Genomic DNA, 62,277 nt, shown 5'->3' on the forward strand with positions numbered 1-62,277 from the left:
CTACATTTAAAAACGTACAAAGAGGGGGTGCCGGAGTGGGCTCAGTTGGTTAAGCGTCTGACTTACGATGTCAGCTCAGGTCATAATCTCACAGGTTCATGAGTTCAAGCCCCGCATCAGGCTCCGCGCTGACAGAGTGGAGCCTCCTTGGGATTCTGTCTCTCCCTCTCTCTCTGCCCCTTCCCTGCTCGCACTCTCTCTCGCTCTCTCAGAATAAATAAATAAACTTTAAAAAAAAAAACATAAAAAGAAGTGGATGGAAGTGATTTCAAGGTTGTATTTGGTGAAACTTGTATACCCAAAATATTATGTCAACATGTCACCGATAAACCTAGATTATCAATGAAATATTTTACCTTCTCTTTTTTTGTACGAAGCCTTCCCAATCCAGTACGTACCCTGTCCTCCTGGCACATCTCAAGTAACACTGGCCCCTGTCGAGTTCTGAGAAGCCACCTATGGCCAGTGGCTAATCTAAGGGACAGCTCGGCTCTGTCCCTTCTGTAAGGGCACATAATCTGGGGCAGAGCCGTGCACTTACACAAGGCCAGCTCAGAGGACTTGGAGAATGTGAGAAGCCAAAGCAACCTGAGCGCTTATACTGCCCAGTAGTTTCCAACCTTGATTTTTTTTTCCACCGGAACCTTTTTCCATAACAAAGATCTGGACGCAAAGCTCTAATGTAGCAAAGAGATCAAATCAGGGCTCCCTAGTTGCAGAGGTCAGACTGACCAGCCAGCCTCTTCAAGGTGTCCCCTGAGGCACCCCTTGGAATTGTAAGAATTTAAAAATCACAGATTGCAAACCACTGGTGGAGGCCAGCCCCCCACCCCACCCCAGATGTGGCCATGACTCAGTGGCACCTCAAGAGCCAGGTGGGGAGTGCTGACGCCCACCAAGGCCCTGGGTTTGCAAACCTGTGCTTACAAAGCTTCGCTAACACACCGGGTGCCTGAATGGCTCAGTCGGTTGAGCATCCGACTTCGGCTCAGGTCACGGTGTCACGGTTCTTGAGTTCGAGCCCCACATTGGGCTCACTGCTGTCAGCAAAGAGCCTGCTTCGGATCTTCTGTCCCTCTCTCTCTCGCTCTCTCTCTGTCCCTCTCCCGCTTGCAGTCTCTCGAAAATAAATAAACGTTAAAAACAACAACCACAAAGCCTCACTACGCAATGATTTGGACTCATTTTGCACAGAAGGAAGCAGAGGTGCAGGGAGGAAAAGTTACTTTTTCCAGATCATGCACACATCCACCTGTCTGCCTCAGGGGCCCCTGGGCTTCCGCCAGACCACCACGTGAGCCCCAGCAATCACGGTTAGAAGGAGTCTAAATGTGGGCCAGGCCCCGGCACCCGTCAGGATATTCAGATTTCTGAAGTCTGAAGATACACAAGTTTCTAACATGCGTCCTAGGCTGCGTAATCCGGGCTTTGAAATCAATACATGTGCTCTGTAACATCTAAAGCACTATCCAATTTAAAAATGTTATTTTGGGGGCGCCTGGGTGGGCTCAGTCGGTTGAGCGTCCGACTTGGGCTCAGGTCATGATCTCGCAGCTCGTGAGTTCGAGCCCCGCGTCGGGCCCTGGGCTGACGGCTCAGAGCCTGGAGCCGGCTTTGGATTCCGTGTCTCCTTCTCTCTCTGCCCCTAACCCACTCGCATTCTGTCTCTGTCTCTCTCAAAAATAAATAAACATTAAAAAAGTTTTTTTAAATGTTATTTTTAAATGTCTCATGGGTAGATATATTTGGCGAGGGGCGTATTTAAACGCACCTCCGGGCCTGAAACCATGATATCAGGGAGTGTGGCTTCATCTAACACTGCCTGGGTGACTATTCTGTGCCAGAAAGTTCAAAAATGTGATAACATGCTCACACTAATTTGCAGAGAAGGGTAACAAAGCTCACAGAGGGGAGATGATTGGACAAAGTTCTGGAAGCTAGGATGAGAGCAGGTCCAGGCCAGCCACTCCCGCTGCTGATTTGGTGGCACATTCTGGTGACCGTCCTCCTGAGCTGGGCCACTCGGCCCTGAGGAGATGGTGTTTTCTCCTCCCAGAGGTGTTCTGTGGATACCGGTCCCCTCTCCCCGTGACAGGCACGGCCACAGTGTGCCTCCATTGTGGGCACTCAGCAGAAGCCACCGAGGACCCCGTGGAGGACCAGGGAACGACGGCTTTTATTTAAGAGGAAAAACAAAAAGATCAACACTCGACAAGCAAGTTGGGTGTGAAAGTGACCAGGTTAATTTTTCACTTTGTAATAAATAAGCAGGAGAAAAGAAGGACCAGTGCGATGCTCAGGAAAATGAGTTCTTTGTAGCTTTTGTGCTCTGCGAGGAGAAAGGACGTGCACGTTTTATGAATCGCAGCTCAGTGAATTTGATGTTTATAAAAGAAGAAGCACAAAGACGTTTCGGAGTCAACTGATTTCTGTTTTAGGAAAGGGTTACATCGTTGAGTTCAAAGGGCAGTATGGCCTTTGCCGAATGGTCACGCAAGTGATGGAAGTCAGATGGACGGGGGCTTGAATCCCCGTTGGGCCCTTACTAAGCTGTGGTTAAGAAGTCCCTTAACCAAGGGGTGCCTGGGTAGCTCAGTCAGTTAAGCGTCTGACTTCGGCTCAGGTCATGATCTCGCCGTCTGCGAGTTCGAGCCCCGTGTTAGGCTCTGTGCTGACAGCTCGGAGACTGGAGCCTGCTTCAGATTCTGTGTCTCCCTCTCTCTCTGCCCCTTCCCCTGGCCACGCTCTGTCTCTCTCTCTCTCAAAAATAAATAACAAAACATTAAAAAAAGAGAGAGAGAGAGAGAAGTTCCTTAACCAATCTGAACCTCAGTTTCATGATCTGTACAATGGGATTAATAAAAACACCAACCTCACGGGTAGTATTAAAGTATTAAAGTATATAAGGATTAAATGACACATAATAAAATGTCAGTTGCACTTGTTAGATGTTTAATAAATGATAGCTCTTATTAGAGTAATTCCGGAGTATCAGAGAGCTCTTGCCGTCTCAGCCACAAATGATGAGCCACACACACCACTCTATAGTCACGGGGAACATGCCAACTTGCTTCCCGAGGCAGTTCCACCAAGAGGTGACAGGTCAAAAGTAGCACAGAGGGGCGCCTGGGCAGCTCAGTTGGTTAAACGTCTGACTCGATACCAGCTCAGGTCACGATCTCATGGTTCATGAGATCAAGTCCCGCATCGGGCTCTGTGCTGAGCTTGGCGCCTGCTTGGGATTCTCCCTCCCTCGCTCTCTCTGCCCCTGCCCTGCTCGCACTCTCTCTCTCTCTCTCAAAATAAATACATAAACATCTTTTTAAAGTAGCATAGAAAGTGAAATCCTGTTTCTTCTGTGGAGCCTCCCCGCCACACTCCACCCCTGTTCTCTGTTCTGTGACTTTTCTCTAGATCTCAAGCGTTGACAGGTGCAGGTTAGTAGCTGACAGTGACTTACAGCCACACAGAGGGTAACAGCAAACTCCTTTCCACCGGCAGCTCAGTCTAGCTGACTTCCCAGGAGCAGGGATAGCACGTCAAGGCGTCTCTGTGTTCCGCCAAGGTTCCGGCCCTAGGGGAGTGTGCACCCGCTGGTCGTCTAACCCCCTTAGCACAGAGTCACCAGCCCCCAGCAACTCTGTCAGGGGCCTTCCTCATCATCCCAGGCTCCTTCTCTGCCTACAGCCCAGGTGGGCGCCGTCTGTCATCTCAGTAATGGACAGAGACGAAGGCAAGTGCCTTGTACATGGCCACGGCCCTCCAAGGGTGGGGCGGGCTGTGCATCTATCCGTGTATCATCACTAAATGAACCACAGTGCAAATAATCACTGAGCGCTTCTGTTGCACAAGGCATTTATCTGGTTAGACAAGGTAGCTTCAGCTTTTTGCTACGTATGTGTGTATGTATTCCGCCCTTTTCAAAACATAACCTCCTTGTCGGCTTTGGGTGAGGTGGAGTCGTGGGAAAAGCAGATGAGTTATCTGGCTGTCCGTCAAGCCACACTGACGTTCAGCAGCTTACAGCAGCAGGCATTTACTTGCTCGTGACTCCGTGGGTTGGTGTTTGGGCAGGGGTCAGCTGGATCGGTTCCTCTCAGTTCCTCGGTTGGTGTTACGAACAGCATGTCTACGTCCTCCCCAACCAAGTTCATATGTTGAGGCCCTAACTCCCAATAGGGTGGCATTGGCAGGCAGGGCCTTTGGCAGGAACTGGGTCATGAAAGATGAGCCCCCGTGATGGATTAGTGTCCTCATAAGAAGAGGAAGAAACCCAGCCCGCTCTCCTCCACGGGAGGACACGGTGAGAAGATGGCCTTCACCATGCTGGGACCCGGATCATGACTCTCCAGTCTCTGGGACTTCAAGCAATAAAAGTTCATGGTTCATGCCACCCGGCCAACCGTAATGCGTTAGAACAGCCTGAGCCAAGACAGTTAGCCAGCAGGAGACCGGCTGGTCCCGATGTCCTTGCTCACTCGTAAGGCAGTTGGCTTGGTCTACTGACTGAGTTGGCTCTCTTGCAAAGCCACCCATCCACCAGAAGTCCACTCTCTGTACAGGGGTGGAAACACTTCAAGAGAGCAAGAGTGTTGGCAGCCCGCTTTCTGGAGGCTGAGGCTCAGAAGTCATACGACATAATTTCCACCATATTCCTTTAGCCACAGCGAGTCTGGGGGTCAGCCCGGATCCCAAGGGAGGGGAAATGGACTCCGTCCCTTGCTGGGAGGGACTGATATTGTGATCAGGGATGCAAGGAATTGCTGGAAGCCACCTTTGCAAACGATCGATCAAGTGCTTTTGTTTCCCAGGTAAATAATATGCAGGATGAAACCTGACAGTGACAAGCAGTCTTGGCTAAGAGCCTACTGCTGATGAAATGGCTCTATTTCCTGTCTGGCCTTGACTCTGGGGGATCGGGTCAGCTTGAATCTAGACATTATCTCCTCCCAATCAAAACTGAGGGTCTCATCTGTGTTTGTGGAGGATGATAATAGGTCCCATCGCTCTGGAGTAGTGACTCATTCTGTCAAGTTGCCGCCCAAATGTCCCTTAAATCCGTTTTTCTCCATCTCCACCACTGCCCATCTGGGCCACATGTTATCATTACTTCTTGCCTAAACTACTGATTGCGACAGTTTTCCAACTACTCACCTGGTTTAAATGTCCCTTCCTCAGGAACATTCTGGCGATCTTACCAGGTAATTAAAACCATGTCCTGTGGTTGGCAGACTAATGCTACCCCCAACATATTCGTCCCAGTCCCTGGAATCTGTGACTGTTTCATAGCAAAAGGGAATGAAGCTTGCAGACAGAATTAAGGCTGCTGATCAGCTGACCTTGAGACAGGAAGATGTTTCCTGAATTTTCCAAGTGGGCTTCATGTCATCAAGAAGGTTCTTAGAAGTGGAAGAAGGAAGCAGAAGAGAAGAGTCAAAGGGATTGAAATATACTACTGGCTTTGAAGATGCAGGAAGGGGGTCATGAGCCAAGGAAGGGGGAGACTTTAGAAACTGGAAAAGGGAAGGATGGATTCTCCCACAGAGCCTCCAGAATGGAATGAAGCCCTGATGATGCCTTGATTTTAGCTCATGAGATGTGTATTCCACTTTTGACCTACAAGAGTGTAAGATAATAAATTTAAAGCACCAAGTTTGTGGTGATTTTTTTTTTTTTTTGTATAGCATCAATAGAAAACCAACACATATCCTCAACCAATTCATGGGCCTCACCCCACTGCAGATGCCCACCTTAGGGGTGATCACTGGGAGTGAGAGATGGGGTGAGGTCCCTGGAAGGCACACTTATCAACAATGAATGGCGATTTTCATAGTAATACAGACATTTTCATGCAGCTGTGTTCGAATAGCTCCTTCAAAATCAAAAGGTCTTTCATCAAATTGGCTATGCAAAAAAGCTCCACCAGAGTGTCTGGCTCAATAAACCAGCCTATTCACATTCAATTTAACTGAAATATAAGGAGGAAGGGTCCTGATAGGCCACCTCGTCCCTCACCATGCCTTCAAGTGGATGCAAATCAGGTCGGTTGGGTTGTTGGGGCCCAGCCCCTGCTTGACGCTCCCAGCTTGAACTACCAAGAGCTTTCTCTCCATTCACCTGGTCCACTCAGCTGGGACCAGCCTTCCAGGAGTTGGGAAAAATTCAGCTGCCATTATCATGTGCTAAGATCAGCTTCAAGTTTCCTTTTTTCATGTTCCCTTTCAGGCTTTTAGGGATATTTCTGGGATCAGGATCTGCCTAAGGGCAAACCCCATGAAGTTCTAGGGAAGCATGACGACAAGTGGAAGTAAAGAAAATTACCTCCTATGACCTAAGATAAACATCTATATCCGGCACTGTAGCTCAAGGTGAGTGAACCTACTTACCTGAGGTGATGGGAAAAAAATATTCAAGTGTTAAATTGCAAAGTGCCCGTTAATACTCCGTAAATGGTATCCCTCCAACCCAACTCCAGCCCTACCCCACTCCTCTCCGGAGATCTGCTGGAGTGATACGTCCTGACATCTCCTGGTGACAGTTGACACAAATTAAGAAGCACAGACCAGAGTGGACCATCCACCATGGGTGGGGAGTGGGTTATGAATCTGGGCACACTGCTATATCCCTTGGCCACGTGGATCAAAAGCTTTCTTCTCTCTTTTGTCTCTCTCCCCAGAATTTACTAACTGGTTGGAAGGCGGCTGGAGTCAAGCCAACTTTTGCCGACACCCTGGGGAAAGACCATGCATACACTGCATACCCTGAGATTTTTCTGACCCAACCTCCTTTGCGTCTGTCTTTGCACAGGTTAGAACTGCACTCTCACCCAGTGGTTCTCCCAGGCCAGCCCCTTCCCATTTTCCCTCACAGACATTTCTCCCATACATCTCTTATAGGGCTCATCTTATCTTGGAGCCTGCTTTTCAGAGGACCAAAGCTGACAGCCCTAGAATGCCCCATATTCTGGTCTTGTCCGTGTGCTTTTCTGTGGTGCCATGAATCTTGTCTCTCTCCCCTCTGGCTTTTCCTATTGATGGAGGTTAGCTCTAGAGGCTTGGTTAGATTTAGATTTAAATTTGGGGAGGAGTGGGGGCAGGCTCCTTCACAGGTGGTGCTGTGTACTTTCTCCCACATCCTAGAAAGAAGATCCCAGAGTCCTCATGGCAGAGGCCCACTGAACTGCCTAGTTCCTGACCCTCCCCAGGGCCAACTTGTTCAGTCTCCCTACACCATGGTGGTGGGTTCTCCCAGCATCCTTCCAATATGTACAACTACCACTTCCTTCTATGTTTTCTTCCAGACAGTTTTTGTTTTTCTGTTTCCATTTATGATCCATTTGAAGTTAATGTTTATATATGGTGTGAGGTAAGGGTCAAGATAGTTGTTGTTGTTTTTTTTTTCCCAAATGGATATTCTTGCAGCACTTGTTGAAAAGTCTGTCCTTTCTGCATTAAATTATTTTGGCATATTTGCCCCCAAAATTCAACTATATATGTCTGGGGCTATTTTTGGACTTCTCATTGCTTAATTATCCTTATGCTAATTCCACACTATCTTGATTACTGTATATTTATGGTTAAGTCTTGAAATCAGACTAAGTCCTCTAACTTTGTTCATCTCAAAATTGTTTTGGCTATTCTAGGTCATTTGAATGTCCATATACAAATAGAATTGGCTTGTCAATTTCTACACAAAAACAATCACAACAACAAGAAAAAAACCTGCTAGGATTTCATGTAGATGACATTGAATCTGTAGATATAGATCAATTTGGAAAGAACTAATATCTTAACAATACTGAATTTTCCGAAGAATTAACATAGTATATTTCATTATTTAGTTAGGTATTTTTAAATTTCAGCAATGTTTTGTAGTTTTTAGTGTATATACCTTGCACATATTTATAATTCTGTGGTTTTTGATGATCTTGTAAATGACATTTAAAATTTTATTTTCCAATTTATTGCTAGTATACAGAAATACAATTGGTTTTTGTACATTTACCTTCTTTGCTGTGATATTTCTAAATTTTCACATTTTTTCTGGTAGATTTTCTGTGGATTCCTTAGGCATCCACATGTATATCCTATGTGTATGGTCATGTCAACAGCAAACAAATAGAACTTTACTTTTTTCAATTTCATGCCATTTATTTATATCTCGTCCTACGGAGCTGGCTAGGACTGCCAACAAAATGTTGAATGGAAGTGGTGAGAGTAGATATCCTTGCTTATTCCTAATCTTAGGGGAAAATCATTCAGCCTTTCTCAAATATGTTAGCTGTATGATTTCCATAGGTGCCCTTTATCAGGTTGAGAACGTTCCTTTTTATTTCTCGTCTGCTGAGAACTTTTCTCATGATTGGGTGTTGACTTTTGTCAAATACTTTTCCTGCAGAATCTGAAGCAGGCTCCAGGCCTTGAGCTGTCAGCACGGAGCCCGATGGGGGGGTCAAACTCATGAACCGCGAGATCATGACCTGAGCTGAAGTCAGACGCTTAACTGACGTAGCCATCCAGGTGCCCCTTGAGTCACTTTTAGTAGGTTGTGTCTTTCAGTGAAGCAGTCCCTTCCATTTAACTTATATGATTTGGCATTAGATTGTTTACAATAATCTTTTATTGTCCTTTTAATATTCAAAGGATCTATAGTGATGTCCCTTTTTCATTCCTGATATTACTAGTTTGTGCTTCATTGCATGTGTGTGTAAATGAGGTGTCTCTCTTTTTAAATTAGCCTATCCAGCATTTTATCAATTCTACTAATTGTTGTCAAAGACCTAGATTTTGAAATATCAACTATTTCACTGTTGCTGGACCATTTTCTGTTTAATTGATTTCTGCTCTTTATTATTTCCCTCCTTTGCTTAAGTTGTTCTTCTAGTTTCTTACGGTAAAAGCCTAGAGAATTAACTTTTTAGATCTTTCTTCTTTTCTAATGTAAGCATTTAAGCTATAATTTTCCCTCTAACCACTACTTTAGCTGTGTATCACTGATTTTGATATGCCGTATTTTCAGTTCATCCTGTTTTCTAATTTTTCCTTGTGATTTCTTCTTTGGCCCATGAATTATTTTAAAATATAATATTTAATATCTAAATACGTGAGGGTTTTCCAGACATCTTCCAGCTCTGATTCTCTGATTCAATGCGTTTCAACCAGAGACCATACTCTGGATGAGTTCAATCCTAATTTTATTGAGACTTATATGACCCAGCACATATTGTATCTTGGTGAATTTTTCACCTCCCCTTGAAAAAAAATTGTATTCTGTGGTTGCTGGGAAGAGTGTTCTACAAATGTCAATTATGTCAAATTGATGCATGATATTCTCTTATATCCTCACTGATCTTCCATCTCCTGATTCTATCAATTGCTGAAAGCGTTGTAACCTCAAACTCTACGTGTTAATTTGTCTATTTCTCTTTTTGCTTTTTTCATTTTGTTTCCTGTATTCTGACACTCTGTTGTTGGCTGCATACAGTTAAAGAATGCTATGTGCTCTTTATTAACAGAGCCCCCCGTAATGATGAAATGTACTTTTTACCCCCTGACGATATTCATGGTACTAAGTCTAATTTGTCTGACAAAAATATATCCACTTCCGCTTTCTGGTGATTAGCAGCTACCTGGGAGATTCTTTTCTGTCCTTTCACTTCTCGTTTATCTGTGTCTTTGTATTAGCGTGCATTTCTTGTAGACACCATCTAGTTGGGACTTGCTTTTTTATCCAGTCTAAAAATTTTGCTTTTAAAAAAAAATTAAGTTTTATTTATTTTGAGAGAGAGCGAGAGAGAGAGCGAGAGAGAGAGCAAGAGAGAGAGAGAGAGAGCATGAGCAGGGGAGGAGCAGAGAGGGAGAGAGAGAATCCCAAGCAGGAGCTCAGTGCCGGGCTTGAACTCACGGGCACCGTGAGATCATGACCTGTTAGCAGTTCCTACGTGGTTTACACTGTGCACGTTTAACTTCTCCGTCTTACTTTAAATAATATGACATCACTTTATGTATAATGTAAGCTCTTTACAGCAGTATATTTCTATTTTTCCCTCTCATCTCTTCAATTATTGCCACACATTTTACTTCTACATGTTATAAATGTCACAATCCATTGTTATTATTTTTGCCTCAAACAACGATCTTCCTAAAAGTTTTTAAATCTGAAAAAAAAAAGGCTTTTACCCGCCTATTTACTTTTTTCTGTAACTCTTCCTTTCTTTGTGCAGATTCGAACTTCTAAGTATCATTTTCCTTTCGTCCAAATAACTTTAATATTTCTTGTAATGCAGGCCAGCTGGTGATAGATTTTCTCAGTGTGTGTGTGTGTATAAAGTACTTTGCTTTCAATTTTAAAGGACTTTTTTTTTGCCGGTTGTTAAATTCTAGGTCAATAACTCTATTTTTCTTTTCAGCACTTTAAAGATGTTGTTCCATTTACTGAAGCTTGGGAGAAGACTTTTTTTTTCTTCTGGCTGTTTTTTGGGGGTTTTTTTGTTTGTTTTTTTTTTGTTTTTGTTTTTTTTGTTTTACAAATGTTCTCTTTCTTACTGATTTTCAGTTATTTGGGGCATGGTGTGTGTGTGTGTGTGTGTGTGTGTGTGTGTGTGTGTCCTACCCAGGGCTTAATGAACTTCTTGAATCTGTGGGTTTATAGTTTTTATCAATTTGGGAAATTTTGGCCATTATTTCTTCAAATATTTTTTCCATCCCTCTCGTCTCCTTCTGGGATTTTGATTACTTATAACTGGATCACTTAGTATCTTCCCACATGACTCTGCAGTTCATTTTCCCCCCTATCGTTTTGCTTCATTTTGGATAGAATCTACTGCTGTCTCCCCGTTCATTTATTTCTGCAGTGTATCATCCAATTTTATTCTACTCCAGTGAAATTTTCATTTCAGGGAGTTTCATCTCAGTTCTGTTCCTCTCTTCTTTACAGTTTACATTACATCCTCGAGGATAAGGATCATATTTATTAATAGTGGCTTGGAAATCCTGTCTGCTGCTTCCATCATCTGTCGTTTCTGGGTTGGTCTATTGACTGGTTGTTCTTCTGTGTGGGAGTCCTATTTCCCTGCCTATTTGTATGTCTAGTAATTTTTGATTGCTGGCTGAACAGTGTGAATTTTGGGTTTACTGCTAGATTTGGTAGTATTCCTATAGAGTTCTAGTTGGACATATTCTGGTGGGCAGCTAAGTTATTTGTGAATTGGTTTGATCCTTTCACGTCTTGTTTTAGAACTCCTTCAGGGAAGATTTGGAGCATCCTTTATTCTAAGGCTAATTTAGCCCTGTCTCTAGTGCAAGCTTCTTCTAGGATCTCTGGTGAGGGCCCCACAGACTCAACTTGGCCTATACTCTACCTGGAGGGAACCTGACTGATTCCTGGCCTCAGGTGAACTCGGAGAGGCCATTCTTGCCTACCTTTCACTCCACACATGCACAGGTTGGCCAAAGAGGCCTTTTTGTTTTGTTTTCTTAAGTTTATTTGAGAGAGTGAGAGCGTGAGCACATGCATGAGCAGGGAAGGGCCGGAGAGACAGGGAGAGAGAGAGAGAGAGAGAGAGAGAGAGAGAGAATCCCAAGCAGGCTCCACACTATCACTGTGGAGCCCGACACGGGGTTCAATCTCACAAACCACGAGATCATGGCCTGAGCCAATAACCGAGAGTCAGACACTTTACCAACTGAGCCGCCCAGGTGCCCCCTGGCTTTCGCCAGAGACTTAAGGGAGCCCCTGTGCAGACCTCTGGAGATCTTACTCTCTGGAACTTTGCCTTTTCAATTCTAGCCCTCTTGGCCTCCCCAGTCTCATTCTCTTCATTTCAGCAAGATAGCCAGTCTCTGTCCGGATCCCCCCTTGCTGGGCTGCAGTCCAGAAACTGTCTCCAACATACTCAAGGGGAATCCTAAGGCATGTTTCTGGAGCTTCTTCTCCGCACAGTTCTCTCCTGCAAATTCCAGCCATCTGTTCCCCCCCCCCCCGCCCCGCCCCCCCAACTCTTTCTCCTCAGCTGGGTGAGACTTCTGCAACATGGTCTAGAAAACGCCTCAAGGTAGAAAGCCAGGACAATCCCAAGGCTTATTCCCCTTGCTTTCCTTCTTTTGGGATCACAGTCCTGCAATGCCTGCTGTCCAGTCCACACATAGTTGTCACCTATTGTCTCCAGTGTTCTAGTTGTTTATAACAAGGGGGTTAAGTCTCATGTGGATTACTTTACCATGGCTAGAAGCAGAAATCTCGTTTACTTCTCAGTGGTTTTCAACCATAAAATTGTGGGGTCGTATGCTCAGTCGGCCTCCTCCAGGAGAATGTAAGCCCCATGAGGGTAGCAACTGTGTTACTGAATGCACAGTGCCCAACACCGGGCTGCAACACGGTAAGAACTGTGAAGCAAACGACGGATTATTGTAACCCTGGGGCTAGGTGTTGGCCCGAATCGGCGGAGGGAGACACGATGAGGGGGTGGAGGGAGGGAAGCGGCACAGAGAGAACTGCCAGGGCCCATGTGGTTGCCAGACTTGCATTTGGATCTCATTTCCAGCCAGGACCATTCCCACATGCTTACTTGGACCCGGACATTTTTCACCATACGAGACTGGCAAAAAAAAAAAAAAAAAGTTCGTTCAGTGTTAAAGCAGTAGACTGTGTTTTCCACACGTTCTGTAACATAGTTAGAAAATTTTTAAATAATTTTTAGAGACCCTCACACATATTACTGTCTATGGTTTTATTGCCTAACGAGTTCTTGGTGGGCATAAACTTCAGATGGCTGTGGTAAAGGCAGCCAAGTGACGGAATCATCTTCTCTGCAGTGTCCTCCCAATGTCACACAGCCCGTGTGACTTCTGTCCCCCGAGGACCAGGGCGTCAGGTACCACTAACTCCTGCCCTCCCTCTCCTCCCAATCTGCTCAGTGGCCCCCGGCTGGTGTTACAGAAGTACCTGGATTAATCCAGTAGGCTTTATAGGTGTTGGCTGATGTGCAACTTCAGTTGCACCAAATGCAACCAGAGACGAGCCACAAAAGAGCTACCCAATGCTGGCCACGGGCCACCTCTGACCTAACCCACCAGCTGAACAAACGAGTCTCTTGTCTGAAGTGAGAGATCAGAACAGACCTCGATTATGAGAGATATCAAATTTCATGCAAGCAGGCACTTATGGCATGCGATCGCCACTGGTGCACTCCAGATCTGCTGTCTTTCTTTCTCTCTCTCTCTTTTTTTTTTTTAAATATTTATTTATTTTCTGAGAGCGAGCGACAGAGTATGAGCTGGGGAGGGGCAGAGAGAGAGGGAGACACAGAATCTGAGGCAGATTCCAGGCTCCGAGCTGTCAGCACAGAGCCCGGCGTGGGGCTTAAACCCGCAAACTCGTGAGATCATGACCTGAGCCGAAGTCAGCCGCTCAGCCACCTGAGCCACCCAGGTGCCCCGATCTGCCGTATTTCTTTCTGCTGCCCTACTTCCCACCTCCCATCCTCCCACAGGCAACCAATCCATTTAACTCTCTCTCCGTGGTGTGCTTTGCTGAGAGAAATCCTACGTTTTCAGGTAGGAGTTTCCTCAATACGTTGCTTTACGGTTAGTACTTTTAAACTTTTATGCAAGAAGTCTTCCCTGGGGTGTCTGGATGGCTCAGTCGGTTGAGTGTCCAACTTCAGCTCGGGTCACGATCTCACGGTCCGGGAGTTCGAGCCCCGCGTTGGGCTCTGTGCTGACCGCTCAGAGCCTGGAGCCGGCTTTGGATTCTGTGTCTCCCTCTCTCTCTGCCCCTCCCCTGCTCATGCTCTGTCTCTGTCTCAAAAATAAATAAAAACATTAAAAAAAAAAAAAGTCTTCCTTGCTCTGGGTCACAAGGCACTTCCCTCTCTTAGCTTTACACCTTTATCTTTTATCCTTTGGTCTTGAATCCAAATGGAGCCCATCTTCTTCTTCTTCTTCTTTTTTTAATTTTTTTCTTAATGTTTATTTATTTTAAAGGTTTTTTTTTTTAATGTTTATTTATTTTTTAGAGAGACACAGACAGAACATGAGCAGGGGAGGGGGAGGGAGAGAGGGAGACACAGTATCCGAAGCCGGCTCCAGGCTCCGAGCTGTCAGCACAGAGCCCGACGCGGGGCTCGAACTCACAGACCATGAGATCATGACCTGAGCCGAAGCCAGAAGCCCAACCGACGGAGCCACCCAGGCGCCCCAATGTTTCTTTCTTTTTGAGAGAAAGAGAGCACCAGCAGGGGAGGGGCAGAGAGAGAGAGAGACGGAGACGCAGAATCCGAAGTAGGAGCCCATCTTCCATACAGCGTTGGGTAAGAATCTGTGCTCACATCTCTCCCTGGGGTGAGCCTCCCTCCTGCCAGTCTGTGGTGCCACTTTGACCCTCAACGGAGGTCTCATATACACACGGCTTTGTCCCGAGCTCCCTACCCTATTTCACTGATCTGATCATCTATCCTCAAACCAATACCCACAAACAACATTTCGATGGCCTTCTAACGCGTTCCTAAGTGACACAGCAAGTCCCCCCCTCTTATACCTCAGTGAGCTATCATTTCTCCATCCACGACTTTGTGCCAATTTGTCCAATTTCTCAAAATATCCAACCATGATTTTGGTTCACGTTGCGCTCTTACAAAATGATTCGGAGGGAATGAACGTTTTGATATCACAACATTAGCCCAGCCGGGATCATTCAGATCTTTTTTCTACATCTTCTGTCTCCTTTTCACCGTTTGAAAGAAGTTTTTGTATACCTGTTGAAGTTGATTCCTGGATACTTTATGTGTTTGACGGCCATCAGGAGTTGGTATGTTTCTCCTTAAGTTTCTAGTTGGTATTGCCACTCTAGACGCAGAAGTTGATCTTCTATCCAGGGCTGCTCACTCGTTTGCTGCCTGACTTTGGATTCAGAATCACTGAGGAAACACCCCCCAAGGTGTTTCCCTCTTGGTATCGAGGCACCTGCAAGGCTGATAAGTTCATCAGGAAATTGCATATGAGCACAGGCTCAGACCGGAGAAAATGCTGGAAAAGCACCATGAATACCCCCACCCCAACAAAGGATATCCTTGTCCCCCCAGATTCAACATCTTCCTCCTGCCTCCACAACGCATCCAAGTATATTCTGCCTCTACGTTGATGGCTCCTTCCGGCAGAGAAACTTTATACATACGTGTATGTAATATAGGGATATTAGTATCACATACTGAACTATCGTAAGCTGTCAAACCTACGAGCTCGGGAGTTATTCTGCCTCCTCTCACAATGCGTCTACACGACAATCCAAATGCTTGCGGGTCTCAAAACCTTCACCACAGTCAGCAAGTCAGCAAGTACAGTCACTTGCTGGAATCTTGGGCCCACGATGCAGGATCGTAAGGCAGAAGTCTGTCGGCCTGGATCACCATTTTCCTGAGAGGTATTAGTTTTAAAAGTTTTTTTTGATCTGGAAAATTGACATCTAAAAATTCCCTTCCGGGGCGCCCGGGGGGCTCAGTCGGTTGAGCGTCCGACTTCGGCTCGGGTCACGATCTCACGGTTCGTGGGTTCGAGCCCCGCGCCGGGCTCTGTGCTGATGGCTCGGAGCCTGGAGCCTGCTTTGGATTCTGGGTCTCCCTCTGTCTCTGCCCCATCCCCGCTCATGCTCTGTCTCTTTCTGCCTTAAAAATAAATAAAAACATTAAAAAGAATCTTTTTTTTTAATTCCCTTCCATCTGTAGTTGGTAACTTACCACCTGCACTTTAACGGATGCAATAGGACTCATCGGCCATGCTTAATCTTGTTATTTTTTCCAAGGAAAATCCATTTCAACCAGATTCAAGGTAAAAGCTTTCTGGGAGATACCATCTGCTCTTCAGTCAGTCATTGGATGCGATAAGCTCGTCTCTGGGAACCCCTGCCTTGGCTTCCTGGTCACCTGGGGGCTATACAGGAGCCCTCCCTCCGGGGTCCGGTCTACCCTTCAGCTACGGGCCTGTGCACCTCGGCCACCGCCTCCCACCACCCTGCAGGGGGCGCCGCGTCAGGCCCGTGCCCGGTGGGCTTCTTGAAGCCCACGCTTGCTTAACTAGCACCAACCCTCTCTTCTCTGTGCGCAACAGCAGTCATCCGGAGGGGCTTCCTGACTCGAGTAGAGCCCCCAAACAGACACACCTCACATATTTTAAATGGCTTTATTAAAGGCTATTAATATAAAATACAACCAAGTTACAAGTCGTAAGAATTCTTTCATTTTTTGGAAAACGTGTATCAAAGAAAGGGAGGCGCGAAGAAAGGGAGGGGGGCTCTGACATCCATGTGGGGTCCGGCGCACGGTGAGGGCTGGGCGACAGACCCCAGCTGTTCCCAAGTGGGCAGCACTCCCAAACCCAGAGAGCGGGGTGGGGACCCTCCCCCTCCCCCCAAGTGGAAGAACGGAAACTGGTTTCTGACTTCCTGGGGGAGAGTTTATGAAACACCCAAAGTCACCCGAAGCAAGATGCTAAATCCTTGAGCTAAATCCCAGGTGCGCAGAAGGGGGAGCGGGGGACACCCCAAAACCAAATACAGGCTTCAGCTGAAAAGTGTGTCTTTTTAAAATAATAAATATAAACGTCTGGTTCTAGGAACTTCATCCTGACACAGGGGGTGGGGAGGAGGTGGCCAACCTAAGAGCTGAATTTTTCCTTACTGACCATCTTTACAAAGACCGCCCAGGGTTACGACCAGGATCCGCAGGTCAGGCGGGATGGGGATTCGCCAGCCTGTGTCCTCCGGGCCCCTTCACGTCTCCTTCTCAGAAGCGGAGCAAAGCCACACGGCTTGAGGATTTCCTAAGTTGTGACTTTACATTTCATCTCAGGAGGTTGCCCCATCATGAAACATTAAGCCCTGTCGTAAGAGATAACTAAACACTCGGGGTAGCGGGCCCCGGGAGGCACCGGGTGACGCAGAGGCTTTCAACAACCCCCTGCGTCCCCGCAGCCCCCTGGGGTGGGGGGCGGGGCGGGGGGACGTGAAAGGAATAACCGGGCTTTGGGAGAAAGTCGGAAAGGCCTCAGAATTGTCTCGCAAGAGAACAGACACATCACTGTGGGCTAACTGTCCCCAGGTGCAGTTCCTCCCTGGCCACATCAGCGTCAACGAATATAAACTCACACCTGGACATCTCTCTCTCTCTCTCTCTCTCTCTCTCTCTCTCTCTCTGTTTTTTAAGGAACCCTGTTTTCAAGCGCAGGCTCTAAAACAGTGCACTGCCCTCCAGGCTGGAAGTGGAGGCAGGTGGGAAGCCCGGCTCTGAGGCTCAGTGGCTGACTCGAGGGGCTGGCACCCCGGCTGGGATTTCTAAGTTCCCTTTTCCGTCCCCGTCACGTTCTGAGCCTTTTTTTTTGCCCTTGGACGTTTCAACTATCCTCAAATGGTACAAGAAGAAATCTGCATTTGCCATAACACAGCCAGTCACCAACGTAGGAAGGTCACATCCACAACCCCAAGGGGCCAAATGAGGTTCAGGGACATAATGCGATTGGCAGAAACCCAGCCAAAAGTTGGCCAGGCCGCAGCTTTGGCAGGAATATTCCTGGGGAAAGTAAGGCGCCACGTGCTTTACCCTGGACGCTATGGAAACCACTTAAGGATGTCGTATGAGACAGAAACGCATTTTTAAAAAGACACACCTTGGTACTGAAACCGGGCGCTCACTCGCAGGACTCACAGGGGTTAAGGCTTCAGGTGAGGAGAACACAGTGAGAGGCAACGTGTAGATCACGCTCGGGCACGTCCAGCAGGGGGCGCAGCTCGGGGCCAACGGGCAGGGCGCAGGCTTCCCAGGGAAAGGGCCACTCTCCTCCTCGCCCTGCCCCACCCACGCCTGGGGCATGGGCCACCTTGCCCAGGCAGCCTGGGGGCCACCTCCATCTGAACCGCAGCGGGCAGCAGTCTGGCTCCAAGAGACACCGTGGACAGGACCGCAAGGGTCTCCAGGGGGCGCTGCAGAGACGACTCCTTCTGCTGGTGGTCAGGGATGGCAGAGAGATCCATCAGCAGAGTCTAAGCAGTCCTTGGGATGAAGGACGTCCACTGCCCCTGCCAGCCTCCTGCTGGAAGGTTCTACCGCAACCGATCAGAAGGGCTCTGTCCTCCAACACCTGCCACCTGCCCTTCATTCCTGCAGATGCCCCGGACCCGGGAACACCCACCGGGGCCACAGGAGGAGCAAAGAACCTCCAAACGGAAACCAGTCCACGCCCAAGAAGAAATGGAGCCTCACAACCTCTAACTCTACATACAAAATAATGACAAGTTAATACAAAACTTTTAAACATGCAACTCTTCTTAAACGACGATGAACAGCTTGAGTACGTATCAGGGTGGCTTAAAGACCATCTCTGCTATGTGCCAACAGTGGGGTTCCTGGAAATGACATGAGGGTAGAGCGTGGCACACGATGCAAGGGGCATGGCGTCAGGAAGCCCTGGGCATCCGGGAATGCTGGGTGGGGAGGAATCTTCCCGAGGTCACGGCCAGCCCGGCACACTGAGGCCGCCACAGCTGAGGGCATCACCGACAGCCACCCAGCAAAGCGCACGCCGCTCATTTCAAAAGGGGAGAGGCTAAAGGAGAAAGACGGAAATCGCTTTTATGGTTTTGGGGACATCGATGAGAAAACTCTTTCTCCGGGGAGGGGGGAAAACCGGGTGGAATTGGGAACAGAGGCTTTATTCACGAGACCTACTCAATGCCTTAACGGTTGTTTAAAAATTCCAAATGTAAAACTTCTGTTTATCAAATCACTGAAAATAGCATATATATCTGGCCTTACCAAAAAAGAGAAAAATCTGGAAATCCGGACAAGGCGATATTTACCAGTTTCCAAATGATTAAGAAAAGAGCGTACAGAAACCAGGAAAATACACAGGGAAATATTGCCCTTTTTTTTTTATCCTCCTCCGCCACACCACTTTGGAAAACATTTAGGGGTTCTTGGTTTTATTCTTATTATTTGGTTGTCTGATACATTTTACCAGTTGTCCAGAAAATCAAATCCTGTCTTCAAGACGACATTACTTGAGGTGACCTGCGGAAGGGACAGAAACACAGCAAAGTAAGATACATTTTTTTTTTTTTTTAGTTATGTATAATCTAAAAACAGCATCTCATTTAAATTGACCCAAATGAGATGCCTTGCTTTTATCTCGGAGGCTCCCTGACCTCAATTTGCCTCGGTGCTTGGCACCAGAAAATGAAATAAACTTCAGGGTGAGCTACTCGCTCCGGGATCCAACACTTCTCCCCTCTCCGTCCCCAGGCAGGTCTGAGAGCAAGTTTACAGACCTACCCACAGAGAAGAGGAGAAAACTGTATGTCCTCCGTCCGTGCAGGGACAGGCATGTTGGAATTGAGTCATCATGGAATAAGAGGACAAATGACAAAGACAGTCTTTCTACTGCTTTCTAGCACAAGCACGGGGGTCCGCCAGCGGGCTGCAGCCCTCCCGGGTGAGGACAGGACACCGTGACACCCCACCCTCCACGTAACTGGCCAATGGCAAACTGCCTATGTGGAGACAACGCGGCAAAGGACTAAGCACATTCACAGGAAGCCTGTCTCGGGCCGGTTTGGCCGCATCCGACACTGATGCAAAGTGGGCCTTCAGGCAAGCCGTCCTCTCTCTGCTTTCCTACCGGTTTCTTCGGTGAGGTTGGCCATTTCCCTCTCTGCTTTGCACTCAGGAATCCGTTCTTTCCGAGGATTTCACGTGCCGTCTCTGACTCTGCCCTCCCCCTCCACTTTCCTACGTCTCTGCGATTACGACTCTCTCATACTCTACACGTCAGAGGAAGAGCCAGGTGCCGGGTATGAGAGAAAGATCACTGCGGAGGCACGGAGGCCAGCCTGGCACGTGTGCCAGAAGGAGGAGGCGGGCGAGAAGGGTAGAGACACAGAATGGAGCCAAGAGATGGGGCAGGGTACCACAGGAGGCAGGGCAGGGAGGGGCCGAGAACGCTGGCTCAAGACGGTGGGGACTCTGAAAGAACGAGCTAGAAAGCGGAGGTGCGGCTGGCGGAAGGCGGGCGGAGCTCCTGTCACAGGCCCCCCCCCCTTCTTCGGGAGGACAACTCACAAGGCCACCTGCTGAGAGAGGAGCGGAGGCACCCGGAACCCCATTCCGGGAAACACCCAGAGGACGACCACAGCTCAACGTGACAAGACACAGCTGCTAGAACTGGACAAGGGATCGGAAGAGACATGCCTCCAAAAAAGAGATACACAAATGGCCAAGAAGCCACATGGAAAGAGAGTCGACATCGCCGAGTACTGGAGGCCTGCGAATCCAAACCACGAGGAGACCCACAGATACCATCTCCCAGCCATTAGGGTGGCTACGACCAAGAAGGAGAGAGAACACGTGGCGGTGAGGATGCGGAAAACGCGGCCTTCTTGCACACTGTCGTGGGGAAGCAAAATGGCACAGCCACTGCTGGAAACAGTATGGCGGTTCCTCAGGAAGTTAGGCACGGAATTACCATACGATCTACCAGTTCCTCTTCTGGCGATATATCCCAAAGAATGGAAAGCAGGGACTTGGGACAGATACTCGTACGGCCGCGTTCACAAGGAGCATTATTCACAAACGGCCAGGCAACGGAAGCCACCCAAGCGTCCATCAGCAGACTGAATGGACAAACAATGCAGGTAAATCCATACGGTGGAATATTATTCGGCCTTCAGAAGGAAGGCAATTCTGACCCATGGCACGACGTGGGTGAACCCCGAGGCCATGACGCGGAGGGCAACAGGCCGGTCACAAAGAGATGGACGCTGTCTGATTCCGCTTACGTGAGACGCGAAGAGGAGTCAAATTCGCGAAAATATAAAGTAGGATGGCGGCTGCCAGGGGCTGGGGGAGGAGGGAATAGGGAGTCGGCCGATGGGTGTGGAGTTTCATCTTCCCAGATGAAAGAGTTCTGTGGATGGATGGCAGCGATGGCTGCGTAACAACGCGAACGCATCTCGTGTCACGACCCCTGGGTCTACAGTATACTCAATATGGCACATGGTACGTTACATGTATTTAACCACAACAGACATTCTTTTACATATGAGTTAACAGGGGAAAGAAAAAAAAAAAGACAGCCAAAGAGTCTGCTAACATGGAGAAAACCAGCAAGGCACACACAGAGAAGGGCTTGTGGTGGGGTGGCCCCCAGGCGTGTCCATCTGCCTGGCCAATAGGTAACTTCCCCAGGCTCCAAAATCCAGACCCAATCCTAAAGACCACTCTTTTCCTCCCTCCGGCCATCCTCGTGTGGGAGCAGGTGGTCTCTTTTGATCCCTCCTGCCCTCCCCGCCTCGGGACTCACACAACGTGTCTGACTGCCAGGAAGCACTAATGTTCCCCGGGGTGTGCCGTCCATCTCTGAGATGGACGGGACACAGGACCTTGTCTGTGGTCTCACCCACGTACGGGAGCTATCCATGACTTCCCCCCAGAAATGGTTCTCAGCCATGCCTGCACCCAAACTATGGCTTTGTTCATCGTTAATCCACGTCTCAAAACCAAGGCTTCCCGGGGCGCCTGGGTGGCTCAGCCGGCAAAGCGTCCGACTTCGCCTCAGGTCATGATCTCACGGGTCGTGGGTTCGAGCCCCGCGTCCAGCTCTGTGCTGACACCTAGCTCAGAGCCTGGAGCCTGTCTTTGGATTCTGTGTCTCCCTCTCTCTCTCTCTCTCTCTGTCCCTCCCGTGCTTTCTCTCTCTCAAAAATACATTAAAAAAAAAAAAAAAACATTAAAAAAAATTAAAAAAAAAAAAAACCAAGGCTTCCCGGGAATTTGAAATATAATGACTTTTGGGGTTGTTTTGTTTGTTTGTTTGATGCAATCCTCCAACACTGGATCCCTTTAAAGTCCTAACCAAACACTGGGCTTTCTCTTCACTGTCTCAGACCAACTGGTAAAGACAATGGTCGATTTCTTCCACAAAGAAATGGGAAAACACTCAGAAGGCACTCGCCCTTATTCTCCTACACCCTTATTCGCCTTCACGACATACTCCTCCTCCTCACCCGGTGACCCTCTCAGATCTTTCTTTTGCTTCCCCCCCAAAAGAACTCCTTCCTTAGGATTCCTCGCTGGACACATAACCCTACCCTGCTTGGAAACGAGTAGCCGCCAATCACTCCTTGAAGCGAGAGTTTCCTGCGGCAGTGTGGCCGCTCTCGGGGGAGGCTCAGGGGTCCTGCCTGCTTCCTCCGTGCCCCCTTGGGGGCATCCGCCGGTCCCCTCCTCCCCAACACCCAGCCCAACTTTATAGACCCCTCGGTGGAGGGGGGCGTCCGAACCCCGCCCACACTGACCGCCTCCCCCCTGCGAGCTCCTGTGTTCACCGCCCTCCTGCGGTCCCTCCCCTACCTGCCCTCACACACGTGGGGAAAGGCAGCTGGCATCTGCGGCACACCACGAGTAACGGGCAACCAAGTCATGGCACCGAGATGGACCCACGAAACACGCCCCTGGTGGATTGGTCGGTCGCCGCTCTCCCGATCCCAAAAGTCGCCCAAGGAGTGGGCAGCGGGAGGAAGGGGGAGGGGAAGAAGCAAGCATCTGTGGCCCAGATGCCCCAGATGCCCAGGGAGGGGCGTCTGTGGCCCACCCGTCTTGTGGGAGGCCTCCCGGGGTCCCCCCCGGAGGAGGCGGCCACTCACCTGTGTAGGCACGGGTTCCGAGAACAGAGAGTCTTCTACGTCCTCTACGTCCTCCCGCCTGGCCTCGGGAGAGGCAAGCTTCCCCTCGGGCTCGGACGGGGTGGTGCTGGGGCGGGCCTGGACGGGCTGGGGTCTCTCGGGCTCGATGCTGACGCAGGGGAGGCCGCGCTGCTCCTGGCGGAGGTTGCCGGGCCTTTCGGCCTTGGCCTCCCTGTCCTTCAGGGCGGGGTCCTGCCGGTAACAGGCAGGCAAGACCTTTTCACCCTTCTCCATGGACTTGATCTGGCTGGGGGTCAGCGACTGGAACTCGGCCTCAGGCCCCTCTCCCCGGGAGCGCTCGGCGTTGATCTTCCAGAAGGAAGCCTCCTCTTCCTTCCGGGCAGGACCCAGGGCATCCAGGCTGGAGGACTTGCCGCCCTGGGAGGGCCGGAGGGCCTGCGAGCCCTGGGAGGCTTTAGACTGCCTCGGCTCGCCGCCCGGGCCGCTGCCCGGCTCTTGGATAGACAAGGAGCACACGCTGAACTCCATCTGACTCTGCAGCGGGGACACAGAAAGGAGAGAGCCAGCCTTACGATCCGGTGCAAGGGCTGCACCAGCTCACACCTCTGTGCGCCCGGCAACATCAACACTGGGTGTCGTCCATCTGCCGAAACCGTCTGCCCCTCAGGACGGCCATCGGCCAACCCACCGCACGGGAGCGCGGCCACCCAGGCCCCCCACGGCGCAGAGGCTCTGACTCACTGGTGACTGAGGCCTCACTGCCTGGGGAGCAGAGCACCCCCTTGTCTTGTCGGGACTGATTCCAGTGCCTTCCAGAGGAGCAGCTGTCTGGCGGTGACCGCCCTCCCTGGGAAGGTGATTGAGAAGGTGCACGGCCCAGCCGGGCACAGCACGGCCGTGAAGGTCAACACCCGGCCCCCACCGCCCAGGCCCTTCGCTCCTGACCTAGGGCGGTGGGGGGTGGGGGGGGTGGGGGGGGGGCGAACAAGCGTGAAAGAAACCAACCGAGCCAGACCCTGCTTTCCTGGACAAAACCACGAAGGTCAAGGGTGGGCCTGAGTGCAGCCTCGGAGACCCGACCCACCCAGCCTCGCCCGCTCTGCCTTCTCGAAGCCTGCTACAGAATGCACGCCTGTGTGCCCCAATTCTCCCGCGGAAGCCTTAACTCCCAAAGTGACGGTAACAGGAGGTGGGGCCTTTGAGAGGTGATCAGTCTGAGATGAGGTCATGAGAGTGGGGCCCCCCACGATGAGACCGGTGTCCTTATCAACACAGACACAAGGGCAAGGATCTCTCTCCCACCGCTCACAGACACGAGGAGGCGGCTGTCCTGCAAGCCAGGAAAGTGGGTTCTCACCAGAACCCCGTCGCACTGTCACCCTGACCTCCGGGCCTCTACGACTGTGCGAAATGAACGTCTGCTGTTTGACCCCCACCCCCCACCCCCGTATTTGTTGTGGCCTCACAAGCCAAGCAAGACCGTGTGTCACGCAGAGGGGTCCTCTGCTGGGACGCTCCCCGCTCAGCAGGGCTCTGCAGCTCTGACCTCGTCCTGGTCCTGGGAGCCGGATGCCATCGCCCACCTGTGAGCCTAGGCCCCCGAGGCCAGGGCAGCGCCCCCACCCGGCCCGACTGTCCCAGAAATGCCTTCCTTGGTCCGAGACTGCTCAGCACAGCGGCCTCTAAAAACGCCAGTGCTGCTCTGTCCTGGAGAACAAATCATTAGACGGAAGGAATCCCAAGCCCCATCTCCAGGCCAGAGCACACGGACGGGGCCTCCCGGGCCTGCACAGCAAGCAGTCTCCCGCCTCAACCATCTCTAAAATCAATCTCGAACAATCTTGAACATTCCTCTCTTCCTCCCCACTTTGCTCTCAGATCCTCCTTTTTTTTTTTAATAAAAGCAATGAAACTGCACTGATAATGCACAGAGTCGAGGAATCAGGAAAAAAGCATTTTCTTTCTACCTTTTGCATTTTGGGGGAGCCATTTTCGTACACATATCATATGAGGCGGTGGTTCTGTTACGCATGTGATACGGGGTGTTGTGTTTTCACTTACTCGTGAGCACGGCCCACGGGGTTATGTGGTCTTTGTGACCATTATTTGTACTGCGTACAAGCTACTTCCCTGAGGAGCTGCCTCACCGTCTACTTAGCCGTTTTCTCACTCGCGGACAACCTGCGTCTTCTGACCTGTGTTCTTAGCATTAAGGCTGCCACAACCACCTTCGTGCCTACAGCGCCCGCCCGTGTGGACTTCGTTTCTTCAGATCGGCTTCCCGCAGTGAAATGTCAAGACACAAAAGCTTTACACCTTCCCTCTCTTGCGGTTGTAGGCGCATACCAGCCAGCTTGTTTTCCAGGGCTGCCCCGATTTCTAACGCTACCAGCCCAGCGATGTATCAGAGGATATTTTCAGTTACTGTTTCCACGTGGACACAGTGGAATTCAAAACGGTGCTAACTTAATGTACAAAACACGGCTCTTCGTTACTTGAAGGCATATGCCTTCGCTTGGTTTCACAAACTGGCCTGCGGTCTCAGTCTGACACTTCTCCAAAAGCCTGGGCTCTGGTGGCCACAGGTCACTACTCAAGGCTTGTAAATGAGATGTGATAAAGCCACAAGAAAAAACTACGTTCGAATCACGAGCACAGGTGCCCTGAAGCTCGCCGTTACGCCAAGGAAAAGACGTCAAAGCTCTGACGGTTGCGGGTGCTCGAGTGCATCTAATGCATTGGGCACTTTTTCGTTGTTGTTGGACTGGGTTTGGTTTTTTGTTTTTTTTTTTTAAGTTTATTTATCTTGAGACAGAGGGAGTGTGAGCGGGGAAGGGGCAGAGAGAGAGAGGGAGAATCCCAAGCAGGCTCCGCGTGGTAAGCACACTGAGTCCGACACAGGGCTCGAACTCCCGAAACCGTGAGATCGTGACTTGAGCTGAAATCAAGCAGCAGACTGAGCCATCCAGGAGCCCCTTGGGCTGGGTGTTTTGTTTTTTGTTTTAATTTTCATTCTACAGATGAGCAAACGGGACATTGGGAGCAATTCAGTGAACTGTCCAACCTGGATCCGGTCGTGCTGGGCATCATGCCAGGTACAGAAACCAGTGGCCACCAGGGATGACATCCACATAGACACCGGAGAGCCTTGCACACAGCAGGCCTTCCGTAAGTATGTTGATGATCTAATCTGACTTTCTAAAGGGCTGTTTTTGAATGAACCATTCTCAGTACTCTGCATATTTCCAAATTCCACAGTAGAATACAGGGAGCCTGTGGGCATAGAGAGGACGGGTTTCTTTAAGTAAGCAAGTTGCTAAAGATACCTCGGAAGTGGAGACCAAGGCTCAGAATGGAGTTGACTTTGATCTGGAAATTGCAACGTAAGGAAGGCACTTAAAAGCGAACACTTCATCAAGCCTCGGGCTTTTTTAGGATCAGCAATTTCTCCAGTGGGATCTCTGCTCAGAAGGCTCTGGAAGGCTAGGCTGAGCAACTGTCTACGTGGAAGGCAGCCACGGACGGAGCCAGGGATGCTGTGGAGAGGAGGCAGTCACAGTGGTTCCCAGACTGCTTCGGGCCATCGCTGGAAAGGCGCCCAAGCAGCACTGGCTGGATGTGACATCCTTGAACGCAACGACAGAATGACGGAGGCTGTGCCCATGGCGCCTTGGGCAATCGGAGACCGAGCGGCACTCCTCGAGGGACAGTGCCACCTGGTCAGAAGTCTGCACGGGGCGTTGGCAATAGTCCCAGTGGGTCCCCTCTGGGCTCTGGCTCCTCTCACGCCTTCCTGCACGCCTTCCTCTGGTCACCAGGGGCCTGGCTCATGGTACCTGTTGTCCACAGCAGGGACACGTAGCACAGCCGGGGTGAATGCTACTCTGGAGCCCCCATTTTGGGTGCCCAGTGTCAGGTCATGGAGTCTGGGCTGCAAAGCTCCCCCCCAAGTAGTGTGGCCAAGCCACCGTCCTGTCCCGTGGACTTCGTCAGAGCCTGCAGTCCGGAGACTGCTGGGGACTGTCCCCCTTGCCTTCCACCAGGCCTCTGAAGGCTATGCCATAGCAGAGGTTCTGAGAGACAGGTGTGAGGGGTGCCCTTCTGACACTGGAATGGGTCAGTGAGCAGGACGGGGACGGCCCTGCCTCGTGGAACTGACAGGTCTAATAAGGGGGCCTCTTGTGGACCCCGTGATGACCACCGGAAGGTGGAAAGCGCAAGGATAACGAAGTTCCAGATGCCGCTTTCTTATTTCTGGGAAGAAGGCTGTTTTTCTTGGGGTGGAGAAAGCGCCCTTGGGAAGGGAGGCGGCGTCGGCCGCGTCCACCAACGCTGGGCGACATCGAGCCGGGGCCCGGCAGAAGGACGCGGCCTGGGAAGAGCAGCCAACGGGTCAATGACTCCAGCTCGCCCACCCGGGGACAGACGGGAAGTCAGGGTGGGGGAATCTGACTCTGCAGTCTCACGCAATCTTTGAGACGGGAGATGGGGGAGTAAAGGGGAAACCCCCCCCCGGCCCCCGTCGCAGCAACGGTGACAGCTCATCACCCCCCACCCCCACGTCCCGGGCACTAGCTAAAGCCCGAGGGAGGACGGCGCGGGAGGATCTCGTCCGGCCAAGCCAGGACTGGGCGTCAGTCACCCCATGTGGGGAACTGGGTCTCAGCTGGCCGCGTCCGTTCTAAAAACAGAAAGACCACAACCGAGCCCAGGATCTATTTTTACGCCCCGCTCACTGGAGAGGAATGTGTAATATTTCAGTAAAGGGGGAGTGCGTGCAGCCAAAACTAACTGTTGGGCTTGGCAGCGTCCGACCCATCGAAATTGTTGAGACAAAGGCTACAGAAGCGTTGTCAGGAAACATCCTAGTTTACTGGAGCAAATCTGAATAAGCCCACAAGCCATCTAGCATTTATTCTCCCACCTCCTCCTCCAAAGAAGGAAAGAGGAGGAGAAGGTACAAAAAACTTTTAGAATCACAAAACCAGGAGAAGTGACAGCCTGACAGGGAAGGCACGGCAGGACTTGGCCACTGGAGGGTGTCAGACCCTCCGGGCCCACGGGGGGGAGGGGCAGGGCCTGGTGGATTCCCCACCCCCCAATCCCCAGGCACTGGGCTCGGACCAGGGGCTAAATTACATACTCCTATGCTTTTCCCAGGGAGCAAGGGGACCTACAGACGCGTGGATTAATCCTTCTCCAGCCCCCATGCCCGTATGTCGGGCAGAGTGAGCCTGGGGAAAAACCCAACAGAGGCCCAACAGCTGGGAGGTGCACCGGGGCCCCGGGTGCCGAGTTTCCAAGGTTCAGGGGCCAATGACAGCCTCCACTGCCCTCCCCCCCACCGCCAGGGGCTCATCATCTCACGGGGACAATAGTAATGCCACATTTTCATCTAAGAGGCAGCCAGGTTGCTATGGCACAGCTTATGTATATGGTCCTGGGCTCGGATGTCTAGTCCACACCCCGCACTCTATGCCTTGATTTTCTTATCTGTAAAACGGGGCCGTTGCGAGGCTCACACGAGAGAAAGCACGGCAGGTGCTCAGCAAAGATGGGGGGCATGGGAGCCGTGGGAATCAGAAGAACGCGGGTTTGCGGCGGGTCTGGAGGACAGACTGGATCCTCACAGATGGATGGGGTGGGGGGTGAGCAATGGCACTGAGGCAGGAAAGGCCATGGCTCCTGGGGCAGGAGAGCACGGTGTCTGGGGCACGGGGCTGAGGGCCACAGGACATACCAGCCGGAAAGACCCCTGGGGCCAGAGGTGCAGGGCTAGGGCCACTGGGCTGAAGGAAGACACATCCCTCCACACACAGAGACCCAGGAAAGGTCAGGGTGCCACAGGGCTCAGCTCTGACTCTCAGGAAGGTGAGCCAGGGTCAGAACGGGTGCTGGGGGGCAACGAGGAGGGAGCCGTGACTGCTGGGCAGAGATGGGGGTCTCGGCAAAGAAGGTCCGGGGACCTCAAGCAGCACAGGAGTCAGGCTGGGACGGGGGCACAGGGTGGCTCCAAACTGTCACTGGCAGTAAGGAGAGAAGGCAAGCAGAGCTACAGGCTGGAAGCAAGGGACTCCTCTAGGCACTGAACACCCTGACGGGATGCCCTTCTGTCCCGCCACGGGCAGGAGCCACCCGCAAGCCAAACGGATTTGCGCTCCAATCTCTCTCCGTGGATTCAAGCCGCCTGCCAGTTACAGCGTTCTTCGAGCCCCTGCCCAAAACCCTGACCCAGAGCAAGAGCAGGGACACTGATCTCCCAGGGGCTAAAGAATTCAACGTGAGTGCACATCCCGGACCCAGAGCACACAGCACGCAGGAAGTGTGATATCATTCACGGATCTTTCCAAAATTCAGAACAAAGCCTCCTAAGTGCCTACTCTTCTTCCCAAGGAAGGGGCGGGAAGGCCTCCCTACTCTGGGAATGGTTTATATTGGCCCTCAGAGACCTTTTGATGCAGAAGGAAATCAACGAACCGATCCCCACCAGCCAACTTACCATCCCCAAATAGGCAATGCACGCTGGGAGGAGGACCAAGATGGACAGAAAGAAGCCAGACATCTGGGGCAGGGGGAGGGGCGCATGCTTTGAAGGGGGGTTGTCCCTAGAGCCCAGCAACCCAGCGCCAGGGCCTGACCTGCCTCTGCAGACATCTCCTCTAAATTCCCCAGCCCAGACCCACTGGGGAATGCCAAGAATCCTCTCTGCTCCCTGCCTCCCCTCTCTGGAGCATTCCAAGCGCTGAGTTTCTTCCTCTCAAAAGATCAGTAGCATGAGAAAGGAATCCACCGAGGGGGGCCCACAGGCTGACAGATGGGTGGGAAAGATAACGGGCCGCTCACCCCCAGCTGGGGCGGGCAGTTCTCCCTCTGAGCCTCTCCTCCGTGCTGGAAGAGGGCAGAGAAACAGGGGCGCCAGGGCAGTTCAATCTCAGAAGGACGCGCCCCAGGCAGGGAGGGCTGGGCTAGAAGACAAAGCAGAACTTGAACAAGGGGGTACTCTTCCACAGACCATTCTGCACTTGGCCCCCAGCCCTCAAGGGCACTCCCGATCACAGCTGCGTTCCGCTGGGGAGGGGATTCCTGGCCCCCGAGCACAGGGCCAGCTCACTCTCCGTGGGTGGCACCCCCATGGGCTGGCCTAAACGGAGGAGCCCACAAAGAGTTAACAACGATCGGTCAAGCCCCTGGCATTCTCAGTTCTGCCAACAGTCAAGACCCTTGGTCAGGCTGACCCTGGCCTCGGATGACATGACTGCCAGGCTAAGAAGTCAGAGCAGAGAAAGAGTTGGTGAGTGAACAAGGCCAACAGAAGAACGGCTGGGGGAGCCCTGCCCAGCCTGCTGAGCCCCAGAATCATAAGCAAATAAATGTCCGCTTTGGGCCATGGAGCTGTGGGGTAGTCTGTTATGCATCAACAGATAACTACTGGAGAGCAAGAGAACCCGCTGCTGGGCCCCGAATCCCACGCCTGGAGATCAGGGCCGCCTAAAACCACCCCCTGTTCGCAGCTCTCCAAAGAGGTTCTCACCAGTCCTCAGGGAGAGTGCGATGACACCCGAAAAGCAAGGAGGCAGGGCGCTCCAAGTTCAGGCCAGGGAGGTGAGTGGTGGCACTTTCTAGAACTCAACGCTGACTTGTGCAAACAGAGTGGAGCCGAGCCCCTCTGCTCTCTGGAATGGTCTCTGCTTTGTCTCTACAAGGTTCTAACGCTAAACTCTGTAAGTCCAACTTCAAGAGATCAAACCAAAAGGTGAGGACCCCGAGTGAGCCCGCCCGTTGGTTACGTAAGCTGGTTCTCTGCAAAGGGGACAACACCGATGAACTTCCAGAGGCTTCTCGACTGACAAGGTGCCTGGGGGACCTGGCTGGCAGATGTGGACCCTCAGCACCAGCACAGGGTGTGATCTATGTGGGACAGTTAGCTGTCCTCGTTCTCGTTCACCTATGCCCCACACTGGCCCCGGTGGCTGAGCCCCATCTCGGCACCTGCTCCAACCACCGCCCATCCTTGTCCCAGACTGTCACTGCAGCAAGTTAATAACAGATGGCGTGTCCTGCCCCCAAAATAGCAGGTTCAGTAATATTTCACAAGGTAAATACTTAATAGAGCTGATATTCACATGGGGCATGAGACGGACGCAGAGCGTAGGGCGTCATCACTCTTTTGACCTCTGTGCCTTCGTCGCTGTGATATCCTCAAACGTAGGACCCGGTCTGGGGAAGTCTGTGCTGCTTCCTGGGCTACTGCGTCCGAGGCTGCTTGGTCCCACCCTGCAGAGCGTCTATTTGTCTGTTACCGGTAGATATCACCGGCAGGGTTAGTGCTCCTCAGTTATTCACCGGGGAGCCCAAAAAGAAGACTGCGGCTCCTGGCTGAACGCCAACGTGACGATGCAGTCTCTACCCACCCACAGCTTCCCTGACAGTGTCACTAGACAGGGGATTCCTCGCTGGTTTCAGGAGCCACTGTGTTTCCAGGCTGCTCCTGGATGTCCTTCGACCGGGGTCCAGATCCCTAGGGAGACCCCAGCTTCCAGGCACACCGTTTCGCTCGTGCCGCCCTCTGCACAGACCTAGATTACTCATCTGCAGTGGAAATAAAACACGGGCACATGCTGGGTGCAGACATAGGATGTTCAGGACCCCACGTAAAGGTGCGCTAAAGGCAGCGGGCATCCGCGCCCGCCAGGTGGACGCGTGCACCTGCACTGACAACACGTATTTCCAAAACCGCCTCCCAGCTCTCAAGTGAGGACCGGATCGTGCACCTCCCCATCTGGGGACGGCTCAGGTCACACGGGGCCCACTCAGCAGCTCTGCCTGTAGGCAACAGCGCCCCCTGCCCTCGTCCGCCGGAACCCTGTCAAATGTTCCATTTTCAGACACAGGTCCCCCCACATGAGGGCCTCCCGGGTGTCTTGTGGACCCCCTCGCTGCCCTGCCCCGCTCTGACCCACCCTCTCCGCAGGCCCCTGCGTGCCCATTTCCGCTGGGATGAGCAATGTGGGCCCGGCCAACAAGCCCCTGCAACAACAGGCACTTCAGAGCCCTGATCTGACCTCAAGTCTGAGCCCCGTTCCAGGCACACTGCCGTCCTCGGCACCCCATTATGGGGAGAACCCTCCGACACGCAGCACTAAACGTTCTAGACTCTTGCTCGTTTTAGTTGGGTTACAGACACCTGCCTTTTGGTTGCTCTGCCCCCTACTAACGCACTTCTACCGGAGCAGCGAGGCAGGACGGGGGGAAATAGACAAAGCCAGTTAAGCTTGACGCCATGAATCAACTCTAACAATAATCATCATCTAGCATCATCATCACCATCAAAGTGAACAAGGGACTAGGGGTTAGCGATCCAAGCTGCACTGTACCGCTAACACCTGTCCATGTGTATCCACTGCCTCATCAACTTCACAGGCTTCCAAGAGCGTATGTCCTTTTTTCCTCCCCACCCGCCGCCCCCAGGACTGTCACGCCTCCAGGCAGACTCTTGCAGGCAATTTTGATAGATCTGCAGTCTCATCTCCGCCACTGTCCCTCTCCTGCCCCTACCCTGAGTTCATTTTAATAACGCCTGCCCCCCCTCAAAAGCCTCTCTCCAAGCTTTGCTTTACGGAGCGCCCCCACTAAGGTGCTGAGTATTGGTCAGCAGAGCCAGGAGCAGAGAAAGCCCCGAATGGGGCTGACTCTGCTTTCCCAGGACGGCCGGGGTCCTGGTCAAGGGGCGACCACTTCAATTCCATCACGATGCCTCCCCACAGGTTTCCTAGCTCATCTCCACGGTCTTCCCTCCTCTCCTTTTCCACCAGCAGGGGGGCATCACCTGCAGCAGGATGGTGGGGCCTCTGCCTTCTGAGTCCACCGAGAGCTACAAGAAAAATACACAACCACGCCATTCTTTTTCAAAAGGACAAACAAATCTAAATTTAATCCAACTTACCCTCGTTTCCCAGGAGAAAGGGGCAGAGTGCTCATCTTGCCAAGTTATGTCCTGAAATAAAAATGCGAGAATAAATCTGAAACCCAAACCCAAACATACCCCATGCAAACATCCACCCGAGGCCACAGGGTAAATAAGACTTAGGACGCATCCCAACTCCTGGCTTGGAGCAAGCCTGATGTTTGGATGCTCTGCATAGACTGCGCTGACCTTCTCAGTCTGGCCTCACCCTCACTTTTTTGGAGGTGGCCAGGCACGCCCCTCCCCCACCCAAAGGAGGCTCAGTGAATGAATGGGAGGGAGGCCCTGGGGGTGGGGGGGCAAAGGGGGAGGAAATCGATGACTGGGATGTGAGCAGAAAGGGGAAGGGGCTTTACAGACTTGAGCCTCAGCTCTAGGAGGACTAGACGTTATGGGAAGATGAGGCAGCCTTCGGAGCCTCCGTTTTCTCACCTGGAAGAGGAGAATCACGCTTCCCTTGCAGGGCTGTTGTAACGATCAACATGGGAACAGAATGTCAGGCAATAACCCTCCAGCCAAAGCCAGTGCAGCTGAGCCTCCGTGCCCCCCCGCCCCCATGTGCCCAGCAGAGATCTCGAAAGGGCCGACTGGCAACATCAATGAACATCCCCATTTAGTACAGGTGCCTACTGGTAAGGAGAGCTCTGAAGTCACCCCACACTCCCCCGCAGCACACGATGGAAAGCCCCCTCCAGAACCGGAACTGAGAATCTGACCTCGGATCCAACATGTTTTGCACACTGGCCTGAACAAAGGAGGGGAACATCGCCTTTTCCTGGCTACCCCCTCCGAGCCCCCAGCCGTCTTCCTGTGCTACCAAACGTCTCCTCTGTGCCTGCTTCCACTGGGGATATTTTCGGAACCGAAAGTTGGGACACGCTGAAAATGGGTTAAAGTATTTTAAATTGGGACGGTCCTGGGGGCGCCTGGGTGGCTCAGTCGGTTGAGCATCCGGCTTCAACTCAGGTCACGGTCTCACAGTTTGCGAGTTCGAGCCCCATAGCGGGCTCGCCGCTGTCAGCCTGTCAGCACAGAGCCCGCTCTGTCTGTCCCTCTCCCGCTTGTGCTCTCCCCCAAAATAAATAAATATTTAAAAAAAAAAAAAAATTGGGACGGCCCTTGCTTAAAGCACCCCTGCTAAGAGAGGTCCTCCCCCCAGAGGTGCTCCCACCCCCAGAGTTAGGCCATCAGGCTCTGTCCCCCTCTGGGTCTGCGGATGCCCTACTTTGGGAGCAGCGCTGTCCCCACCTTAGCCTCTGGGCTGGTTTGCATCGGCCCCATGAGCCTGGCTGTCCGGGCAAAAACTACTAATGAGCTAGAACGTGGGCCACTGCCCTGCCATTTGGAGCTCCAGCTAAACCCCAGGTTTACAAACTCAGTTTACAAACTCTTGTCCCTCCAAAAACGGAAGTGGGCCACCAGGAGGAATGTGAACCAACGGGCCTTTGTGACAAGAGATAGGGGCTGCAGGCCTAGCTTCAGCGGCAGGGGATTCCTGCGTCCAGCCCAGCCTGTGTGTGCAGGGGGGTGGCTGGCAGAGGGCACGGCCGAGCCAAATGACCTGAAAGTCTCCCAAAGTCTATGAGCTCAGGAAGCTCTAAGCTCGTCCTAGAATAACAAAACAAGAAGGATTTTTTTCCTATGTGGGGAAAGTGAAGGAGGCTCATGGCACTTACGTATCATTTATTCTGGATTTGGAGCTGTGGGGGCAAAGGAAAGGGAAATCCACTGGCAAACGTGGTCCTTCCAACCCGAGGTGGGACAGCCCAGGGGGGGCCGCCCCAGTGGACAGAGGAGGTGCGCGGAGATTAACTGGGCAGGCAGAGCACAGAAGGGAGCAGACCCAGTGGCCAAGGGCATGCTGGAGCCGGACTCCCCTTATCATGGGCTATGACCTAGCCTTAAATATTAGCTACACGGCTGAGATCGGCCAAAATTAAAACACAGCTTTTGGCTTTGCAAGGAAAATGAGCGCAGACTCACAGGAGCACGGACTGAGCCGGGAGGCTGGTGAGCCAGCAGTCACCAGTGGCTGCAGCCCATGTTAGCTGAAATTCCAAGGGGGTCGAAGACAGAGAGGGGGGTCACACCGTGAACCCTCCCCAACTTGGTGTCAGGTCAACAGTCTTTTGTTTGCGGCCAGCAAGAAACTCAGTCGAGGGGCAAATTCCTTAGATTTCTGCAATCCTGAGCTCATAAAAATACTAAAACGCCTTACAAGAATAAACACGCCGAGCACAAATGTTGCAGAAGTTCTGATGTCAGCCGAGGCTGTGCGCTCCAGCGCTGGAAAGAGGCTCCCCGGGCAGCTGGATGCAAAAGGGCCTCAGAACTGCAGAGTGGCGGTGCGGGCACACACAGTGTTCTCTTTTCTTCCAGTCCCGCGATGACCGGCAGGCAACCAAAACGTGGCCAGGCACGCACTGGTGGATGCCCACACGTGCTTTCTGTAGGGGTTGCTTGCGAGGCGCCCCCGCCAGCCCTCCTGGTGCCCAAAACCTGAAACGCTCGAAGCACCAAACCACGCCTGCCGCTTAGACCACGGGATGTCATGGAGTGGGGGCTCGGTCGTGGCCCAGAGTTACCCTCACAGTCAAATTCCTCTCCACGAGGGAGGTCTGTGCCAGAGACAGCGCTGCATCTCTCTGGAAACGACTTCCTCTCTGCAGCACGGCACAGGAAGAAGCCTAGAAGTCACTAGATCCCAAAAGAGCAGGGCAAAAAGCAGAAGGGAAGCCACCGAGAGCACAGGACACACAGCCCCTGGAAATTAACACGTGGGAGGCTCTGCTCTTCGCCACGTGGCTCCAAGGACTCCCGGATGCACAGGCACCAACTAGTCTTTCCTCTGACATCCCAGAGGCCCTGGTTCGCTCTTGCTGGAAAATATTCGCCCAATGTAATGTTCACCTCCCAATGGAGAAAGTACTTTAAAAAAAATAAATAAATAAAAAAGAATGTCTATTCTCTGCCCGTAGTACCAGAACGCATATTTGCACAAAATCTCCGGCATTTACTTTACTGTTTGGGAAAAGAATGGAGGCCGGAGTGTTTTAAGATCTCTGTGGGGCCCCCCTTTCGGAGGCCGCAGTCAGCCGTGGGCCGGAGTGGGCTCGCGCCAACCCACGCAGAAGTGGACTGTGAGACGTTTAGGGATTTTTGAACCTGGTGTTAAACATAGCCATTGTTATTATTTTTTTTTTTTTAATTTTTTTTAACGTTTATTTATTTTTGAGACAGAGAGAGACAGAGCATGAACGGGGGAGGCGCAGAGAGAGGGAGACACAGAATCTGAAACAGGCTCCAGGCTCTGAGCAGTCAGCACAGAGCCCGACGCGGGGCTCGAACTCACGGGCCGCGAGATCATGACCTGAGCCGAAGTCGGCCGCTCAACTGACTGAGCCACCCAGGCGCCCCAGCCATTGCTATTATTAAAAGAATTAGGGGCGCCTGGGTGGCTCAGTCGGTTAAGCATCTGACTTCGGCTCAGATCATGATCTCACGAAGCAGCCACCTGAACAGATGCTCGAACACCGGTACGCACGGCCGAGTTACGTGCGCGGGAGCCAGAACGTGAAAACAACGCAAACGTCCGTCAACAGATGAACACACAAAATGGGACAAACACATCCGGTAGCAGAATACTACTCAGCTTTCAAAAGGAAGGAAATTCTGAATCAGGCTACAACCTGGATGAATCCTGAAGACATTCTGCTAAATGAACGTGCCAGTCACCCAAGGGCAGATGTCATATGCCAGCTATTTGAGGTATCCAGACGAGGCAAATTCACGGAGACAGGAAGGAGAATAGAGCTCACCAGGGGGGCAGCTGGAATGGGAAATCATTGTTTAAAGGATTCAAAGTTTCTTTTTTTTTTTTTTTTAATGTTTACTTATTTTGAGAGAGAGAGAGGCAGAGAGAGAGAGAGAGAGAGGGAGAGAGAGAATCCCAAGCAGGCACCACCCTTTCAGTGCAGAGCCTGACGCAGGGCTCCATCCCACGAACTGTGAGATCATGACCTGAGTGGAAATCAAGAGTTACTCTTAACCGACTGAGCCGCCCAAGCAGCCCTGGATTCGGAGTTTCTGACGGGCGATGGTAAAGTTCTAGAAACGGAGAGTGCTAATGGCTGCACAGCAGTGCGAATATACTAAACGTATACTTAAAAATGGTTAGAAGGGTCCATTTTATGTTATGTATATTCTCCCACAATAAAGAGATCTGAAAAGGCTACGTACTAGATGAGTCCAACTGTATGAGTTCTGGAAAAGGCAAAATTACAAAGACAGTAAAAAGACCTGTGGTTGCTGGAGTTCGAGAGAGGGCAGAGCGCAGAGGATTTAAGAGCAATGAAAACACTCCATACCATATACTGTAGCGATGGATCCTGTTCTCAAAACCTACAGAATGTGCCCCATCAAGAATAAACCCCAATGTCAACCACAGGCTTTGGCAACGACGACGTGTCGAGCAGGCTCATCCACTGTAAAAAACGTTCCACTCTGGCGGCCGATGTTGACAGTGGGGGGGTGGCTGTGCACGTGTGGAGGGAGGGGTTTTCCACTCGTTTTGCTAAGAACCTATCTCTAAAAAATAAAATCTGTTTTTCAAAAAAAAAAAATGTCCCCCCTGAAAAAAAAAAACCCTACAAAAGTCAAGAATGCTCAAAACTCATCACTTCCTAATTAATTACCGTGGTGCCTCTGGCTACTACCTATGGTCTTCGGGTTAAAAGTCGTGGTCAGAGAATGATTTCTCTGTGAAAGTCATGACTATTCTAAAATTATTCCGGAATGAGAAACTCTGGACATAAAATTGACTTCAAGTATGGTGAAATTTTACAAATATCAACCTTTCCTCTTAATGAACCGGGTTAGACACTACTGAGCATTTATTCTTTTGTAACTTTCTTTCCACTTTCAGGGCCAGTGAATTTTATCGTTGCGTCTCAAGCGTGTGGGGCCGATGGCACCTGTGGACAGCACTGTCTGCATTGGGTGTCCCTTAGGTCCTCTATAGGCCCACCCTAAGAAGGAGGCCGACCCGGAGGCACGGGCTATCTGAGGTGGCCTCTGATCTCCCACCGCACAAAGCCAGGCCACTAGGGGCCAGCAGACAGGAAGCCGCACCTTTCCTGGAACATCTGAAAAACCGTTTCCGAGACCCTGCAGCACTTGGGAGGTCTAGGCTACACCCTGGGCCTCTCGGAAGGCTGGGGGCCTGTCTGCCACCTTGGCCCGAACAAACTGCACCCTCTCTGTGGCAGGCACACCTGTCCCAGGTATTCGATGGGAATGGCTCCTTCCCATGTGCCTGGGGTTCATGCAGGCCCCGATCACAGACACCAGACTCCAGACGCTCTCGAGGGGGCCTGTACCCCAGCCGTTCCCGGGCCTGACTGTAAATTGGCGTCCCCTAGGGTGCTGTTACAACCGGCAGAACCTGCAGGTCCCTTCTGCCCCAGTTTTACAACGCTAACAACTCCCTAGGTAATTCTAATGTCGCCGTTCCACGGGGCGGCTTACCTGGTTCCGCTCGCCATGAGACGCCAGGCTCCCGGCACATCGTGAGCGTTTGGCCGCAGGGCCACCCCAGGCTGCCCACGCCTGCGGACCTCCGGGGCGCAGGGGCCCGCCTCTGTCTGCCCAGTCCACACCATGGGCAGCGGTGCCCTCGGTCACTACTGCCAGGTGGCTCTCATCATCCCCAGACAGGACCTCCTCCCAAACCCACCCAGGGTTCAAGCTGCTCTCACGAGAAGCCCGGGGCTTCTGGGCCAGCTCTCTCCCATCCTACTCTGGAGCAAGGCGAGATCAGGGCTCTGCGCATTAGTATAATCACCCGAGGCAAATGAACAGTCTCCTGATATGCTGCAAGGCTCCAGCATAATGCAATTCGCATTTGAAAACATTCGTTCCCTTATTCCTCCATATGCATTCAAAGATGACCTACGAAACGAGTGCGGCTGCATTTCTAACGACGCTGTTGCATACCTACGAGAAGTGTGCAACCGTTACGGACGAAACACTCTCATTTGTTGGAGTCAGAACGTCCTCAGAATGTAGGAACACGGTGCACGATTGGCTCAATTTCAGTGCCGACGGGAGTTAGAATCCCAACCACCGAGCATCCCAGAAATAGATGTGCTCCTTGAGTAATTCAAAAGCAGTGTCAGGATCCCGGAACGTGGCAAGGTGCTCACTGGAACCACACGTCGTCACTGTGCTCCTGAAGTCCCTAAATTAGAGGAGATTCTGGTTGACAGACGGTGGCATCTTGGCTTAAAGGTAAAAAATTTAAACTGTGAGATACCACAGGTCGGAGAAATCAGGCTCAGCCGGCAGAGCCTGGAGAAGGGGACAGAAACTCCCCTCTGTCGCTGACTGTCGCGGCCCTCTAGTGATGTCACGTGGTCTGGGCTTCCCGGCACATCCAGCACGGAGCACATTGTCCCTGGGGAGCTGTTCCGTGTCAGCAGCAGCACGGTAGAAGCGGGTGAGACAATCCCACTCCATGGTATGCAACCAGACAAGTTGAAAACCTACATCCGCACAGAAACCGGCACGCGGATGTTTACAGCAGCTTCACTCGTAATTTCCAAGACTTGGAAGCAACGGAGATGTCCCTCAGCAGGTGCATGATAAGTACACCGCGGTTCCCCCAGACAATGGGTTGTTATTCGGCGCTACAAAGAAATGAGCTATCAAGCTGTGAAAGGGCCTGCGACGCGTATTACTCAATGATAGAAGCCAATCTGAAAATGCTACAGACTCTACGGCTCCAACTACGTGACATTCTGGAAAAGGCCAAACTATGGAGACAGTACCGAGAGCGGGGCGTGGGGATGGGAGGGATGACCGGGCGGAGCACAGGATGTTTAGGGCGGTAAACTATGCCGTATGATGGCTACGTGTTGTCATACGTTTGGCCTGACCCACTGAACGCTCGCAAGAGTCAGCCCCGATGTAAAATACTGACTCTGGCGGATGCTGATGCATCAGTGCGGGTTCATCCAAGGTAACAGGTGCACCACTCTGAGCGGGGCTGTTGGGGGGGGGGGGTGCGGGTGCTGTGTGTACGTGGGGGCAGGGAGAATACAAGAAATCTCTACTTTCTGCTCAGTTTTGCTCTCAACCTAAAACTGCTCTAGAAAACAAAGTTTACTTTAAAAAAAAAAAAAACAGGGGAGTGAGGAAGAAGAATGATTAAAATATGTCCTTTTTTTCAACCAACGCCTTCTTTTTAGGGACCATTATTTATCTATTTATGGAATCGATGCTTTTCCCTCTGACTTGTCATATATTTAACTCTGCTGAGATAGGAGGGTTTCCATAAACGCAAGGACAAAACTGCAGTCCCCACAACAGAAAGGCAGCTAGGACTGAACTAGCAGGCAGGTTCCACAGGGAATACAAAGTCAGACACGAAAGCTGGGTGCCATGGCGGTAATGCGAGCAGGGGGAGGTGGAAGAGAGTTTGAAGGCAACAGACAGAAAGGTCTAGGGGCACCTGGGTGGCTCAGTGTGTTAAGCATCCGACTTCGGCTCAAGTCATCATCTCATGGTTCCTGAGTTCGAGCCCAGTGTCAGGTTCTCTGCTGTCAGCACAGAGCCTGCTTCAGATCCTGTGTCTCCCTCTCTCTCTGCCCCTCCCCAGCTTGTTCTCTCTCTCTCTCAAAAATAAATAAACATTAAAACATTTAAAAAAAAAGACAGGTCTGGTCTTTATTATTTAAAAAAAAAAACAAAAACAAAAGGATTTTCTTCTCCAGAATTAAGGGACTCTCTTGAGAGTGTGAAAATGACTCCTGTCAATGAGACAGGACTCCAGACCTGCCCACATGCTTCCCAGCTCTGCCCCACCCCTTCCCTGCACACCCTCCCACAGGAGCCAGGGAGAGGACCACAGGCTCCCTTAGCTCCCAGGGCCCACCTGCTCAGTACCCTTCCTCTCCTACGTGGGGTAGCAGGCCAGGTGCTAATCCCGGCAAAGAACCTTCCCAAAGGGGAGGCGTGCGGCGGAGGCCCAGCAGCCTCCCCCTCGCGGCCCAGGAAACGGATCTGAACTCAGGGCCACATTCTCAACTCCTGCCCAGAGCCGGGGCACAGAAACCCAGGTCCCAGGATGCGAAAAGCCACGTGGACCCTGTCATCTTTTCTAAAAAATGCATGGCTCTACCAGACAGAAGGTGGGAATCGTAATTACACATTCCACCTTCCTTAAAGAACAAATCCCAAATACTGAGAAAGCAACTCTCAGATTTCCCCCTTATTTTTTTAGTTTCTTATTTTTTATTTTCTGCCAAAGGCTGAAACAAGAAAAGACCAAACTGCTCGAGGGGAAGGGTCAGAGGGGTCCGCGCACGTTACGGGTCCGCTGTCAGGCCATCACGTATCCAACCTCAAACCTGATGAAGGTGTTACTACTTGAGGAAAGTTCTAGAAGGACACTACCAACTGCTTCACAATGCTGCTCCTGCATGGTTTGGATTTCTTTAAATTTTTTTTAACATTTATTTATTTTTGAGACAGAGAGAGACAGAGCGTGAACGGGGGAGGGGCAGAGAGAGGGAGACACAGAATCTGAAACAGGCTCCAGGCTCTGACCGTCAGCACAGAGCCCGACGCGGGGCTCGAACTCACAGACCGCGAGATCGTGACCTGAGCCGAAGTCGGTCGCTTAACCGACTGAGCCACCCAGGCGCCCCTGGATTTCTTAACAGTAACGTACAGGTACACGATTTTACGTATTTGGTAACAATTTAATTAGTTAATTTTTTTAAAAACACAAGCAAGGGGTGCCTGGCTGGCTCCGTCAGCAGAGTGTGTGGCTCTTGATCTAAGGGTCATTGAGTTCGGGCCCTAAGTTGGGTATTGCGGTTACTAAGAAAAATAAATAAACTTAACAAAAAAAAAAAAGAAAAAACCTAGGCTGGCCAGCCCGGACCCTGAGGAGGAGGAAAAAGCCCCGAGGACGCTGAGCACAGACAGCAGCTTCACCAGGTTTGCCGAACCGGGATGTTCCATGCTGACCCCCTGGCCTCGGAGCCCCCCCCCCCCCGCAATCACTTCTGGGAAAGGCTGGGAGCAAGAGCGAGAGGGGTGGGGGAGGGGGGGTTGGCAAGGCATGGACCCCCAGAGGCCCGAGAAGGGCAGGCCGTGCAGGGGGTGTCAAGGGAGTCAGGGAGGCCAAGGCTCAGCCCCAGAAAAGGAGGTGAAGGCGGAGGGGGGCGAGGGGGCAGCCAGCCAGCCCCCAGATCCCTGTGGGAGGGGGCCGGAGGCGGGTGCCCAGGAGGGACACTTCCTTCCCACAGCGGCTGGTCTTGCTCAGCTGTTCGAGAGGGGGTGGCGCTGTGTGGCCCCAGGGCCCTAAACCTCTGTGTTCTGCAACGTGCAAAATCCAGATCAGGGTCGCGGGGGGCTGGCACACGGCAACATCCTTCCTACCCAGCTTCACCTACTTTACGCGAGGCGGGAGGCACAAGTGGGTCCGGGAGAAGTCAACACACCAAATTTCCAGGCTTACCTGCTGGGTCCCTGTGTGGAGCCTAGAACGTGACCCAGATCCTGCGAGACGGGTGGCAAGGGGTTTGGGAGTGGTCGCAAACATTCAGCTTTTGGGGGTTTTTTTCTCCCCCCTACTTGATAATGGGAAGCAGCAGAAGCAGACTGAGTGATCTCGAAAACTTTCTAAAACGAAGACCTCTCATCTCCCAGAGTAAGCCATTCCCCAGACTTTACTGCTAAAGGATGGCAGGGGAAGTCGGACTGCGAAAGGCATCTGCTTGTAAACACGCCTTAACATTCATACCACGTACGGGACCAGAAGGGCATGTCCCAGCATCTATGTCGCTCCAAGGCAGGACTGCCACTCATTTCATGGAGGGAGACCTATGCCCTGAGCAGGGGTCGCCTTGCTGGTGACACGGCCGGAATGGAAGCCAGGTCTGGGGACACTCCGTTTCTTTTGCTAGGAGAGACGTATGCCGCCAGCAGGAGCTCCAGATTCTCTGACAGGAGCTGCTTGGGGACAGGATGGGGGGCAGGAGGGGCTGGCGGCCTTATGTGGAAACTGTACGAAGATCATATGTCCGAGGGGGGAGTTTTTAAAGGAGGTGGTGAAAATTACGGGCAGCCTAAGCAGTCCTAAAGCCAGAGGGCCTCTAGTTTCTAACATAATAGGCTGAGAAACATTTGCCGAATTGAGTCCCAAGGAAGTAAAAACTGAAAACTGACGGGTCCCCTCCTGGCCAATGCACAAAGGCAGCCAATCTCCTCCTGCGCCAGGCTGGTCATCCCGGCAAGGGTGGGGATCTGAGCCCTGGTCTTCTCTCTGTACAGACAGTGAGGGTAAAAATGAACACAGATGCCACAGTGCTGAACAGTCCTACACAGAGCAGTCCCCCCTGACCATACTCGTGGCCACCAAAATCGATGGCCATCATTATGCAATCAGGTTTCAGAGCGCCTGGGTGGCTCAGTCACTTAAGCGTCTGACTTCAGCTCAGGTCATGATCTCACGGTTCCGGAGTTCTGGCCTCATGTCAGGCTCTGTGCTGACAGCTCGGAGCCTGGAGCCTGCTTTGGAGTCTGTGTCTCCCTCTCTCTCTGCCCCTCCCCTGTTCACGCTCTGTTGAATGCTCTCTCAAAAATAAATGAACATTAAAAAAAATGTGTGTATATAAATACCTATCTATCTATCTATATTTACACACACACACACACACACACACACACACACACACACACAATCAGGTTTCTAATGACTAGACGCTGGTCACATAAGACTTAAAATGTGGGATACAAAAATGTTACTGGCAATGGGGGACAGGGTATTCAGAGAAACAGGTGATGTCCTTGTCTTTCAGGGTAGCTGAAAGGGTGGGGTGGCACAATCTGAGGCTGATGTGACCGCCGATCCGGAGACAGGCCACATCATGGCCAGGCTGTGGACAGAGCAAACCAAAGCTTCAAATACGTGCCCCAAAGCACAGCACCAGAGCCCCCCAGGACAGAGCTCCCTCTCACGTGGACAACTCTGACTGGACAACCCCGACTGGACAACCCCAGGCTTAGCAGCAGCAAGAATATGTTTATTTCATAATAATGATTTTTGTAAGTGGAAACAGAGACTGGCTAATACAGTTGCCGCTTGAACAGCACCGGGGTTAGGGACACCTGTGCAGTTAAAAATCCACATGTAATCTTCCAACTCCCCAAAAACTTAACTAATAGCTTACTATCGACCAGAAGCCTTGCTGATCACATCAGCAGTCGATTAACATGTATTTCGTGAGTTATGTGTGTTTACCGTATTCTTCCAAGAGAGTAAGAGAAAAGAAAACGTTATGCAGAAATTCCTAAGGAAGAGAAGACACATTTACAGGACTGCGCTGATCAGGAAAAAAATCTGCATATAAATGGACCCACGCGCTTCAAACCCATGTTGGTCAAGGGTCAATGGCATTCTCACCGTCTTGTAAGCCCACAGGCCCTTCGTGGACATTTGCTCTCTACTCATCCTGTTAATGTCACTTCCATCGCAAAGGTGAGAACGCTGAAACTCAGAGAGGTCTGTGATTTCACCCTGGTCAAAAAGCTGGGGGAGCCAAAACTCAAGACTGACTGCAAAGCCCAGAGTCCTCCTACTTCAGCCTTAGGAAACGGCCTCAAAAGCCAGGAGGCCAGTGATCTTTCACTGAAATACTAAAAATAGTCCCTGCTCATCGTCTAGGGTCAGACAGCAGCTCCAGAGAGAGCTGATTCACCCAAAGCACCCAGCCATCAGAGGTCTGTCTGTAGATGTGGGGCAGGGAGTGTGGGGGGGGGGGGGGGGAGTTGAGAGGGTAGGACGCTGGAGGGCCCTGGAGAGCATTCTCCCCCATTCCATGATTGGCTGCCGAGGCCCCTGGGACACCAGAAGACAGATCAAGTGGGAAGGGACAGAGTGCCCTACTCACTCTGGTTTAGGGCCCTTCTGGACAAACCTGGGTCACCTATTTGGGCCACTCTGTCTGGCAGCCTACCCACGGTCACTCCCCACCCCGTCTCCATCCATCGTCCCTTGTGTCTAGGAGCCAGCCCTCTCCATGAACAGCTCTCCTCCTGGACCACCAACTAGTCTGGGGCCAACCTCCTGCCAGGTCTCGGGAAATGCATTTTAAACCCCCTAGTCCCATTAATCCACACAGCCACCACAGGCAAAAATACCCCACGGGCCATGTTCCTAAGTACCCCTCCTCTAATTCGGTGTCTCCTGTCTCTCTGCCCATCTGCGCTAAAGTTGGTCAGAGCCATGTCAGGGCATGTTCCCAGCCCGTTTTGTAAAGCTGAGTTCAAGTGTAAAAAGCAGGGCAGGTTTGCTCCTGGAGAAGCGTGCAGGTCCCACACTGAACAGTTCCAATTGCTTTTAAATCACACTGGGTTTACAGACTCAGAAACAGCTCAGTCTGGTACCCAGTTAAGGAACTGGAGCACAAATTGAACTTGGCCACATCTTTCCTTATCAGTGATACTGAGCCCTTATATGGCAAGGGCCTTTTAATGATGAGCAGGCATGCGGGTATTCTTAGCCAGACACCAAGCTAAGGAAAAATGACAGTCACTCTCCAACATCTGTTAAATACTTACAAGTTTACTTCCTCTCATATGTACTTACTCATGACTTTTCCAAAGAGAGAATGCATGTGTTTTCATCGCTCGAACCTGAGCACACACACTTGCAAACATTTGCATACACATGCGGATTTTCACACGGAAAAGGTTTCAGCGCTCAAATACATTTTGAACCTATATTTTCATGCCTCCAGTTTACCACACCCTTGTTTTTCCTGGCAAAGCCTTCAGAGTTTCAAGTGCAATGGAGACTTTTCTTTGAATTCAGTCAGAAGAAGGCAGTGGTGCCAGCGCCTTTCACACATCCCTCACATGTAAGTGGGTTTATGACCGCAAACATTTTGTACTAATAAATGTCTCAGCACACCCAAGTCTGAAAATCAGATTTAGAACTCGCCGTCCTTTCCTTCCCCAATCCACGACACCCTCCGAAAAAGTTGCCAAGCGCAGCACCCCTCCTTGAGGCTCACAGCCTTAACAAATGCGGGTTTCATTTGTATACTTCTTTTTATACTTCTAGCTCCTTTTGACTTCGCCCTTCATGGTAAAAGTTCAGTGTGAAAGGCCAGCCAGCCACAGTGCCAATTCTAATGGCACCAAAGAGGCTTCAGTGGAACAAAGAAGGAGAAAAAGAAGAAAAGAAAAAGACCAAGTTTCCAAGCGGCACTGAACACCCAGGCCTCCGTGACTTAGAAGGGGGCATCCCTGAGTTTTTTCCTGTATGGTTTACAGTGTTTCTCTCCTCTAGAAGTGTGGGCACAGTGTCCAGATCAGAGATGCAGACATGCCCTTATATGTAGCAAAGGCTTGCTGGAGCCCATTTAAACTCATCCCTTAGTTTCTTGATGGAAAAACGGGGCTCTGTGCTCACCCCAAACCAAAGCTGCACAGCGTGCTTACCCGGAAAACATTTTAGGGAAACATCTTCGGTTTTGCCTCCTAACCCTGGAAGGCACCTCTTCCTTCTCCTTATCTTGCTTGACAATTTCACCTGCCCCATACAGCTCATCACAAATATTAACATTAATACATAGAACTTTCTGAGTGCCTTCCCTGGCAGGCACGGGGTGGGTATCATTATCTCCGGTTTACACCAGGAAGGGGGGTGGGGACTGAGGCTCTAGGAGGTTAAGTCACCCATGGCCATACAGCCAAGTAGCAAAGTGGATCAGAACTCAGGCTTGGCTGGCTGAAAATTCCTTGCTGTTTCCACTCTGGTCCGCCTCGCTTAAGAGCAGCCGCCTATGGCTCGGAGAAGTCTCTGGATCCGGTGAGGCCCAGCAGAGCAAGTCTAGATGGAGGGTCTTTAAAGACCCCCTCCTCACGGCGATTCTCAAACTCCCCCTGGGGAGCCCCTAGCCCCGCGCCCCCGGCCCTGGGACGCCCCTCGCGCCCACTCCCATCTCCGCGCCTTCTTGCCAGCCCGGACCCCCGCGACCTGCAGGGGCCACGAGGGGAGGGGAGAGGGTCCCCGGCCCCGCCCGCACCTACCTCGTCCCCGAAGCGCACCACCTTCTGGCCCGTGGGCCCGCGCAGGCCGGGGAAGCGCGCCAGCTCCTCGGAGTCCCCAGGGTCCCCAGGGGCGCGGGGCGCCGGGGCGCCCGGCCCCACCAGGCACCGGTCGATGATCTCGTCCTGCTGTGCGGGCGGCAGCCGCGCCCACTCGGGCCCGTACTTCTCGCGGATCTTCTCCTTGTCCTGCATGATCTTCCTGGCCATGGGGCTCAGCGACGAGAAGTAGGTGAAGCGCTTCCGCTCCCGGTCGTCCAGAGGCCGGTTCCCGCTCATGACCGCCGAGCGCGAGGCCGCGATCGCCGCCGCCATCGACGCCATGCCCGGCCTGCCCGCCGCTCCCCCCACCCGCGCCCCTCCCCGCGCCGCGCCGCCCCCGCAGCCCGGAGCCCCGCCCCGCGAGCCCCGCCCCCTCCCCGCCCGCGAGCGCGGCGCCCTTCCGCCCCCAGCCCCGCCCCCGCGCCCGCCCGACCCGGGAACCCCGCGGCCCCGGGAATCGCCCTCCGCGCCCGCACCCCCGGGGACGCCGCCCTCCCGCACACCCGACAGGACCCTGCCCCCCGAGCACGGCCACCCCCGGGACCCCGCCCCCCCGGCAAACTCCCCGCCCCTGAAACCCCTCGCCTCGCACCCCCGTGTACCCCCGCTCTCCCGACACCCCCGAGGACCCTGCCTCTCGAGCCCGCCCACCCCCCGGAACCCCGCCCTCCGCAACCTCCCCGCCCTCGGGCACTCCGCCCTCCGCGCCCGCCCAATTCTGGGAACCCCGCGCACCCCTAACTCCGAGTACTCCGCGCTCCGCCCCCTCCCGGCCCGGGGGAGCCCCGCGACCTCACGCTAGCCCCCCGCGGTACCCCCGCCCTCTCCACCCCGACCCCCGAGAACCCCGCCCACCGAGCCCGCCCCACCACGGGAACCCCGCCTCCGAACCCGCCCACTGCCGGGGATCCTGCCCACCGCCCCCTCCCGGACCCGCCCCCTCTCGCGAACCCCACCCTCCGCGCCCCCCACTCCCGGAACCCCGCCCTCCACGCCACTCTATCGGGCCTTTATTGCTCTCGTGCTTTCCTGCCGCTCCCCCACTTTTCAGGGCTCCCCTTGGGCTGCTCAGCAGATGGCGGGCGCGCCCCCAAGTCCGCGGCCCGCGGTCTGACGGGGTTGCTGGTGGTGACCGCCATAGCGCCACGTGGTCACTTGTTTGACAAAGGAAAGTTTTCTCCCTCCCGTGTGCCAAGAAAGCCCGATTTCAGGACCGAGCCACCGGCCGCCTCATCCCTGTCCTGCCCCTTTCCTTGATGAGCCATCTTCCTCGCCTTCTTGGAGTCCAGCCAAGACACGGGGGCAGGGTCCGGGCGCCACGAGCGACAGAGAAGGGGTGGGCGCCCGGCGGGCGGCTAGGAGGCCGAAGGGGACGACCTGCGGAGACAGGACTAGAGTCCGGGCGGTCGAAGAAAATTAGTTCCCGCTCCTCTTAAAGAGACGGAGACGTGAAATGAAGTGTTCACAGTGCCTTTCCCTAAATGAACTGCAGGACAGGTGTAGGAGCCGGCGGCCAGCACACCTGTACTTGGTCTTGCCCTTGCACGTGAACAGGTTTTCCCCGAGCGGCTGCGTGGTCTTTGCTTCCTCCCAAACCACGGATGAAATAAATGACAGGCTTTACTTTGGAATCTCAGAAATCACAAGAACTCTCAGCAGCTCGCTATTTGCAAACTGAAGAGGCACGGAAAGTTTTCGTAGGCAGAAAAGCAACAATAGCGGGGCCAGGTTTGTCATTTTGAAGTGTGTTCCAGACCACAACAATTACAATTATACAGAGCCCTCATCCGCCTTACCATCTTGCTGTTTTGTACAAGACAATAACAGGTCTCAGATGAGAATTTAGAACTCTTCGAACAAAAAATGTGCATTTCAGCTGCTACTTACGGTCTTTGCCTCTAAAGTAGTACTTGGATAATTCTGAACACAGTCCTGGAAATAACTTGCAAAGTTCTGTTTTAAATGTGAGGTAGCCTTATCATATTCTGGCCCAGAAATCCTAAGAAGATATTTTTGGAATGTCATCAGTGTGACAAGATCTATGAGAAAAGTTATTGCTATGGGGCGCCTGGGTGGCTCAGTAGGTTGAGCAACCGACTTCAGCTCAGGGCATGATCTCGCGGTTCATGAGTTCCAGCCCTGCTTTGGGCTCTGTGCTGACAGCTCAGAGCCTGGAGCCTGCTTGGGATTCTGTGTCTCCCTCTCTTTCTGCCCCTCCCCTGTGTGCGTGCTCTCGCGCTCTCTCTCTCTCTCTCTCTCAAAAAAAAAAAAAAAAAAAAATTGCTATCAACAATGTTATCAGCATAATATATTGAAGCAGTGGGAAAAGCCACCAGATAATAGTCTGGGTTACAGGGTATGTGAATGACTCTGAAGCCATCAGGTTGAGAAGAGTTTGGTATTATTATTCTCTCTATTGAAGTCAATGCTATGTATATGCTCAGTTCACTAACCTGAATCCACTGAACCTTATCTCTCTTGTTTATTTCGAGGAACAAGAAAGCCTGGTTCAGAGTAAGTGCTCACTGACTATTTGTTGAATGAATCATGAATAAATGAATGAATGAATGTTTCATAGTTAGCATCATTATCCCCCTAATCTTTGTTTCATATGGGGTGTGGGTGATGCTTAAAGATGTATTCTGGAAACTTAACTAACATCTTTGAACTTGCTTTGAAATTCACGTAGGAAGGCTTCTGTGCTACTAAAGCTTGGTCCCATGTGGTTTTCCAAGCAGTTGCAAAAATAAATGTTGCCTTCAAAAAAGCACAACCCAATTATGTATATTTCAGATCAAATATAATTTACTGCCAGAGAAATCATAATAGAAATATGATATGAGATAAATCGGGGCCATCAGCCAAAGTATGTGAAGTCCATGCTCTGGGTGATAAGGGATAACTAAAGAAAACTTCCAGATTATAAGAAACTCATAGGAATTAAATCGCTGTGATAGAAGACTTAACTGAAACTGAAGGAGAAAATTATTTATATATGTATATAAATAAAAATATATATATAAAGCTATATTTGTCCTATTTACCTACATGGAAGGTTTCTTGGTGTTTATGTGTGGCTATTTCAGGACTTTGATCATCTTTTTTTTTTTTTAATTTTTTTTAACGTTTATTTATTTTTGAGACAGAGAGAGACAGAGCATGAACAGGGGAGGAGCCGAGAGAGAGGGAGACACAGAATCTGAAACAGGCTCCAGGCTCTGAGCTGTCAGCACAGAGCCCGACGCGGGGCTCGAACTCATGGACCGTGAGATCATGACCTGAGCCGAAGTCGGACACTTAACCGACCAAGCCACCCAGGCCAAGCCACCCAAGATCTTCTTTCTTGAAGATAGGGGCAGGGCTCCTTTCTTTCTGTTGCCCATCCCAAAGTCTCTCCTGTACAGCTGAATGTTGAATAGGCTGTCAGTACAAATGTCTGTTGAATGGATTTGTTGTCCCAAGCAAGTAATTTGTGAGGGTTTTTGGTTTGTTTGTTTTCTTTTTTAATGTTTGTTTACATTATTTTGAGAGAGAGAGAGAGCATGCCAGGAAGGGGCAGAGAGAGGGAGAGAGAAGAGAGAGAATCCCAAGCAGGATGTAGGCCCAGAGCCCCACTTGGGGCTCGATCTCCCGAAACATGAGGTCATGACCTGAGCCAATATCAAGAGTCAGATGCCTAACCGACTGAGACACACAGGCGCCCCCCACCCACGCAATCTGTGTGCCCACTCCCCCCATGGAGATGCCCTGCAGGGTAATGGAAAACCACAGGACAAACATTCTAGCTCTGCTTCCAAGAGGTGATTGACCAGCTCGGTTGCTGAACCTAATGGTGAAATTCCAGACACTGTGGCAAACAGCTGACAGTTTGGGGAAGGGATTCTTTTGATGACGTGACAGGGCAGTGTACCGGTGGATAAAGCCAGCCTTCCTTACAGATGCTTTCAGCTTGGTTGCAGGCAGGCTCCCTGAGCATGATGATTCATTCCTACATCTGTTACTAGTTATTCCAGATGCTACCCTGCAAGAGGACTGTTCTCTGCTATTCACTCCCACACCCAGAAAGAATGGGCAATGGGCCAGAGTGCTCCTGGTTTATTTAGAAGACTAGTACCCTGGCCATTGGAGGGCAACGCTCATGCTAAGACAAGGGAGAACGAAGGAAAGACAAGGAGATGAGTTTACAAATCTTCTGTTGGCAGAAAAAAATGTGCTTGGGTTATTTTTCCGGCCATAGGGAGAGCTTTCACTGAGACGACCATGGTCTGTCACCAAGTCCAGGCAGGTGTGAGGCACTCCCTGCCCCTTCAGGAACACAATCATCTTCTCCAGGCAAAGCCACATGACCCGCATGAGGCTCAAAAGTGGATCTTTCTCTGTTGACATCATATTTTACATAGCAAAGACGACCAGCTTAACTGCTCTGAAAATGCTAAAAGGCTTCTCGAAAACAACAACAAATATCTCCTAGTTGCTTGAAAATACACCTTTGGAAAGCCTCTGAGATTTTCAGCCCTCTATAAGAATCTGAATAAGTCTAGAAGCAACTGTTCATTCTTTTTTTTCCCCTTCATCTGAAATTCCCACCCCACCATCTCTAAAAATAGAAATCCCATCTTTAAGATCTATCTCAAATACCCCCTTCTTCATGAAGTCTTCAAGATTGCCATCACTCAAAAATAGTGGGTAGAGGGGTGCCTGGGTGACTGTCGGTTAAGCGCCTGACTCTTGGTTTGGGGTAAGGTCATGATCTTACAGTTTGTGAGTTCTAGCCCCACATTGGGCTCTTCCCCTCCCCACTTCTCTCTCTCTCAAAATAAATAAATAAACTTAAAAAAAATTTTTTTTTTTAAGTAGCAGTAGACACGAAAGAAACAGTTCATCTCCTTTATAGCTTGATCTCAGATTAACTTCAGTGTCCATCCAAATTCCTGTGTTGAGGGGCACCTGGGTGGCTTGGTCGGTTAAGCGTCCGACTTCGGCTCAGGTCATGATCTCGCGGTCCGTGAGTTCGAGCCCCGCGTCGGGTTCTGTGCCGACAGCTCAGAGCCTGGAGCCTGTTTCAGATTCTGTGTCTCCCTCTCTCTGTGACCCTCCCCCGTTCATGCTCTGTCTCTCTCTGTCTCAAAAATAAATAAACGTTAAAAAAAAAATTAAAAAAAAACAAAAACAAAAACAAAAACAAATTCCTGTGTTGAATCCCTAATCCCCAGTGTCTGGCATCTGGAGGTGGGGCTCTCAGGAGGCGATTAAGTCATGAGGATGGGGCCCCCATGATGGTACATTGCCTTCATAAGAAAATGGGAAATCGCATGCCTCTCTCGTTGCTCTCCACCACATGAGGGAGAAGGCAGCCATCTGCAAACCAGGAAGCGGGCCTCCCCAGATACCCACATCTCGGCCTTCCCAGTTTCCAGAGCCATGGGAATAAATGTTTGTTGTGCAAGCCCCCAAATCCATGGTATTATTGTTAGAGCAGCCTGAGCTGAACTAAGACAATGTGAAAACGGCTTCAAATTCATATAAAGTCTTTGGTTTAACAAGAACGTATAAATGTTGTGAGAGGGAGAGAGAATGGGAGAGATAAAAATGGCTGCTGGGGAGGAAGGTATAAAAGAATGGGCAGTGATTTATTGACTGAGAAGTCAAGGAAATTCCGCTCGCTCTTCTAAACTGCTCTCGACACCTAAGCACTCTTTGATGGGGAATGCATTTTCCTGCCTTCTCTTCAGGCTGCCCCGACATTAGTTAAATGGGCTCCTGGCTCTTGGCTTGTGCACGTCACCACTTTGGGATCTGTAGATGGTCATCCCAGCTCTCTTGGGGAGTTCAGTGGAATCCACTAGAGCTCTCTGCTTGGCAGGAGATGCGAGTCTGTTTGTTTTTGTACCTCTTTCATCATTAGCCAGAGCTCAGGGACTTGGTCAAAACTTCATGCAATAAAAAAGATAGCCTTCTGGCTCTCATAATATTTCACTATACTGTCCCTGCTTGGATTGAATCAGTGTCCTCGAATCCCTTGAACCAGATATGCCATTGAAATACCAAGATGTTACAAAAAAAAAAAAAAAAAAAAGGAAACAGATATGGAAAAGTGAAAACGGTTGTCTGTTCGGTTTCCAAGATTGTATTTTATTTTTTTAATTTCTGTGAAAATATGGATTTAAATTCTCTGAAAATATAGATACATTGAAATTATCAAGTGCCATGAGTTATTCACATTTCTAGAGGGTGAGACGCTTCAGAACACTGAATGTATGAAATATGTGTTGGTATCCATGAACCTGATGCTTGTCTAATGCAAGACAGGAAAGGAGGGTGGCTCACACCTCTTTTAAGGGCTCCCTCTTCCGAGCAAATGAAAGTCACTGGCCGGTGCCCAAGGGGAGACCTTAATAAGTACTTTTTTTTTTTTGAGAGGGAGAGAGAGAGAGAATCCTAAACAGGGTCCGTGCTCAGTGGAGCCCGACGTGGGGCTCGATCTCACCACCTTGGGATCATGACCTGAGCTGAAATCAAGAGTCAGACACTCAACTGACTGAGCCACCCAGGTGCCCCAATAAATACTTTGTAAATGAATGAGAGGTGGATGAAAGGGAAAAACTTGCCAGGAACTTGGATGTCTCCCTTTTTGTTACCACTTTAGACCTAAATTCTCTCTGGACTTCACTGGCCTCCCTGCCTCCCAGCACATCACCAAAGCCTCAGACAGGCAGGTGCATTCTCCCTCCTGGCTCTGTGCCCATCAGTCCATTTGGTTGGAAAGCCCTTCTTCCTCATTCCCACCCATCCAAATTCTACTGACTCTTGAACATTTATTTTAAATGCCATCTGGCCACCCGTCACCACATCCCCTCTCCTGTTGACTGCCCCGTAAGGACAATGGTCAAGTGGCTCCAGGGGCAGCCAAGAGACTTCAAGAAGGCCATAGTGGTCACACAGGTGGCCCAGGGAGCCTCTCTGCCCACCTCTTTGTCCCTTCTCTCTGCTGGTCTGGTGCCTCCAGCCTGCCACCTTGCACACGGCCAAGGTGAACTCCCTGTCCACAGGGTATGGTGGAGCTCCTTTGGTCGCTAGAAGGGGAATGGGCTCTGTCCTCGTGGCTTAAGACCTCACCCCTGGGGGAGACCGCAGGACATTCTCCATTCTGGCTGAAGACCCAGCAATATGGACAACCCCGATTAAGCTGTTTTGAAAACATCATAAAATAGAGACCAGAGAGGTCAGGAAAGCTACATTTCAGAAGTATTACTCATGTTCCTACATCAATTACCAATAGCTAGATAGCATCAACTGTGTCTAATCTCTGCACTCTTTTCTAAACCCGTCACAAAGAGCAAAAGCCAGGCTTTCTGTGTATCATATATTTGGGGGCAAAGTCAAGGAACTTCCTGAAATGAATCCTATGTGTTTAGTAGAAACTTTCATCTAAGAAATTCTGAGCGCTATAGACATGCTGACATGCCTGTTAAGAAGAAGATAGTTGCTGGGGCACCCTGGGTGGCTCAGTCGGTTGAGCGTCCGACTTCGGCTCAGGTCATGATCTCGCAGTTCGTGAGTTCGAGCCCCGCATCGGGCTCTGTGCTGACAGCTCAAGAACCTAGAGCCCGCTTCGGATTCTGTGTCTCCCTCTCTCTGCCCCTTCCCTGCTCATGCTCCGTCCCTCTCTGTCTCTCAAAGACGAATAAACATTAAAAAAAAATTTAAGAAGAAGAAAGTTGCATTTCTCTCCCCCAACGGTTGGGGAAACTAGCGTAGACAGAGAAAAGTGATTTGCTCAAACTCATAGATTACAGTGTTGAAATGGGAATCCCCAGCTAGCGTGCCAACACAGCGTGTCACTTGGTAAGCATTCATTCATTCATTCACTCACTCACTCACTCACTCGGTCACTCACCCCATACGTGCCGGACTCTGTGCTACTCGCTGCGAGACAACACTGGCTAAGACCCTGCCCTCACCAAGCTTATCGCCGAATGGGTGAGGCAGAAAACGAACAGCAGACAGAATTCCCAGAATGTGTGGGAAGGAAACACGTATCTCCTGAATCCTTACTGCGCTCTCATTGATAGCATCTCCGTGTGCCCAGGGTCTGACGTGGGAGCACACAGAAGCCCGAAAAGGTCAGGCCCGAGTCCAAAGCCTCCCCCTTAGTCAGTGCAGAACAGGAATCTGACCCACTGCTGTCGACCCCCAACATCCGCCCACCATGGAGCCAAAGTGACCTCACCCTACTCACAGGACCTGCCTCCAGAAGGCAGCCAGAGAAGCCCAGGGTCTGGGCAACAGCTCCCTGCTTTTTCTTAGCAGTTAGTGGGATGAGTCTCTTCTTCCCCATTCATGGGCTCTGTCCTCACCGCCTTGGGGGAGACAGCAGGACACTCTCCAAACTCCCTCTCCAAAGAATAAGCCAGCAGAGCAAGAGCAGATCCTTGGACGTTCCCTGAAGCCCCACTGGGTCTCCACAGTCTGGTGAGAGCAAGCGGGACTGGTGGCGTTCTCCTCTGGGCGCTCTGCCTCCTCCACCCCTCCTTCTGGAACAGTGAGCCTTCCTGCTCCCTGCGTCGCCACCGCTGGGGCTTGGAGCTGGGGCCAAGCTCTACACATAAAGCGTTGGCCTCGTGACGTTCGGCGCTAAGCCTCTGAAATGACACAAAACAAAAACTCCTTTCACCTGTATACACGTGGAGCCTGGTACCCAGAGACCGAGTGCATCTTGCTTGTCAACGTTCCTGCTGTGTCTATGAGCTTTAAACGTGTTGAGAAAGACACTTGGCCCTTTGTTCTGCTGGGTGCTTTCGTGGCTCGCCATCCTTGGTGCCCGTCATTCCCCAGCCACAGGGCTGTGCGTCCCTCCCTTCCTGGGGGAGAAGGTGGCCGGCTGGAAGGGAAGGCGACCTCACAGAGGCAGGGGCTGGGCTCTGGAGCCACACCGCCTGCCCGCCACTCCTTGCATCTCTTGGCACGCGTGGCGTGACGCGATTTCCTTCCCAGTGCCTCAGTTTCTGTAGGTGTTCTGCGAGGATAACAATTCGGAATCAACCGTTCCCAAAGTTTGGGTTTGGGTTAATGGAGAGAAGCCACGTATGTAAAAACACTTAAGGGAGTTCCCGGCACATAGCGCTGAAAGCTATGAGGCTCACGAAATTCTGTTCCACCACACGCCCAGAGCAGATGTGGCTGGATGGCCTGTGTTTACAAGGCGATGGCCTGTGTTTACAAGGCCTGCCCCGCCCCCTCTCGCCCTCCTCCCCCCAAACCCCCCCTAATTCCCCCACTCTTAGGGATCAGAGAGGAAGCGTGGGAGCTGCTTTCAGATAAGCTTTAAAGGCTTCACATAAGCTATAAAGAGGCTATGAAGGGTGGAGGAGGCAAGCAGTCCAAGAAGAGATTGGGATCAAGGGAGGAGGGTGGGAAGGAAGGGAGGACGATTTCCCAGGAGGGAGCAGGGAGGCCGGAGCTGAGGATGGGCGCCCAGAGGAGTTTTGTGGAATGCGTCTAACAGGTGACCTCAGGACCTTAGGCAAAGGATGTGGCCCCCAGGAAGGTCCTCAGGCGGCACCCACCTCAAGGAGCACCGCCTTCTGCCGTGGATCCTGTCCTAGCTTCCTCAGCCCCAGAATGTCTTTCCTTAGCCCAGCAAAAAGCGGGCACAGGAGGAAGGTCCCCTGTGGCTCAGCTGGGGGAGCCTCTGAAGGCTCAGGGGTGTGGACCCAAGGGGAAGGCACACACTGTGGACATGGCAGCCTGATGTGGGCAGAAGCGTGGGGTGCCAGGGGTCATTCTAGGAGGGCCAGGCATTTATACCTTGCGAGGAACCCAAGCTGCCCATCTGTCTCCAGGTGACAAAGATTATTTGCTCGACCAAACTTTAGTCAGGCTCCTGAACCTTCTCCTAGGTTCATCTGTGTGCTTGTAAAATCAGATTTCAGCTAGAAAGAACCCTGCTGAGTCAGTTTAACCAGAACCCCCTCGGTATCGAATGGGGTTCCTCATGCCCCTCCCCCAGGGGACACTGGATCACCCTGGCTTGTCTTCAGCAAGAATCCTGTTGAATCTGTTCAGGCAGAACCCCCACCCCCACCCCGATGTCTCCTCTTAGTAATAATTTCCATCCACTGACCCCCCCCCCCCCCCCCCACCTCACCTGCTCCTTGGCTGTAAATCCCCACTGACCCATATTGTATTTAGAACTGCGCCCGGGTCTGTGCTGAGGTCTCTTTTCCCTGTTGCAACAGTCCTGAATAGGATCTGTTTTAACCGCTTTAACTACTGCCCAGCTCTGGTTTGCGTGGACATAGGCTGTGTGCTCTCCCTCTGCCAAGACTCTTCTCTGCATCCTGAGAAGCACAGAGCTGCTTGGGTGGCATTCGGTCCCTTTCCCATTCAAATGTGTGTGTGCAACCTTTCCTGTTTCCATTATCCACTTCGTCTCATTTTCTCAAAACTTCCAGGCTCTCATCTTCTCCACCTGTCCTCTGTCCCTAAAGCCAAGGCCTCCTTCCACATCACTGGCTGTCATTCTCTGCTCCCCGAGTGCCCAGCTTCAGGGCTCCTCTAGCCCTCACCCTCCTCAGCCCTCTCTGCTGGATGAGACAGAGACCCCTTGGTGGCTTTGGTCCTGGGAGGTAACTCTTCTCTCAGGATCGTGCTGCTCTCCTTCCCTTCTCTTCTCATCTCTCATCACCTTCCCTGCTTCAGGATTACTATAGCATCGACGGCCTCTCCTCCAGCATTTCCCAAATGCGTCCCTGAGAGTTCCGAGGAAAAGTGAATGTTGTTACTCAGGCAGCGGAGGGCCTGCATTTTCACCAAGCTTCCAGTCGATGCTGATGCTGAGGACCTGTGAACCTTAGTGAGTAGCAAGGGTTGAGAATTCAGGGTGCCATGCACACATCTAAATTCTCTGCCTAGCAAAATCAGGAGCATTTGGGGTTTCCTTGCAGCGTAAAAGGGTCTGGGAGAGAGAGCCAGAAGGACCCAGAAGATATGGGGAGAGAGAGAGAGAGAGAGAATAGCCATAGGACTTCCTACAATTCCTACCCACAATTTGAAGATGTGTGTGTTGTGTCGTTGTGCAGTAAAGCCCCCACTGCTGTTTTGCCCTCTGGTTCAGGAAAATGTGTTGCATATGGCCAGCCATCCTGATGTTCATGGGGGCCAGAGCAAGAATACAGAGAGGGGCTCATCTACCATATGTCTAAATAGCTAAAAGTTATCAATCAGGGTAACAAAAAAATTACATATGAAAAATTATATATTATATTCTCTTAACTTGAAAAATATTCCTATATAAAGACCTAGAAGACCAAGTTTGAATTTAAAAGTTTTGAAATCCTTGGAGTTCACCTGAATTGGTGGTGCAGGGTGGCAGGCCCCAGGTACCTTCTCTGCCCACCCAGGTCTGACCAGCACTGTGAGGGGCCTCACATGCAGGCATGGGACACTGGCCCACCTACCTGAGCAGTGTCAGCAAAACCTGTCCTTGATTCCCTCCTATCGAATTACAGCTGCATAGCAAATATTTTTTAAGAATTTAAAGGACGGGCCAGTATGGGAGATGTGAAATGACATCCTTTCCATAAGCATGTGCCCAGAGTGAGCATGAATCAGCTGTGCTCTGGGTTAATCCTGAAGGGTGGCAGAATATGCCCACCCCCAGAAACCCAGTGGCATAAGGATTATTTTTAGCTAAAGGCAATTGAAAAGAAGCTGATACAAGAAAGGCTCCCTGGCCTCCCTCTCTTTGCCTGAAAGCAGGATATAAATTTACAAAGGCATCCCTTCTCCCTGCCCTGAGGAAAGACAAAGGCTAATCCCCTGAAATAACATTAAACCCTTATCCCTGGAGAAGATACAGATGCAGATCTGCATAACAAACCTTACTCTTGTTTTCTGTGCTTTTCCTAGTAACTGCTCAATACTCTCCTCCCCCATACCTTTTTTTTCCCTTGTCATTAGTTGAAGATGGTCTTTAAGCCAGAGTTCTAAGCCACCTCAGAGTGTTACTCATTTTTTCCTGAGTATCTTCCATGTATACATGTGCTATACTGTCAATAAATCTCTGTTTGATTTTTTTTTCTTGTTTTTTTTTTTTTATTATTATTACAGGAATCTCAGCCAAGAACTGAGAGTGGTAGAGGGGAAATTATTTTTCCTCCCCTACATTTCAAGTCTTTCTTGTTCACCTTTAATAGAAGGAATATTTAAAAATACATTTTCCCTCCCAAAATAAGTCCAAAGTACAAGTCAACTACATTACGTAGTGCTGGACAGAAGAAAGCACAATCTATTCCCACGTTGGAAGAAAACAATTGTGTTTAATTATTGTTGTTGCTATTGGACTTTTGGAGAGATGGTTTGTCAGACTCCAATATGGGATCTTCCTAAGGGACTTTCAAAAGTAATTTGGACTATGCTCAATATTTACATTACATGTGGTCCTCTATAATCAAGACAGAATAGAAACTATACCAGAATAGGACCATCCAGGAGAGCCACTGGAGACTTGGGACCCCAGCTGGATGCTGTTGTTCCTATAACAGAGTCAAAACGTGGAGAGGGTCTCAGGTAGGATGGTTGCAGTTAGACTGGGAAGGCACAGATGTCAGAAATCACAAAGAAATCTTGACAGACTTGAAAATGGGCTAAACATGAGGACCAAAAGAAGGTGGCGGTAACAGCCAGCAAGCTCTAAGCTCAGGAAACTTGGAGAATGGTGGGACAAAGGGCAGAAATGAAGAGTCAGGGGGAAGAACGGAGTGTTGGGGGAAGGATTTAAAGAGTGTGGCTACTATACACATGTTGAGTTTGAGGGGCTGGGGGTGCATGCAGGTACATAGAGTTAGTAGCACCTGGAAATGCAAGGTTAGGGTTGACAGGGAGGTCAGTGCCAGAAATTGCATCAGGATGATGGTTAAACCATGAGAACAGATGTGGGACAAGAAAAGGCCTAGGTCAAAACCATGGAAGAACAGAAGAACGTAGTCCCCGTTAAGGATCTGGCTGGGGAACGAGAAGGCTGAGGCTGCAAAAAAGGAGTCAGGGATAGGGGCCAAGGCCCCCTGCCCTCTTTCAGCCAGACTTGGTGATGTAGCCTAATGATCTTTGTAAGCAAATCTAATCAAATCCTTCCCACACTTTAAAATCTACCTTCAGATGAAGCCCCTGGGTGGCTCAGTCGATTAAGTGTCTGACTTCGGCTCAGGTCATGATCTCAGGGTCCGTGAGTTCGAGCCCCGCGTCGGGCTCTGTGCTGACAGCTCAGAGCCTGGAGCCTGTTTCAGATTCTGTGTCTCCCTCTCTCTCTGCCCCTCCCCCATTCATGCTCTGTCTCTCTCTGTCTCAAAAATAAATAAAAAACGTTAAAAAAATTTTTTAAATAAATAAATAAATAAATAAATAATAAAAACAAATAAAATCTACCTTCAGAGAATGAAGTCGAAATTTCTCACCACAACTGCAAGACTCTCCACCTTCTTCTGCTCCATGCTTCCATCTACAAGCCATCCCAAGGTTGCCACGCACTTTTTCACCTCTGATTCTTTTTTTCTCAGTTTTTCTTCTGGGAAGTTCCTTCCATCCTACCTGGCAAACTTTTACTTACCCGCCAAGGTACCAAACACTCATCACCTCCTCTGGTTAGCCAGCTCCCAGCAATCCACGGCAGGTAGAAATAATTAGGTCCTTCTGGTTTTCCCACAATACCTTTTATGTTGTTTTTAACACTCACTGTTGTTTTGTGTATTATTATTATTATTATTATTATTATTATTATTATGTCTTCTTTCTGAATCAAGCCCAAGATCAAGCAGTCCAGACTAGGGAAGCAAGAAAAGTTACCCAAAGAAGCCAGCAGAAGCCAGGGCAACACTAGGACCATGGACAGAGGAAGAGGCTAAGGGGTGCCTGGGTAGCTCAGTTGGTTGAGCCTCTGTCATGGCTTGTGGGTTCGAGCCCTGCATCAGGCTCTGTGCTGACAGCTCAGAGCCCGGAGCCTGCTTCAGATTCTGTGTCTCCCTCTCTTTCTACCAGTTTCCTGCTCTCTCTCTCTCTCTCTCTCAAAAAAAAAAAAAAATGAATAAACATTAAAAAAAACACAACAAATCAGAGGTTCAGATGAGAGACCACCTAAAGCTGATCCTGGAACATGCTTTAGAACTGGTAGATCTGGAGTGACAGCATTTGGACTTTGACTTACTTTGATTAGCTGGTGAAAAGGGCTTCTTGAAGTCCTCTCTGATCTTCCAGAAGCTCTGCCCTCGTGGGATTGGGGAACAGAATGAGGCCTGACACACTAGTCTCTTCTGAGATTTGATAACATACTTTTCTAACTCATGTTGATGCTTTTGCTGATCTTTTCCAGATTTGGTCACATCCCCAAGACTCCTAGTAAAATCTGTACCCAAACCTCCTATAGGAGGCTCCCATCAATGGCTTTATTCTTTGGGAGGCTTCAAGTGCCAGTTAAGCAATGGGAGAAGGGTCCATTTAACTCAACCCCTCTGTTAGGGCTCATCAACTGAGAAACTCCCTCTGCATGGTTCTCTCACTTCACTGTAAAGAAAGAAAAACCAGTGATTTAGGTGGAACAAGGTGATTGTCATCTTAACCTCAAATATGTTTCTCTTTCTGACTTGCCCACATTTTTTCAATAGTATCTATCACTAGAATTATCATTCCTAAGTTGCATGTGATGTTTAAGTTATGTCGTAAATACTAAAGACACAGCTCTTTGAGCTGATTTCTCAAACAAGGTAATTACAGGCTGGGAGCTTTTTCAAAATCTTGACTTTAAAAGAAGCATTTAAATAGGACATTACAAAACTTTAAAGCAGTTAATTATTTCCTCAAAGGGTTCCTAAAAAGAGCCACTTACACTTTTTTTTAATGTTTATTTTTATTTATTTTGAGAGAGAGAGGGAGAGAGAGAACCTCAAGCAAGCTCTGTGCTGTCGGTACAGAGCCCAACACGGGGCTTAATCCCACGACCATGAGATCATGACCTGAGCCGAAATCAAGAGTTGGACCCTTAACTGAGTAAGCCACCCAGGCTCCCCAAGCCACCTACTCTTTTTAGGTAAACTTTATTAAACTTACTTCTGGGGGCACCTGGGTGGCTCAGTCAGTTAAGTGTCTGACTTCAGCTCAGGTCATGATCTCACAGTCCGTGAGTTCAAGCCCCGCGTCGGGCTCTGTGCTGACAGCTCAGAGCCTGGAGCCTGCTTTGGATTCTGTGTCTCTTCCTCTCTCTGCCCCTCCCCTGCTCATGCTCTGTCTCTCTCTGTCTCAAAAATAAATAAAAACATTAAAAAAATTTAAACTTCTGTGATTTTAAAAACTACAAAATATCTGATTCAGGATATAAGTTGAGGTTTTTTTTTTTTTTTTTCATTTCCATCTCAGGCAATTTTACTTATATCACTTGTCAATTAATTAGTTTAAAAATTAATTTTGGGGCGCCT

The 62,277-nt window shown here is 50.9% G+C and overlaps 1 protein-coding gene across 1 annotated transcript; it reads right to left on the bottom strand.

Annotated features, from left to right (window-relative positions):
• Window positions 1–16,156: 16,156 nt before the first annotated feature.
• CUNH1orf198 (chromosome unknown C1orf198 homolog) lies at window positions 16,157–47,136 on the bottom strand. Its single transcript, XM_019419042.2, has 4 exons — window positions 46,754–47,136; window positions 32,627–32,677; window positions 22,684–23,217; window positions 16,157–19,054 (listed from the first exon to the last, which is right to left on the bottom strand). The coding sequence occupies exons 1-4, from the start codon at window positions 47,093–47,095 to the stop codon at window positions 18,998–19,000; spliced, it is 984 nt and encodes a 327-aa protein (XP_019274587.1). The 5' UTR covers window positions 47,096–47,136; the 3' UTR covers window positions 16,157–18,997.
• Between the last annotated feature and the right edge of the window lie 15,141 nt (window positions 47,137–62,277).

This window comes from Panthera pardus, unplaced genomic scaffold, assembly GCF_024362965.1.
Source record: "Panthera pardus isolate Hobbes unplaced genomic scaffold, ASM2436296v1 HiC_scaffold_22, whole genome shotgun sequence".
Classification (NCBI taxonomy): Eukaryota; Metazoa; Chordata; class Mammalia; order Carnivora; family Felidae; genus Panthera; species Panthera pardus.

What these genes read in the sequence shown, in the direction of transcription:
- CUNH1orf198 (XM_019419042.2), bottom strand. Translation starts at nt 47,095, where the DNA reads ATGGCGTCGATGGCGGCGGCGATCGCGGCCTCGCGCTCGGCGGTCATG. An exon ending in CTTTCTCCTGGGAAACGAGG is followed by an intron (nt 23,218 to 32,626) that starts GTAAGTTGGATT and finishes TCCCCGCTGCAG; the next exon opens with AGTCAGATGGAGTTCAGCGT. An exon ending in CGGAACCCGTGCCTACACAG is followed by an intron (nt 19,055 to 22,683) that starts GTGAGTGGCCGC and finishes TCCCTTCCGCAG; the next exon opens with GTCACCTCAAGTAATGTCGT.